Consider the following 72089-nt stretch of genomic DNA (forward strand, 5'->3'; position numbering starts at 1 on the left):
GCAATATACAGCAAACTGGTAGCCAACATCAAACTAAATGGAGAGAAACTTGAAGCAATCCCACTAAAATCAGGGGCAGACAAGGCTGTCCACTCTCTCCCTACCTATTCAATATAGTACTGGAAGTCATGGCCAGAGCAATTAGACAACAAAAAGAAGTCAAAGGGATACAAATATGAAAGGAAGAAGTCAAAATACCACTATTTGCAGATGACATGATAGCATACTTAAGTGACCCTAAAACTTCCACTAGAGAACCCCTAAACCTGATAAGCAACCTTACCAAAGTTGATGGTTATAAAATCAACTCAAACAAATCAGTAGCCTTCCTCTACTTGAAAGATAAACAAGCTGAAAAAGAAATTAGGGAAATGACACCCTTCACAATAGTCACAAATAATATAAAATATTTTGGCCTGAATCTAGCCAAGCAAGTGAAAGATCTACATGACAAGAACTTCAAGTCTCTAAAGAAAGAAATCAAAGATCTCAGAAGATGGAAAGATCTCCCATGCTCATGGATTGGCAGGATTAATATAGTAAAAATGGCCTTCTTGCCAAAAGCAATTTATAGATTCAATACAATTCCGATTCAAATCCCGACCCAATTCTTCACAGAGTTAGAAAAGGAAATTCTCAAATTCATATGGAATAACAAAAAACCCAGGATAGTAAAAACTATTCTCAATAAACTTCTGGAGGAATCATCATCCCTGACCTCAAGCTGTACTACAGAGCAATAGTGATAAAAACTGCATGGTATTGTTAGAGAGACAGGGAGGAAGATCAATGGAATAGAATTGAAGACCCAGAAATGAACCTATATACCTATGGTCACTTGATCTTTGACAAAGGAGCTAAAACTGTCCAGTGGAAAAAGGACAGCATTTTCAACAAATGGTGCTGGTTCAACTGGAGGACAACATGAAAAAATGCAAATTGATCCAGTCTTATCTCTTTGTACAAAGCTAAGTCCAAGTGTATAAAGGACCTCCACATAAAACCAGATACACTGAAACTAATAGAAGAGAAGGTGGGGAAGAGCCTCGAATACTTGGGCACAGGGGAAAGTTTCCTGAACAGAACAACAATGGCTTATGCTCTAAGATCAAGAATTGACAAATGGGACGTCATAAAATTGCAAAGTTTCTGTAAGGCAAAGGACACTGTCAGTAGGACAAAATGGCAGCCAACAGATTGGGAAAAGATCTTTACCAATCCCACATCTGATAGAGGGCTAATATCCAATGTATACAAAGAACTCAATAAATTAGACAGAACACAACCAAATAGCCATATTAAAAAATGGGGTATAGAGCTAAACAAAGAATTCTCAACTGTGGAATCTCATAGACCACATGAAGCTCTTGAAGAAGGAAGACCAAGTGTGGGTGCTTCGGTTCTTCTTAGAAGGAGTAACAAAATACTCAAGGGAGCAAATATGGAGACAAAGTGTGTAGCAGAAACTGAAGGAGGGGCCATCTGAGGACCATTCCACCTGGGTTCCATCCCATGTGCAGTCACCAAAGGTAGATGCTGATGTAGATGTCAGGAAGTGCATGCTGACAGGAGCCTGATATGGCTGTGTCCTTAGAGGTCTGCCAGAGCTTGACATATTCAGAGGCAGATGCTAAGCGCTAACCATTTAACTGATCATGTGGTTCCCAACGAACAAGTTAGAGTAAAGACTGAAGGAGCCAAAAGGGTTTGCAGCTCCATGAGGAGAGCAACAACACAAACCATCCAGAGCTCCCAGGGTCTAAACTACCAGCCTGGGAGCACACAGGGAGGGACCCATGGCTCCAGCCGTATATGTAAGGGAGGATGGCCCTGTTGGGCATAGGTGGGAGAGGAGATCCTTGGTCCCATGAAGGAATTAAGGCTGGGGAGGTGGGAGTGGGTGGGGGCACATCCTCATAGAAGCAGGAGGAGGGGTGATGTAATGGGGGTTCTGGATGGGGGTGGGGGAGATGGGGGAAGAGGATGACATCTGAAATGTAAATAAAATTTTCAATATAAAAAAAAGAAAAAAATGAATAAAGCACAAATTGAAACCAAAGAAGGAATTAACATACCACATGATAGTGGCCACAAGGAAATAATCTTGCTGCAATGAAAGTAGATGACCACCAAGCCAGGTGACAGGGCTGTATGCGAGAAGAGCATGAACAACTGGTTCTTCATTTTTCTGGTTACCTTTAGCCGTCGACCTGATACAACCTAGAATTATGTTGGAAACAAATTTCAACTGAGGAATTGCCTAGATGAGGTTGGCCCATGGGCATGCTTGTAAGAAATTACCTTCATTGTTAATTGATTTAGGAGAGTCCTGCCAACTGTGGGAAACGTGATCCTAAACCAGCTTAGCGGAAGACTGTCTGTCAGCCATTAATCCACATCTTCCATGATCCACAGCATGGAAAAATACTGTGTCTCACGTTCTTTGGGTGTAAGTGAGGCTCATGGTCAGAAGTAGCACTATGTGGAATTACAAGCACATCTACCTTCAAGTTCCTGCTTTGATACACTCTGATCTGGAATTGAAAGCCAAACAAATTTTCTCACCAAATGTTGTTCTTGGTCAGAGTGTTTTATCCCAGCAACAAAACTGAAAGATGAGATTCCATTCATTGCAAATACCAGCCTCAGCAGATATACCTCACCAGCAGGATCTGGGACTGGATTTGGGGCATTTCTTAGTTTCCATGTTGTTGCACTGCCCCAAGCTTGAGCTCACATCTCAGTTCTCAGGATCTCTAACACCAGAGACTCTCAGGAGAAGGCATGCATACTCTGTATGTAAAATGATTTTAAGAGTACACAATGATTTTCTAATTGTATGCTTATTTTATCCTCCTCTATGACTGACAGTTGTCCATTTATGATTAAATAATGTATATATGCTGGAGAAAAGAAAAAAAGATGTGCATCAATTTAAATAATATTCAAGCAAAATTATCAAAAGTTATATGCAATAGCAATCTACCTGGGAACATTGCCCAGCACATTCATAAGAAAGTGTGATGTCAGCTGCAGAGTAAGTGCTGCCTCACTGACAGTATGAAGAGAAAGGGGAAAAAGAAGGCTGAACTATATGATACCATACAAAACATGGATTCTATAGTGTGTGAACTTCTGAGGGCTGCTGTTTGGTTGGCTTGTGAAAGATTCATGTTGATCTTCTGCTTGTACTCTCCAGATCCTGTTCAAGGTTTCTCTTTACATCTAGAAGATCCTTCAGGTTCAGATCATTCACCAAACCACTGATGAGGTGACGGCAAGGGCTCCCTTTTCAGACTAAGACCTTCCACAGAAGGATTAACAAAGAGACTGCTGGACCCTCTGCACTGTTGACAGTGTGACATAAAAGAAAAACACTCTGTCCCATCTTACTCCTTTCTTCCCTCATCACCACTTCATTGTTTAAGACTGAAGACATAAATCCAGTTAGATGAGGTTTTAACCTCTGTATTCAAAACATCTTCCAAGGCAGTGACATTTCTGCTACAAACCCACCAGGCAAGGACAGTAACCTGGTTCACTGCCAGGATAAAACTTAAGACTCAGTAAATATTTAATGTTGTCAATGAAACCACTACCTTGAACTCTGATCTTTCATTCAACTAGCTTCCTGCAAAAGGTGACCAGTACCAGACCAGGAGAATAAAGTCACAAGAAAGCAGGGACAGGTTAATCTATGGAAACTTGCAAGGATTTGTTTGGCAATGTGTGTTAAAGAGCTCTATCCCTCAGCTGAATAGATTCATCTACTGCTATTCCTATAGTTAACTTAGAAATAGGGGCACATAATATTCCTCTATCAACTCTATCTTCTCTGTTATTTTATTTCTAAGGATCCTACATACAAAGAGAACATAGGGCACACAACTCTCAAAAGAACAGAAAATAAAACTGGAACTATAATAATCTGAACTTGGTTGAGCCCTCTTTTTCTCTGTTAGACATTTTATAGCCTGGTGCAAGTCTCTTCAACTCCTAGTTTTCCACTGTGAAGCCAGGGAGTAGAATTCTGAATGGTTCCTCAACTGAAAGTCTACAGGTTCTATACAGTTTTTTTTTCCTAAAATAAAACTAGTAAGCTCAGATGCAAAATGTGGAACATGTTAAACACACAATTTTATATTGTAAGGAAGGAGTCCATAACTCTTACAATGATTTCCAAGTGTCTGTAATCATTGTTCTAGAAAACTTGTAAGGCTACTTCCTATTGTTTTGTTATGGTATAGCCAGAATTTCAGAAGGTGTGAATTGGACTGATTGAAAGATGGGTGTAGAAATTGCTGTTCTTGACTGAAAAAGAAATAAGGGAAATGACACCCTTCACAATAGTCGGAAATAATATAAAATACCTTGGTGTGAATCTAACCAAGCAAGTGAGAGACCTGTATGACAAGAACTTCAAGTCCCTGAAGAAAGAAATCGAAGAGGATCTCAGAAGATGGAAAAATCTCCCATGCTCATGGATTGGCAGGATTAATATAATAAAAATGGCCATCTTGCCAAAAGCAATCTACAGGTTCAATGCAATCCCCATTAAAATCCCAACTCAATTCTTCACTGAGTTAGAAAAGGAAATTCTCAAATTCATATGGAATAACAAAAAACCCAGGAGAGCGAAAACTATTCTCAACAATAAAAGAACTTCTGGAGGAATCACCATCCCTGACCTCAAGCTGTACTACAGAGCAATAGTGATAAAAACTACTTGGTATTGGTACAGAGACAGGCAGGAAGATCAATGGAATAGAATTGAAGACCCAGAAATGAACCCACACACCTATGGGCACTTGATCTTTGACAAAGGAGCTAAAACTATCCAGTGGAAAAAGGACAGCATTTTCAAAAAATGGTGCTGGTTCAACTGGAAGACAACTTGTAGAAGAATGAAAATTGATCCATTCTTATCTACTTGTACAAAGCTCAAGTCTAAGTGGTTAAAGGACCTCCACATAAAACCAGATACACTGAAACTAATAGAAGAGAAGGTGGGGAAGAGCCTCGAATATTTGGGCACAGGGGAAAAGTTCCTGAACAGAACACCAATGGCATATGCTCTAAGATCAAGAATTGACAAATGGGACTTCATAAAATTGCAAAGTTTCTGTAAGGCAAAGGACACTGTCAATAGGACAAAATGACAACCAACAAATTGGGAAAAGATCTTTACCAATCCTACATCTGACAGAGGGCTAATATCCAATACATACAAAGAACTCAAGAAATGAGACTCCAGACAACCAAATAACTCTATTAAAAAATGGGGTATAGAGCTTAACAAAGAATTTTCAATGGAGGAAACTCGAATGGCCGAGAAGCACCTAAAGAAATGTTCAGTATCCTTAGTCATCAGGGAAATGCAAATCAAAACAACCCTGAGATTCCATCTCACACCAGTCAGAATGGCTAAGATTAAAAACTCAGGTGATAGTAGATGCTGGTGAGGGTGTGGAGAAAGAGGAACACTTCTCCATTGTTGGTGGGACTGCAAGATGATGCAACCACTTTGGAAATCAGTGTGGTGATTCCTCATAAAATTGGACATAGCATTACCTGAGGATCCAGCTATACCACTCCTGGGCATATATCCAGAAGATGCTCAAACATATAACAAGGACATGTGCTCAACTATGTTCATAGCAGCCTTATTTATAATAGCCAGGAGCTGGAAAGAACCCAGATGTCCTTCAACTGAGGAATGGATTCAAAAACTGTGGTATATTTACACAAAGGAGTATTACTCAGCTATTAAAAACAATGAATTCGAGAGTTTCCTAGGTAAATGGATGGAACTAGAAATTATCATCCTGAGTGAAGTAAGCCAATCACAAAAGAACACATGTGGTATTCACTCACTGATTATTGGATATTAGCCTAGAACCTTGAAATGCCCAAGATGTAACTCACAGGCCACATGAAGCTCATAAAGAAGGAAGACCAAGTGGGGGTGATTCGGTCCTTCTTAGAAGGAGCAACAAAGTACTCAAGGGAGCAAATATGGAGACAAAGTGAGGGACAGAAACTGAAGGAGAGGCCGTCTGAAGACCATTCCACCTGAGTATCCATCTCATGTGCAGTCACCAAAGGTAGATGCTGATGTAGAAGTCAGGAAGTGCATGCTGATAAGAGCCTGATATGGATGTCTCCTCAGAGGTCTTCAAGAGTCTGACATATTCAGAGGCAGATGCTCACAACTAGCCATTGAACTGATAATGGGGTTCCCAATGGAGGAGTTAGAGTGAAGGTCATTGGAGCTGAAAGGGTTTGTGGCCCCATGAGGAGAGCAACAATACCAACCAACCACAGCTCTCAGGGTCTAAACCACCAGCCTGGGAGCACTTAGGGAGGGATACAGGGCTTCAGCTGAATATGTAAGAGTGGAGGGCCCTGCTTGACATAGGTGGAAGAGGAGATCCTTGACTTTGTGAAGGCTGGATGCCCCAGGGGGTGGGAATTTTGAGGGTGGGGAGGTGGGAGGGGGTAGGCAAGGGTTTATATCCACAGAGAAGAAGGAGTGGGGGTGAGGGAATAGAGGGTTCCTGGATGGGTGGTGGATGGGGTAAGGGGACAGCATATGAAATGTAAATAAAACATCCAATAAAAAAAAAGAAATTGCTGTTCTTGAAATTTTTTTAGTGTTGCTGAGTACACCTGAGTTCTTCGCCGTTGCCCACATTCACTATAGGATACTCATATGCTTAAGAAAGATCCATTTCCACAGAAAACTGGGTCCCTGTATAAAAGATGCAAGACATATTGCCTTTGTTTTATGAAGTCATAAAAATCTTGAATGCTCAACAACTAGATCTGTATAACTCTCAATGCAGTTTGTTTCAATTAGCTTTGATTAAAAGAAAACCCCTTAAGGAAACATACCATAAGGAAACATTTATAGAGTGACTGACATCATTTGTTGATAGACAGAGGCTTCTGAAAATGATGATTTTGATGGCCCTCTTTAGGTACAGAGTTCAAAACCCTGAACAGTGACTGGAGATGGGCTGAGAAGCAAATATGAAGTGATATGCTGATGAGATGTGCCAACTGAAAACTCAAACCTGGGCTGGAGATGTATCTCAGTAGGAGAGTGCTTGACGGATGTGCAGAGGCCCCAGGTTCAATCTTTAGAACATGAAGAAAATTCTAAAACTAGAATATTTATTCATTAGTAAAATCCCTTGGAGAATCAGCATGGCCATTTTGTACACTGAGCCCCTACTTCCTTGTTAGCACAGAACTGGGGAAAGGAGCCTTGGGAAGAGCCTCTCATCTGTTCAAATCTTCAAATCTAGGTAGTTCTTAACGAAGGAGAACTGACATCCTCAGAAACAAGACGGTTAAATAGCAGCAGCTTCATATAGCTTAGCCTAATATATATCATACAGCAGATGTCCTAACCACTTTGGCATGATAAGGTATCTGTGACTCACCATTCTTTGGCAGAAATCATCAAGGCTCTGGAGGACAAGACAAAGAATGGTTTATTCACTGTCAAGTTCAGATCATTCTTTATGAATAAAACTATGTCAAAAATATAGAAATGTTCAAATTCCAGGACATATCTTAAGTCATGCAAAAAAAATTACATTTCTTTCAGAAGCTTCACAAATTTCTATACAGAGCCTAATTTGCATAAAGACTGATAATAGAGACATTGACGTGTTATTCTGATAATTATCAGAATATTTATCATATATAATATATTAGTGTATAAAATATATTAGAATACAAAATATTCTTATAATATTCTGGCAGGTTGATCTAATAGAGAGAATTCTTTAAACAAGTGGGCAGTGACAAATAACCAGCAGAATTATTTGCCTGCAGTTAAAGTCACAATGCCAGTGGCTGCATCTTTGAAGTTGTTGGATCATGATACTAACTCTTTTTTTTTCATTAATTTATTTATTCATTTTACATCCTGAGTGCATCTTTCTTCCCTCTTCTCCTCCAAGTCCTACCCTCCCTTTGCCTTCCCCATTTCTCCCTCCCCTTCTCCTCAGAGAGGGGAACCCCACCACCACTGAGTACCAACTTCCCTTGGCACATTAAGTCTCATCAGGAATAAAAGCATCTTTCCCACTGAGGCCAGACAAGGCAGTCCAGTTATAGGAACAGGATTCATAGGTAGGCAGCACAGTCAGGGTAAACCCTCACTCTAATTTGGGGGTTGGGCTCATGAAGATCAAGCTGCACATCTGCTACATATGCATGGGTCTAGGTCCAGGAACTGAATGCTCTTTGGCTGGTGTTTCAGTCTCTGAACTCCCATGGGCCCAGGTTAGTTGGCTCTGTAGGTCTTCTCATGGTGTCCTTAACACCTCTAGCTCCCTCAATGATTCCCCCAACTCTTCTACAAGACTCCCTGAGTTCTGTCTAATATTTAATGTAGGTTAATGTAGGTCTCTTCATCTGTTTAAATCAACTGCTGAGTGAATCCTCTCAGATGGCAGTTGTGCTAGGCTCCTGTCTGCAAGCATAGCAGAATATGACTAATAATACCAAGGGCTGGTTCTCTCCCATAGGATGGGTCTTAAGTTGTGCCACCTGAGACCAGTACTAGCTCAGGAAATGGAGCCTAAAGTGGCCACCTTCTTTTGCCAGATAGAACTTCCAGAGGAGGGAGGGGGACACCCATCTACCCACAAAACCATTGATTCAAAGTTTGCCCTGCCTACAAGATGTGCAGGGATAAAGATGAAGCAGAGATTGAAGGAATGGCCAACAATTGACTAGTCCAAGGACAATAACTTTTACAGGAACCTAAAATACCAGGCCTGGCAACAGAGTGTGACATACCTGCTAGTGCTGCTGGGCTCTGCTTCTGCAGAGCAGCAATGCAGTGCTGTTCAGCTCTGACTTTGCTGTTTCTAGTGGCAGTGCCCAGGGAAACTGAGTAGGGAGCCGATACCCAGTTGGGGTGAACAGTGAAGTGGACAGCCTCTACCTGCATGAACACAATTCTCCTCTTTTAATTGAAAATAGATTTTTTTTTGCATAGAATATATTGAGTACAGTTCGCCTCCACCAGCTCTTCCCAGCTCTTACCCACTTACCTAAATCCACACCCTTTCTTCCTTCATCTCAATAGAAAACAGACATCTTTTTTAAAAGAAAAAAGAATAAGAATAATAAAATATGATAAAAACCCAAGTAGAGCAAAACAAATGAACAGAAAAAAAAGGCCAAAGAAAAAGCACAAGAAACACATACAAACACAGGCTCAATCATTTGCACATACAGAAATCCCATAAACACACAATCAACATCTACAATATAAAGCAAAGTGCTTGTAGGGAGAAAGAAAGAGAGAGAGAGAGAGAGAGAGAGAGAGAGAGAGAGAGAGAGAGAGAAAGGAAGGGAGGGAGGGAGAGAGATGGAGGGAGGGGAGAAGGGAGGGAGGAAGAAAGAAAAAAAGAAAGAAGGAAGGAAGGAAGGAAAGACGGAAGGAAGGAAAGAAGGAAGGAAGGAAGGAGGGAATGAAGGAAAGAAGGAAGGAAAGAAAGAAGGAAGGAAAGAAACATCTGAAATAAAATATTATGAGAGAAGATTACCTCTCACTTTGTGTTGGCCATCGACTGCTGGGCATGGGGCCTGTGCTTGGTTTGTATACCCAGTGAGAATATGTTAGAAAAAACTACTTTTTTCTTTTCAGAGAAGTTATCAGTTGGACATAGCTTTTGGGTGACAGATGGATTTTAATTTTGTTTGTTTGTTTGTTGCTGTTTTTTCTTTTTACTGTGATGTGAGAGGAAAGGTAAGAGAAATGGAGACTGGAGACCCAGGTTAATGAAACAGGAGATGCCTATCTGGAGAGTACTGAGAACAGGACTGTTTGGCTGGAAATGAAGGTCAGGTCTTATAAAATCCAACTCAGGTCATAGGGGAGAAGGTTTTGGATGCTGTTGAAGGTCCTGCAATTTTTTTCTATCAGTGAACCCACTGATAGGAAAGACTGATATGATAATGCATGACCTCTCTTGTGTGGTCACTGGCTGACCTCAGTTTCTGTTAGTCTGAATGATAGGATGCATGAATACTAAATAGAAAGGGGAATTTAGAGCTAATAGAGACCCAATTCTACACCTAGTGTGCATTGAAATGAGAAAGGAAAAAAAACAAATAATGAATAAGAAAAGAAAGTAAGGAAGAAGAGAAGAAAGGAGGAGAAAGACAAAACTTGTTTTTATGCCTCTAACAGATAAATCTAAAGCTAATTGTGTCATGAGCACTACAAAACTCTCTGGGCATCTGAAAAATACCTTATTGTCTTGGAGCTTGAAAATAGCCTGAATGAGTTGATGTATGCCATGAAATTTTAACTTTCTGTTTTTAAAGAACAGTTATAGTAGCTGAGACCACAAAACTAAGTGTTTAAATAGTACAGGCAAACAGGAAGGAAAATCCAGAAACATAGCAACAAAACATACAAAAAGAATACACAAAGTTTATACATTTAAGTAAGTGTCCTTACTATGGTCCAATTGAGCCATAAGAGCATGCTGGTTATAGAGGTGCATGGTAGTAAAGCAGAAATTCTACCCTGTAACACCTTAGGTTTCTGTAGCCTGTGTAACTTGTCAATAACCTCCACATATGGGTTGTCACTTAATACTGTGAAAATACTTGAAGTCAACACCACAGGTTTTATTCTCATCCAGGAATCAGAAGCTCTTTGTGGATAAGGACTGCCCTAAGTTATCTCAGGGTAAGCTAATGAGGCAATCTGACCTCTAATTCAATGTTATTTCCAATGTAAAATTGTTTCTTCCACCTTAGATATGAAACACAGTCAGGAAATCTATAGAAATAAAATCTTCTCTTTTATTTTGTACCAGTACAAGATGATCTTATTTCTAATGAAAATGTTGTCCCTGGTTTAAGAACTGCAGTTCTATCTTGCCAGATGAACCAGAATATGAGATTATACTATTGTTTTCAGTTGTCATGAGACAACCTTTTATATAGAGTTTACATTTCTCCTAGGTAAAGAATGGAATTAGATTATCATTCTTAGAGGAACTAAGAGAATGGTTCCTTTTTCTCTGTGTTCTGGGCTTGGAAGATGCCTCATTGGGCAAAGTGCCTGATGTCAGTTCAAGCTCTTGGATTCATATGGTGAAAGGAGAAAACTTAACATCTGTAAGTTGTCCTTTGACCAACATACACACTCATAATGGCATGTCCCTCCTTACAAATTAGATAAATAAATATAATTTTTAAATTTTTCTGTGCTCTGTGGATTGGGCAAGGAGCTGTGTACTTAATTTTGAAGCAAGAATCCCTTGGTTACAGAAGGCAGTAAATGCACAGAAATCCTGCCTATGCCTTCTAGAGATTAATGTAAGAGAAGCATGACCAAAACAAGTACCATTTATTACATTTATGTATATGTGTATATAAATATATATACATATATGTATATATAATATAGTATACATACATTGTATATGAATAGATATTTATTTATTTATTTATTTAATTGTAACCAAAAAAGGGTGGGGTCTGGTATTATTAATAAAATTCTGGGGCTTTTTGTCAGTCTGTATACCAGAGGCTATCCCTGGAGATCTCTGGCCCTACCTGATAAAAGGGTTAAAATGAAGGGGAAAGTATATGATCAGGGAGGGGAAGTACCTCTACCATCTTCATCTCACCTGCTGCTGCTGCTAGAGCTGCTGCTGCTCCAAGACATTACACTGGCTGTGCTGAGCTGGAGGAGGGCTGGTAAGTGAAGTGCAGGGGAGCTTCTGGTGGAGAATACTTTGGAAGAACTTTCTCTTCCCAGGCAGTGTTACAGCTCTTGTGACAGATGCTCTCAGACAACAGAGTAATTCTCACACACACCTATTTCTTCTGGATAGGATCTTATATACAGTTTTGGGGTGGGTTAGGTCTGACAGCAGATATTTCCTATTGGCTTGGCCTAAGATGCCTCATCTACACGAGAAGGGACTTGTGGGTACAGCCTCTAAGTGACTGATGGTCACAGTTCTCTCTATCGGGGGCATGTGGCTACATTACAGGAACCCAAAGTTAGGAGCAAGCAAAGCTCCTACTGTCCCTTCTGGATCTCTGGGGGTTCAAGCTATAACTCAGCCTTAACAGGCTTCCTCTCATGGTTCAACATCCCACAATTTTCAAGTCAACTAACTTTACCCCAAGTCAAACCTGGAATAAGGAACAATATAAATTTAAAGCAATATTAGTTTGCTCCCAAATCATCAACTTGCCCATTCATTATATTACAAGACTTCAGATTATGTGCTTTACTGTTCATGTTGTACAAGATGAGAGCTGTTTTCAGCCTGCTTGAACTGTTCTCAAGATAGGGCAGAGACTGTAGGAGGACAGACTGAGAGAAGGGTTGATTGGGCAAGAACTAGCCTCTTACATTTGAATCAATGTGAAATTTACTATTAGTGCAAAATTGTAAACCATAGAAGTCGAAAGCATCTCAGAAGGTCATGTGACTGCTACATTAATGTTCACTGAAAATCTAACATGAGGTAGCCAGTACAGTAGAAACTGGAGATGAACAGGTAATGATGCAAACCCTTATGCTCAAATAATGCCCCCCAAAACAGCAGTCAGCAGAAACAACTGTGTCAGGGAGGGGGTGTACAGAGTGGGAATGACAAGATGGGTAAAAGGACTCAGGAAGACTCCCCAGAAAAAGCAGTTGTCCACCCTGTGTCTTCACAGTATTCCCTCTTTGTTAGGAGCCTCCTTCTTTCTAGCTAGTTATTGGACAAAAGAGTATTTAACAAATGAAGTTACGTGGGAATAAAGTCGAAAAGAAAGAGATATTTGAGAAAAGATATGAACTAAAAAAAAATCACATGGGAGGCTTGAGGGCTGGTGAGTGATTCAATATGAAATGGGGGCTATCTTCATTCAGATCTACACACACACTAACTCATTTTCTCATTAAAAAAAAGAGAGATCCAAGTCATTGGCTCTAATTTCCTACCAATCAATCATTTATAATACAACAACAGAAAAGAGTGTATTGAATATTGTCCAGCAGATATGTGAGAACCTATTTGCTCTTATTGCCTAATAAAAGTTAAGTAAGACCTGAGAAGAAAGGTACAGTTCACATGGTGTGCTTTGTCATAAAGAAAACAAAAAAAAATGTCTCAAACTTGACTTAATTTTTTTTTTAAACCAGGCATCAAGCCAATAAGGTCCAAGGTTACAGAAAAAAAAAACTCAATGAAATGAAATTCACTTTCATTGTTTTTCTCCATAGTTACTTTGAATTACAAATAAAGATTACTACAAAACTGTTATAAGATGAAAAGTCAAAAGCAAGGTGGAAAGGAACTGATAAGTCTCCTATGTGTCTAAGGAAGCAGGAAAGGCTAAAAAGATATTCTAATTATGATTAAAATAAAGGCCAGTTCAGTTAAACAGTCACATCTGGCTCTTACTGATATCAGTCAGCATAATGGAAATAATAAGGCAGTGAGTTTGCTAGCATTACTGATGAATATTAGATGTACTTCCTTTGCGAGTCAGATTTAAAATGTCAAAGAGATCAATTTAAGTGATTAGAATTAATAAAGTAATTAAGAAATAGGAGCAGCATGAGAGGGTAATGTCCAATAACTAGCTAGAAAGAACGAGGCTCCTAACAAAGAGGGAATTAAATAAAGGTCTGTTGGAGAACATCTATCAGTAGGATAGGGTCTGTTAAGGCAGTCCAGTTAATGTACATCAAAGACACTGGCTTAAAAATAAAACTGGAAAACGAGACACAGTTTTGAGTGTTTCATGCCCTGTGCCTTATCTAGGAGCCTGAAAAAAAGCAAGGTCAGAAGAAGGCTGCAGAAAGGGGGGGAAAAAAGCAATATTGTCCATGGGAAGGGCTACTGGTGTGCTGTGGGGGCCCTGGTTTTATCCTGTGCCTTCTAGAGATAAGTCAATAAACCAGAATTGGACCCTTCTTCAATTGTAAGATTAGACAATTGAACTTCATGACCTTTATGGGCACTTGTATCTCTAAAATTTGCACTATTTGTATCCCATAATAATTACAACTTCATTCAAAAATTGTTATTAAACCTGAGACTGAACACCTGGGCATGAGCAAGGAGTAAGCATAGTACCACTTATGAGATCAAGCAATTTCCTCAAGTTCATTGTCCTCATGGAAATGTTTCCTGTAAACCCAAACTTAAAAACCCCAGTACTGTGTTAAACTAAAAAGCATCTCTGCTATCTAAGCACTGGGGGATTCAAAAGTAGTTGCCTATTAACTTGTGCTAGAAGGGGAAAGCAAAAAAGCAGGCTCCTGCTAGGACTTCAATTACCACACCATACACTCAGCCCTAAATACTCACCTGAATGCACACATAGACATAGGCACACACACTCGTGTTGAGGATGAGTTCTAATGCTTTGAATAAATCCAACCCCCAAAATCAGTAATCTGTATGTCCAAACACACAAGGTTTTTGTCACCAATTGGATTTTGATAGATCAACAATGAGCCAATAGCCAATGGCTAGACTGAGGGAGACCTTTGAATTTCTGTGGGCTAGGAACTGGAAGGGAAGACAAGGAGAGATTGTCTTGATGGGGAAGAAGAAGTACCAGACATAAAAGCCACACAGGCCACTTCCCAATTGTCTGGGGTAGCAGAGATGAAATATAGATTTTAAAAGATGCTAACTCAGGAATATCAGAGGAAAATGATTGCTACCACTGGGGATGATTAGAAATGCCAAACCATTAAGCTAGTCATGGTATATCAAAATTAACTGATGTGCATACCTTTGTTGCATTTGTGAATCCAGAGGCTCTGGTAGGTGGCTGAAAGCACAACCCACCAGGAACACAAAGCAGTTAACTAACTACCACAACACACACACACACACACACACACACACACACACACACATACACACATCTCCAAAATGCTTCAAAATCCATGAATGTTTCTAGGCATTCTAGTTTGATTAGAATTTTGACAGACCAACTTTGTTAAGAAAAGTTTATGTTTTTCCAGATAAAAAAGCAAGGTGTGCAAGTTGGAGGTAGAAAGTAACTCAACTGCTACTACTACTGCTACTACTACTACTACTAACGCTACTACTCTCTTACTCACTGACACACACAAACACACACATACATACACATATGCACACAGTGACACAGACACACATAAATACACACATGCACACACACAGAGGTACACACATACCTGTGCACACATGCACACAAACTCAGACACACACATGTATACACACATGCCTATACATGCATGTGCTCACACACACAGACACACATATATGCACATGCACACACAAACATACACACATATACATACACACCAGTGAAAACAGTTTGTAAGTAATCCCTGAATGAAAGTATTTTTTAGGTTTTATTTTTGTTTTGTTTTAACAAAGTTGTTTATGTGAAGAAAGGAGACATATTAGGGCAGTACATGGAAATGGTTACATTAAACCTGAGTTAATACACTCCTCAGGATATCTGCATTAGGCTAACATCTTTCTACATAGCCCTGATACTTGGCAAAAAGTAGAGAGTAAAAATTTGAATCTAGCCTTTAGATCTGTGACCTTGGGCATTCCTGTTCTTGAGACTCAATTTTCTTGCTTACAACATGAGGATGTTGATGACCTGTAAAATCTTTCCAATTTTAGATAAAGATGATAAAAAGTTCATCTGGTAAGAGCCTCAAGGTATACAGGCTTTGCCGACATTTTCAAGCTTGGAGGTCAACAGTGTTGGTGGCAATATTGGTATGGAAGCACATCCAATAATACTTGGTCAACATGAAGTTTCCAACATCATGTTTATTAGTTAGAGGACACTGTCAATCATAGTCAAAACCCCAAAGACTTTGACAACATCCACAAATGAAAATAGTTTCAATTGTAATAACCAGACATGGCTGGGGACACAGGAAATGAAAAGGAGTTCCTGCAACTGCAACTAACATACTAAGTAGCGAACAGGGCTACTTCTAAACACTGGTGTCAAGGACACTGCCACACCAAAGAATTCTGTCCCTAGATTTACTAGCAGCAAAGTGGAGCTCTGTGAATACAATGGATGGGTAGTGATGAAACAGGTGGGCAACCTTTACCAGATTAGGGCATGTAGAGGTTAAGGTTAGGCTTCCTGTGACAACTCTCAGGTTCCTCCAGAGCCATTGCATGGATGCTTCTACCCTTCAAATCCTGGTCATGAGAAATTTAGCTCTTCCCACATATTACATTTCTTGAAGGAAAGGTGAGACTTAAACTGCTGTCTTCCAGTGAACAACCTTTATGCTAAATCCAGATGGCAGAAAGGACTATCTCAGCCTTTACTAGAGATACTCAAACACAGCTACCTTGGCTAGTGTATGACTCTATGATTCCTTAAACTGTTTTGAACATACATGTTACCAAAGAGGGTGGCTTAATCATGACATTTTTATTGATGTATATAACATATTTTGATCATAAACTCTTCCTCTCCTCATTCTGACTCTTTACCTCTTCTTGAATCTCTGAGGCTATCACACCTTTGTCATTTTATGTAATGTTATTTAATGTTAGCTTAATAAAGTAATTTGTAGAGAAGAGCAATTAGAAGAAACATGTAATAAGGGACAGAGGCAGTAAATGTCTTTTCCTTTCTTCATCATGCATCTGGCTTATGCTCAATTTTATTTTGTAGGAATGCAAACACGACTACCTCTTTCTTCAAGTCAGATTTCATCTGGAAGTCTCAAGACCACTCAGAAGTATTAAGTCAAGAGGCTTCCTCCTGTTGGCCATACCCTTAACAAGCCACCCCTTGTCTCAGCTCTGTTCATTGAACAGTTGCACTCTCAGAGCCTTCCTATTTCACCAGGAGATGGAATCCAGAGGCTCCAGATAACCCTTTGTCTAGCAGGGGGCCAGACAAAACCTAGTTGGGTTCTTATTTAGTTGGGTTCCTCATCATTATCACAAATTACAAACCTTGCATCTGGTTTTTCCAGCATCAGACATCTGACTCAAATTAATACTTGACTTTGAAATTCTTGACATCTTTAGTCACTTTCTCAAGTGACTAAATACTGATGCAATAGTTCAGTTTTCTATCACCTAATTTCTTCTGGAATGTTCTGTAACCCCAAAGTTCCAGTTGTTTACTAATAACTGTTTAGAAGTCACAAGAAAATGATTTCTATAACATGTTAATCCTGTCTTACATCCTTCCATATCAGTTATAACTGTTGTATATACAAACTCACTGTAAACTCTCCAGTTTTGGCTTTAGAATCTTACAGATTGCTGCAAGGTCTATTCATTTCATAGAGTCTTTAAAAACATACCGGGCAACCTATGCAGCAAAGACCGTAAAGACAGATTTACTGGGTTCAGCTCTTACTTCATTTCTTTGTGTTTCAGTTTTATCATCTTAAAAATCAAAATAAATGTATCTACCTCACATGGATTATTATAATAATTAAATTGATTGACATAAATAAGTAAATATAAATATATAAATAAATGCTCTAGCACAAAATAAGCATGACAATGTTGCCTGTTGATATAATAATATTTAAGATGATAAACCAAAACCTGGATGCCAGACAAACCCTTGAGTATTATTGATGCTGTTCAATGAGGAAAAGGAAACCAAAAAACAAAGGCCTGAGTAACATGTTGTCATCTGTTATGCATGGCGAAGGGGAAGAATTTTAAATTTATTTACACACTTGATCCAAACAGCATCTCTTACCACATAGCCATGTCAGAGAGAATAACTAATGAAGACAGCAGTTGGCCATATGTTGAGCAGAACCATGAATAGCTTCTTAAGGGTTGACATGGATGAATATGATTACTTTCTGAAGGTCAGCTGGAAAAAAATCCAATTAGAGTCAGTTCCTGAAAATGCAATATTATTTATTAAGGTTTGTTTTAGTTTTTCTTTCTGAAAGATTTTTTATTGATTATTTTATTTATTGACATTTTCTTTTTTTAAAATGTAATACTATTTATTTAACTTCAAAAACAGTTTAGCACTTCAAACATACAAAAAAAATAACAGAGTGTTGCAAGTTGCATTTAGGTACAGAGGATTCTCGAACTTCCATTGATGCAGTAGTTCTTTGCTTTGTTGACAATGAAGAGTTCTACAGTTTCTTTAAAAAATTTAAAATCTACTGCACTTAACCAAAGAAAAAAAACTCCAAACACTTCTCATGCCAGCTGACCCCTCCCCACTTTTCCACAACTAAAGATGTCAGCAGAATGCTATGACACTATATACAAAAAACAATACAGCCTGAAGCTCACCACAATACCAACAGGTCCAGCCTGAGCTACGGCTGCCTCTAAAAGGCATATTCCCCTCCACACCAAACAAGGAACATCAAAAATATGTCTGGGTTGTTTTGTTCTCTTTACAAACTATAGATATGTACAGTTGAAAACTCAGGATTTCTAGCCAATAACCATATATTTAACACTACCTTACAAGTTGAGAACAAAATGTCAGAAATATCTTCAAATGTCGTGTCACTCCAACAGCAAAGTGCACTGAGGAGGACTCGAGAGTGCCTTTTCATTTTTAAAATGTTTGGAGCTATGTACAACTTTGATCCAGTTTCAGGACGCTCCAGACACCCACAGCCACTTTATGTAAATCACTGACACTTTGAGAAACTACAATATGATTGTGACCAAATTTTGTAACTAAACCCAACAAGGGCAATAGACATGACTCAAATAAGAGATGTGTCAATCACAGCGCTCTCCTACTCTAAGGTATTCACAAGGAGACAGAGTTTTATTCCTCCTCCTCCTCCTCCTCCTCCTCCTCCTCCTCCTCCTCCTCCTTCTCCTCCTCCTCCTCTTCCTCCCCCTCTTCCTCTTCCACATTTTTCCAGGCAACTTTAGCAGGACCTTTGGCACCATCAAACTTCCCTTTAGACTTAGAGTTAGCAACATCCTTCTCATACTTCTCCTTCAGCTTTGCTACCTTGGTAATGTAAGGCTGCTTTCACTGTCACTTAAGCTATTCCACAACTCACCCAGCTTTTTTGGCCACGTCTCCACTGGAAATGCCAGGGTTTTTGGATTTGATGTTGGGGCGGAATTCGGAGCAGAATAAGAAAAATCCAGACTGAAGTCTTTTGGAGCATTTAGGTCCTTCTTATTCTTGCTTCCTTTAGCTGGCCCATATTTTCTCATCTCCTGATCATAATATACGTTATCTGCCTTTGCCATTTCATCATACTTTGATTTCTCTTGCTAGACATTGTCTTTCACCTCTCAGAGCTCTTCTTGGGAAACTCCCCCAAATTGACTGGAACCCCTGGATTTTTCCTCTTATGTTCTTCCCTGCATGTCTGCACGAAGAAGGGGTAAGCAGACATCTTTCCCTTTGGTTTCTTGGGATCACCTTCAGCCATCCTGACTGTAGTATCATTTACTGACACTTCAAATGTTCTCCCCCTTTCCAGTTTCCCCTCCACAAAACCTCTGTCCCCTCCCCCTGCCTCTATGAGGGTGCTCGGCCACCAGCCCAACCACTCCTGCCTCAGTGCCCTAGCATTCCCCTACCCTGGGTCAGTGAGCCTCCACAGGACCAAGGGGCTCCCCTTATATTGATGTTCGACAAGGCCATCCTCTGCTACATATTGAGCTGGAGCCATGGGTCCCCCTATGTGTACTCTTTGATTAGTGGTTTAATCCCTAGGAGGTTTGGGGGGTCTGGTTGGTTTATATTGTTGTTCTTCCTATGGGGTTGCTAACCCCTTCAGGTCCTTTAGTCTTTGCCCTAACTTCTTCATTAGAGTCCCTGAGCTCAGTCCTATAGTTGGCTGTGTGCATCAGCATCAGTCTTGGTCAGGCTCTGGCAGAGCCTCTCAGGAAACAGCTATAGCAGGCTACTGTCAGCAAGGATCAGCAATAGTGTGCGGGTTTGGTGTCTGCAGATGGGATGGATCTCTAGCTGGGGCAGTCTGTAGATGGCCTTTCCTTCAGTCTCTGCTCCACTCTTTGCCCTGCATTTCCTTTTGACAGGAGAAATTCTGGATTAATACTTTTGATGTAGGTGGGTGGCCCCATCCCTCAACCAAGGATTCTATCTACTGGATATGGTCTCTACAGGTTCTCTCTAATATCCTCCCTATTGGGTCCTGGGAACTTCTTAGGCCCCTGTCATCTGGGACTTTCCAGTGGCTACCCCTTGTTCCCCCTCACTCATTGCTATTCTCTTCTTTTCAAATTCTCCCCATCTCCTCCCATATCTGAACTGCCCCCCCTTTTTCTTTTCCCCTCCTCTCTCCCTCCCAGATCCCTCTCTCCCTCTACTTCCCAAGATTATTTTCTTCTCTCTTCTGAGTAGGACTATAGCATCTACACTTTGGTGTAGTCTTCTTTCTTGGGATTCATTATGAGTTCATTCTTGAGTTGTATTATGGGTTTTCTGAGCTTGTTTTTGGCTACTATCCACTTATCAGTGAGTACATACCATGTGTGTTCTTTCGTGACTTGGTTACCTCATTTAGGATGATGTTTTCTAGCTCCTTCCATTTGTCTGTGAATTTCATGAAGTCATTGTTTAACAGACAAGTAATACTCCATTGTGTAAATGTACCACATTGTCTGTATCCATTCTTCTGTTGAGGGACATCTGGGTTCTTTCCAGCTTCTGGCTGTTATAAATAAGGCTACTATGAATATAGAGGAGCATGTGTCCTTATTATATGTTGGAGCATCTTTTAGATATATGTCCAGTATAGCTAGCTCCTCAGGTAGAACTATTTCCAATTTTCTGAGAAACTGCCAGACTTATTTTTCAGAGTGGTTGTACCAGCTTGCAATTCTACCAACAATGAAGGAGCCTTTTTCCACATCCTCACCAGCATCTGCTGTCATCTCAGATTTTGATTTTAGCCATTCTGACTGGTGTAAGGTGGAATCTCCGGGTTGTTTTGATTAGCATTTCCCTGATAACTAAATATGTTGAACATTTCTTTAAGTGCTTCTCAGACATTTAAGACTCCTCAGCTGAGAATTCTCTGCTTAGCTCTGTACCCCATTTTTAATAGGGTTATTTGATTCTCTGGAGTCTAACTTCTTGAGTTCTGTGTATATTTTGGATGTTAGCCCTCTATTGGATGTAGAGTTGATAAAGATCTTTTCCCAATCTATGGGTTGCCATTCTGTCCTGTTGACAGTGTCTTTTGCCTTACAGAAGCTTTTCAATCTTATGAGGTCCCATTTGTCAATTCTTGACCTTAGAACATAAACCACTGATGTTCTGTTCAGGAAATTTTCCCCTGTGCCAATGTGTTCGAGGTTCTTTCCCACTTTCTCTTCTATCAGTTTCAGTGTATCTGGTTTTATGTGGAGGTCCTTTAACCACTTAGACTTGAGCTTTGTACAAGGAGATAAGAATGGATCAATTTGCATTCTTCTGCATGCCAACTGCCAGTTCAACCACTAACATTTGTTGAAAGTGCTGTCTTTTTTTTCACTGGATGGTTTTAGTTTTTTTGTCAAAGATCAAAGGTGACCAAAGGTGTGTGGATTCATTTTTGGGTCTTCAATTCTTTTCCATTGATCTACTTGCCTGTCTCTGTACCAATATCATGCTGTTTTTATCACTATTGCTCTGTATTACAACTTTAGGTCAGAGATGGTGATTCCCCCAAAAGTTCTTTTATTGTTGAGAATTGTTGCATGTAATATTAAAAAACAAACAATCCACACTATCATCTCCCTGCCCCCATGGTTAACCTCATGCTGCAGTCCAGGGAACTTCCTGGTCTGCCGAACTTCCTATTGTTCTCTTGCCACAGAACCAGCACACATTCTCAATCATCTGCTGCTTGTGGTTAGCTGTCACAAATCCCTGTACCCCAGTGAAACCAAAACTCTAGAGGCTTGTAATTTATCAGTCAGATTTATAAAAATAAATTCTCAACTCACAAAATGTCTACACAATGAACTCAGAGCCAATTGATAAAAGCAGCCCACCTATATTGAACAAACTGTCCTATATTATTCTATTGCTTCTATGATATTCATACTGTGAATAGTTACTTGTGACTATTTCAAGCTACATGGATCTGATTTAACCTCTTCCTCCTTCTCTGTCCTCTGTCTTCTCCATCCCCCTCTGTCCTGTCTCTAAAATTCTTAGCCTGCCTTCTTTTTCCACTGCCCAGTCACAGGCTCTAGTCTTATCTTTTGTCTGTCCTCACCTGCATATAGACAGCAATCCACAGAGAACGTTTTGTGCTAGCCTGATTTTTTGTTATTCCAGATAAATTTCAGAATTGCCCTTCCTATGTCTGTGAAGAATTGAGTTTGAATTTTGATGAGAATTGCATGAATCAGTAGATTGATTTTGATAAGTTGGACATTTTTATTATTTAGTCTTGTGAGCATGGGAGATCTTTCCATCTTCTGAGGTCTTCTTCAATTTCTTTCTTGAAAAACTTGAAGTTCTTGTCATACACATCTTTCACTTGCTTGGATAGTGTTGTAGTAATTACTTAATGTGATCCCTGGTTCATCCAACTATCTAAGCTGTGGTGGCTCTGCCTAGCTCAGCTCCATGTTCTGTGGCCAAAGGCTATGTGCGCACAGCAGCTAGCAGCAGCTAGAAATGACCAGCCAGAAACACCAGCCCTGCCACCCATAAGACACTAGCAAGGGAGATGGCTCTGCAAATCTTCCACACTGTCTCCGCAAGCCAGAGCATTGCCCAGGCCATTCGACTATCCATGCAATCTGAGTAAGAGAATGAGACTCTAATTCTTATAGATTAATGACAGGCTTTATATGTTTGGTAATGATTAATAACAAGATGCCTATACAAAGAGAGTTGTATCCTGAAAGCTGACTTAATTATAAGTTGTTCCCCAAGACTGTTCTCCATACCTGTGTGGTTCTCCATCCTCCTACATCTCTGCTCTCTCAAGCTCCTCCTCTTCCTTTTCCTCTTCCTCTCCTAACTCCTCCCACCTTAGCTCCTCCTACAGGATAGCATCACACTAAAATATCTATTATTTGTTACTATTGTAAAGGATGTCATTCCCCTAAATATCAGCCCAATTATCCTTTGAGTAGAGGAAGGCTACAGATTTGTTTGAGTTAATTTTTTTTCCAGCCACTTTGCTGAACTTGTTTATCAGGTGTAGGAGTTCTCTGGTGGAATTTTGAGGGTCACTTATGTATACTATCATATCAGCCACAAATAGTGATACCTTGACTTTCTACTTTCCAATTTGTATCTCTGTGATCTCCTTTTGTTGCCTAATTGCTCTGACTAAAACCTAAAGTACTATATTGAATACATAGGGGGAGAGTGAACAGCCTTGTCTTGTCCCTGATTTTAGTGGGAGTGCTTCAAGTTTCTCTCCATTTAGTTAGATGATGGCTACTGACTTGCCATATATTGCTTTTATTATATTTAGTTATGGACCTTAAATTCCTGATCTCTCCAAGACGTTTAGCATAAAAGGGTGTTGTATTTTGTCAAAAGCTTTTTCAGAATCTAATGAGATGATCATGTGGCTTTTTTCTTATACTTTGTTTATATAGTGGATTACATTGATGACTTTCCATATTTTGAGTCCCTGCATTCTTGAGATGAAGCCTACTTGATCATGGTGGATGTGTTCTTGGATTTGATTTGCTAGAATTTTATTGAGTATTTTTCTGTCATATTCATAAGGGAAATTGGTCTGAAGTTCTCTTTCTTTGTTGAGTCTTTGTGTGGTTTAGGTGTGAGTGTAATTGTGGCTTCATAGAATGAATTGGGTAGTGCTCCTTCTGTTTCTATTTTGTGGAATAATTTGAAGAAAATTAGTATTAGGTCTTCTTGGAAGGTACAATTCTGCACTAAAACCATCTGGTCCCGGGGATTTTTTGGTTGGGAGATTTTTAATGACTGTTGCTATTTCTTTAGGGGTTATTGGACTATTTATATGGTTTGTCTGATCTTGATTTATTTTGGTACCTGGTATCTGTCTAGAAGGTCATCAATTTCATCTAAAATTTCCAGTTTTGTTGAGCATAGGCTTTTGTAGTAGGATCTGATAATTTTTTAATTTCTTCAGTTTTTGTTGTTATGTCTCCATTTTCATTTCTGATTTTGTTAATTTGGATACTATTTCTATGCCCTCTGGTTAGTCTGTCTGAGGGTTTATCTATCTTGTTGATTTTCTCAAAAAACCAGCTCCTAGTTTTGTTGATTTTTTTGGTATGGTTGTCTTTGTTTCTACTTGGTTGATTAAAGCCCTGAGTTTGGTTATTTCCTGCCAACTATTCTTCTTGGGTATAATTGCTTCTTTTTATTCTAGACCTTTCAGGTATGCTGTTATGCTGCTAGTGTATGCTCTCTTCAATTTCTTTATTGAAGTACTCAGAGCTATGAGATTCCTCTTAGTACTGCTTTCATTGTGTCCCATAAGTTTTGGTATGTTGTGCCTTCACTTTTATTAAATTCTAAAAAGCCTTTAATTTCTTTCTTTATTTCTTCCCTGACTGAATTATCATTGAATTATCATTGAGTCAATAGTTGTTCAGCTTCCATGTGTATGTGGGCTTTCTGTTATTTTTGTTGTTGTTGAAAGCCAGCCTTAGTCAGTGGTGATCTGAAAGGATGCATGGGATTATTTCAATCTTCTTATATTGATTGAGGCTTGTTTTCTGACTGATTATGTGGTCAGTTTTGGAGAAGATGCTGAGAAGAAGGTATATTCTTTTCTTTTTGGGTGAATATTCTGTAGATATCTGTTAAGTCCATTTGGTTCATAACTTCTGTTAGTTTTTCACTATGTCTCTGTTTAATTTCTGTTTCCTTGATCTGTCCATTGGTGAGAATGGGGTGTTAAATTCTCCTAATATTATAGTGTGAGGTTCAATGTATGCTTTGAGCTTCAGTAATATTTCTTTTACAAATGTTGGTGCCCTTGCATTTGAGGCATAGATGTACAGAATTGAGAGTTCCTCTTGGTGGACATTTCCTTTGATGAGTATGTAGTGTCTCCATCTTCTTTGATAACTTTTGGTTGAAAGTTTGTATTATTGGATACTAGAATTGCTACTTCAGCTAGATTCTTGGGACCATTTGCCTAGAAAATTTATTTCCAGCCTTTTAGTTTGAGGTAGTTTCTGTCTTTGTCACTGAGGTGTGTTTCCTGTAGGCAGCAAAATGCTGGGTCCAGTTTATGTATCCAGCCTGTTAGTCTATGTCTTTTTATTGGGGAATTGAGTCCAATGATGTTGAGAGACATTAAGGACCAATGATTGTTGCTTCCTGTTATTTTTGTTGTTAAAGGTGGAATAATGCCTGTGTGGCTCTCTTAAGTTTGTTGTGAGATTAATTTTTTTGCTTTTTCTTGGGTGTAGTTTCTCTCCTTGTATTGGAGTTTTCCTTGTATTGGAGTCTTCTGTAGGGTTGGATTAGTGGAAAGATATTATTTAAATTTGGTTTTGTCATGGAATATCTTGCTTTATCCCTCTGCGGTAATTGAGATTTTTGCTGGATATAGTAGCCTGGGCTGGCATTTTGGGTCTGTGTGACATCTGCCCAAGATCTGGCTTTTAGAGTTTATGTTGAGAAGTCTGGTGTAATTCTAATGAGTCTCCATTTATATGTTACTTGACTTTTTCCTCTACTATTTTCTCTTTCTTTGTTATGTGCATTTGATGTTTTAATTATTATGTATTAATTATTATGTGACTTTCTTTTCTGGTCCCATCTGTTTAATGTTCTGTAGGCTTCTTGTATGTTCATGGGCATCTTCTCTTTAGGCTAGGGAAGTTTTCTTCTATAATTTTGTTGAAGATGTTTGCTGGCCATTTGAGTTTGGAATTTTCACTCTATTCTATACCTATTATTATTAGGTTTGGTCTTTTCATTGCATCCTGGATTTCTTGAATATTTTGAGTTAGGAGCTTTTTTTCTTTTTGTGTTTTCTTTGACTGTTGTGTCAATGTTTTCTATGGCATCTTCTATGCCTGAGATTCTCTCTTCTATCTCTTGTATTCTGTTGGTGATGCTTGCATCTATGACTCCTGATCTCTTTCCTAGGTGTTCTATCTCCAGAGTTGCTTCTCTTTGTGATTTCTTTATGGTTTCTATTTCTGTCTTTAGATTCTGAATGGTTTTGTTCAATTCGTTTACCTATTTGGTTGTATCTTCCTGTATTTCTTTAAGGGATTTTTGTGTTTCCTCTTTAAGGACTTCTACCTGTTTACATATGTCCTCCTGTATTTCTTTGAGGGAGTGATTTATATCCTTCTTAAAGTCCTCTACTATCATAATGAGATTTGATTTTAAAACAGATTATTGTTTTTTCAGTGTGCTGGGGTATCTTGGGCTTGCTGTGGTGGGAGAACTGGGTTCAGAGGATGCCAAGTAGCCTTGGTTTCTGTTACTTATGTTCTTATGCTTGCCTCTTGGCATCTGGTTATCTCTGGTATTAGCTGATCTTGCTGTGTCTGACTGTAGCTTGTCCCTCCTGTGAACCTGTGAACCTCTTGTCTTAGGTGTGTCAGCACTCCTGGGACCCTAGCTCTTTCTGAGTGGGATTGAGTATGGAAAGCTGTGGTACAAGGTTAGTTCTAGGCACAGATTTCTGAAAGATATTAAGTAGTCATTTCTGATATGTGATACCCATCCACAATAGAATACTATATACTTCCAAGCGGAACAAGTTAAACTTGAAGTCAAAATAATTGTCCAGTTCTGCTCTGGAGTTTCAAAATAAACAGCAGCCTTCTAGGTGTCCAGAAGTGTATTGCTTCATGATCAGGTAATTGAGTCAAGGAGCAGTTGCTCCAGCATCAGTATGAGTGAGCAAGAAAATGAGCCAGCATCTTCCAAGTACAGTTGTCTTCCCTGCTCTGATTAAAATTTACTGGAACTGATTTTAAAGTTCAGAAGCCTAGGTATTTTACTACTGGAAATGCCAAACTGTTGAGCTATTGTTATAATAACTGGTCGTGCCAGAGTAGCATTTTATGGCTATTTTACTGTTGCTGTGTGGTCAACATTATGGATTCTGAATCTATTTGAACTTCTACTGATCTGCTTCCTAGCATGCAGCATTATTGCCTCTGAAGAAACCATTAGTTTTTTAGTCTATGAAAGCATATTAAGAATGATACCCAGGTGCACATTATAATCAAACTTTTTGTGTGCTTCTTATTTCTTAATAAAACACTTATAAGGTCCTCCACAGGGCCCACCTCAGCTAACCAAGGACATCATCCAGCCTATTAAGGTAAGATAGGAACTTGCCAAGTCAGGGCTTTTCTGTTGCTGTATGCAAGAGGATGTGACAGTTTTTAGAAGTGGCTTGTTTAAAAGTTTTGCACTTCCTTGGATGAAGGGGTCATATAGTATGACTGAATTATTATTACATCATTATATGATAAAATTATTTTCCAAGTATACAGAAAAAAATGCATGCTGTGTTTTGATGCTTTGTTTGAAAGAGAATATTCATTCAAATATTCTCTTTGTTGAATGAGAATGAGAATATTCTTTTCCATATTTGTTTCACTTTAAGCAAGCCAGTGTTCTCTAATAGGTAATTTCTATATGAAATGTCCTCAGTCATGGGCAAAGATAGCAAGCCATTCCTGGGTGTATGTTATCTGACTAGGAGTCAATGTAATGAAGGCTTGATGATTCCAAACTCAGCTATCTGTAAGTCCCGAGACTATATAACAAGATAAACTTTTGAGATCATTTAATAGTGTGTATGGAGATCTCCCTTGTAATCTTTAAAGAAAAAATATCAACAGGAAAGAAACCCCAAAAGACTGTATGTGAAAGAGTCTAAGTAAAAATACAAACATATTTATTCAACAAGTAAGTGATAAATATCAGCAATTACAGCATCTATAACTCAGGTGTGGTCTTATTTAATTTTTCCTCACAAAGGAATTAGTAATATTTTGGCCCTGGTGTCTTAGATTGGAGCCTCCTATCCTCTTACATAATTCTCCTTTGGGATTCCTGATTAGGATTCCTGTAGTGGTCTTACAATCTGACTGAGTTCTCCTAACCTTCCTTCTGCCCACATAATAGCTATAATAGGTGTAGCTCCTGGTGTTTTCAGTCTTGACATCTGGCTGTTCCTCTACATTCACTGCTGGTTTTGCCCAACATTGTAACCACTGCTGTGCTTCTTTCTCTTTCTCTGCATCTAGCACCAGGGCTACACATTTTCTTGTAGTTAAATTATTGCTTAGGTTAGCTCTTAAACATCCCATAATCTTTTCGAACAGAGCCACAGAGCCCAAAGAGGTATAGAACATGGAAAAAGGGCTCAAAGCTGAGCCACAGCTGAGGCAGCTCAGTTCTAGGTTCTGTAAGTAGAGACAGAGCTCCTCCCATCAAGGACTCGACTACAAACGAGCATGCTGAGGAAGAAGTCTAAATGTTCAAGTTAATGAAAGTATTTCTAAAATCATCATAGGTTCAAAGACTTCTTCTCTTTATCGACTTCAAATCTATAAAACATCCAAACTGTGATCCCCTTAAGAATACAGTCTTACCTGAAAAAACAAATTCAGCTAGGTATAACTTTAATATTTTCAAACCTACTTTTAAAGATGATTCTTTTTTTTTATTTTCTTTTTTAAATGGGATATTTTACTTATTTACATTTCAGATGTCATCCCCTTTCCCCATTTCCCCTCCCAAGAAACCTCTATGCCATCACTCCTCCTTTTTTCTTTTATACCATTTTAATTACATGGATGTATTAAGGTCAGGTCTAGGTTGAGGGTCTAGCAATGCAATAAATGCAAATAGTCAAGGAAACTAGCAAGACAATAAACACAAATAGTCAAAGAAAAAGCAAGGCATTAAACACAATTATGTGAAAACTTCCTTGATCATTGTTTCTAAAAAGACTTTATCAGAATGACCAAAATATCTGAGCCTACTACTTCCCTGTCCTAGCCCAAAGTCATTTTCATGTCTGAAGCCTACTTCCTTGTTCTAGCCTACTTCCTTGTTTAGATTCTGTCTGAAATTACTTCTTCGTTATAGCCTAAGATTTAGATTCCTGCCTGAGATTACTTCTTTGTTCTAGACTAAGATTTAGATTCCTGTCTGAAATTACTTCTTTGTTCTAGCCTGATGTCAGATTCCTATCTGAAGCCTATTTCCTTGTCCTTGGTCAATGTCATATTCCTGCCAAACATCCCATTTCCTTGTCCTTGGTTCATGTCAGATTCATGCCAAGCAGCTCCAAATGCTCTCCACCTCTCACCCTTTTTTATTTCATTAACAAGACTGAGCCTGTCTTTGGTCATTCTGATAAGAATGTCTTTCTTACCCATCATGGAATATGCATTATCCAAAGCATTGCACTTATGTCTTAGGTTGGTAAGGCTCTGTGCAGAATCTTACCCATCTTTGGCTTGCCAGCCTGTTACTTTAATAATTCTGTCTGGGGGTCCACTTTCAGGATCAAGCCATGTACTTTGGCTGCCAACATGTTGATGTTGTTATACACAAGCTTTAACACAATGGGCAGTAATAAAAGTATTTCCAGGACCAAAATGGCTATCATGATCAAGCTAAATATGCTATTCTTGAAGCTTGACAAAAATAGAAATACTGACCTCAGGCCATGGGTAATTTTATCTGCAATATCTACCACATCAACACTCAGCAGAGCAGCATTCCTGAAATATATAAGCTCCCTATGTATCATTAAAACATCCTGAGAACTGTTAGAATTATACCAAATACACTGCAAGTGTCTTTAATCTTCTTCCTAATTATAATGAATACCACTGTTAATTTTAGAACTAACATGAATCCAATGGTATTTGGCATGACACTCAAGATGGCTAATTACCCTTACATTCTGAACCTCTTTCCAGTGATTTGAATAGGATAATGAGCATCAATCCAATCTTCCAAATGCTTATCTAAATGCTCTTATATCTTCAACACATTAGTAACATTTTTTGTTAAATGATTAACAAAAGTAGCTGTCTTTACTTGTTTTGTCACAGAAATTGCAGAAGCAGTGATGCCAGCAATTAATGTAATTAAAGCTGTTATACCAGCAGTAATCAAGCCCACTACCCTCTTGCTTCATCTCAAAGCCTGACTCATTTCTTCCAGTACTTACAAGCTATTTTTATTTTTTATTTTTTCCAAAAAAATTTTTATTGGATATTTTATTTACATTTCAGATACAATCTGCTTCACTCCCCCAATAAACCCCTATCCTGTTGTTAGGTTAGCTCTTAAACATTTCATCCTGCTTCTATGAGAATATGCCCAAATCCACCCTCCCATTCTCACCTCCCCACCCATGATTTCCCCCACACTGGAGAGTCCAGCTTTCACTGGACCAAGGACTTTCACAGCCACCTTTGCCTGACACTGTCATCCTCCCCTACACATACAGCTGGAGCCATGGGTACCTTCCTATGTGCTCTCAGGCTGGTGGTTTAGAACCTGGGAGCTCTGGTTGGTTGGTATTGTTGCTCTCCTCATGGGGACACAAACACTTTCAGCTCCTTCAGTCTTCTCTATCACTCCTACATTGGGAACCCCATGATCAGCACAATGATTAGCTGTGAGCTTCCACCTCTGTATATTTCAGGATCTGGCAGACCTCTAGGGAGACAGCTATATCTAGCTCCTGTCAGCATGCACTTCCTGGCATCCACATCAGTGTCAACCTTTGGTGAATGCGCAAGGGATGGATACCCAGGTAGAGCACTCTCTGGATGGCCCCTCCTTCAGTTTCTGTTTCACGCATTGTCACCATATATGTTACCATGAGTATTTTGTTATCCCATCTAAGGAGGGCTGAAGCACACACACTTTCATATTCCTTGTTCATGAGCATCATGTAGTCTGTGAGTTGTATCTTGGATATTGCAAGTTTTGGGGCTAATATCCAATTATCAGTGAGTACATACCATGTGTATTTTTTGTGATTGTGTTACCTCACTCAAGATGATATTTTCTAGCTTCATCAATTTATCTAAGAATTTCTAGAATTCATTGTATTCATTAATATCTGAGTAATATTCCATTGTGTAAATGTACTACATTTTTTTATCCATTGCTGTGTTGGAGGACATCTGGGTTCTTTCCAGCTTCTAGCTATTATAAATAAGGCTGCTTTGAACATAGTGGAGCATGTGTCAATGTTACATGTTGGAACATCTTCTGGGTATATGCCCAGAAGTGGTATAGATGGGTCCTCAGGTAATGCTATCTCCAATTTTCAGAGGAACCACCAGACTGATTTCCACATTGATTGTACCAACTTGCAATCTCACCAACAATGTAGGAGTGTTCCTCTTTCTCCACATCCTTGCCAGCATCCACTATCATCTGAGTTTTTGATCTTAGCCATTATGACTGGTGTGAGATGGAATCTCAGGGTTGTTTTGATTTGCATTTCCCTGATGACTAAGGATATTGAAATTTTCTTTAGGTGCTTCACAGCCATTCGGTATTCCTCAGTTGAGAATTCTTTCTTTCTATCTGTACCCCATTTTAAATAGGGCTACTTGGTTGCATTCAGTCTAATTTCTTGGAGTTCCTTTGTATATATTGGATATTAGTCCTTTATTGGATATGGGATTGGTAAAGATCTTTTCCCAATCTGTGAATTGCCATTTTCTTCTATTGACAGTGTCCTGTGCCTTACAAAAACTTTGCAATTTTATGATGTCCCAATTGTCAATTATTGATCTTAGAGAATAAGCCATTGGTGTGCTGTCCAGGAACTTTTCCCCTGTGCTCATGTGTTCAGGCATTTCCCCGTTTTGTCTTCTATTAGTTTCAGTGTATATGGCTTTATGTGGAGGTCCTTGACCCACTTGGACTTGAGCTTTGTACAAGGAGATAAGAATGAATTTATTAGCATTCTTCTACATGTTGTCCTCCAGTTAAACCAGCACCATTTGTTGAAAATGCTGTCCTTTTCCCACTCGACAGTTTTAGCTCCATTGTCAAAGATCAAGTAACCATAGGTGTGTGGGTTCATTTCTGGGTCTTCAGTTCTATTCCATTGATCTTCCTGCTTGTCTCTGTAACAATACCATGCTGGTTTTGGTTTTTGTTTTTTAGGTTTTATTTTTTTATCACTATTGGTGTGTAGTACAGCTTGAGGTCAGGGATGGTGATTCTTCCAGAATTTTATTGTTGGGAATAGTTTTTACTACTCTGGGTTTTTATTATTCCAAATGAATTTTAGAATTTCTCTTTCTAACTCTGTGAAGAATTGGGTTGGGATTTGAATGGGGATTGCATTGAATCTGTAAATTGCTTTTGGCAAGATGGCCATTTTTACTATATTATTCCTGCCAATCCATGAGCATGGGAGATCTTCTATATTCTGAGATCTTCTTTGATTTCTTTCTTTAGAGACTTGAAGTTCTTGTTATACAGATCTTTCACTTACTTGGTTAGATTCACACCAAGGTATTTTATATTATTTGTGACTATTGTGTAGGGTGTCATTTCCCTAATTTCTTTCTCAGTCTGTTTAAATTTCGAGTAGAGGAAGGCTACTGATTTGTTTGAGTTGATTTTATATCCAGCCACTTTGCTGAAGTTGTTTATCAGGTTTAGGAGTTCTCTAGTGGAAGTTTTCAAGTCACGTAAATATACTATCATATCACCTGCAAATAGTGATATTTTAACTTTTTCCTTTCCAATTTATATCCCTTTGACTTCCTTTTGTGGTTTAATATCTCTGCCTGGAACTTCTAGTACTATATTGAATAGGTAGGGAGAGAGTGGGCAGCCTTGTCTAGTACCTGATGTTAGTGGAAATGCTTCAACTTTCTCTCCATTTAGTTTGATGTTGGCTACTGGCTTGCTGTATATTGCTTTTAATATGTTTAGGTATGGGCCTTGAATTCCTGATCTTTCCAAGACTTATACCATGAAGGGGTGTTGAATTTTGTCAAATGCTTTCTCAGCATCTAATAAATTGATCGTGTGATTTTTTTCTTTGAGTTTGTTTATATAGAGGATTACTTTGATGGATTTTCAAATATTGAACCATCCCTGCATTCCTGGGGTAAAACCTACAAGATCATGATGGATGATTGTTTTGATGTGTTCTTGGATTCAGTTTACAAGAATTTTACTGAGTATTTCTGCATCAATATTCGTAAGGGAGATTGGTCTGAAGTTCTTTTTCTTTGTTGTATCTTTATGAGGTTTAGGTATGAGTGTGTTTGTAGATTCATAGAATGAATTGAGTAGTGTTCCTTCTGTTCCTATTTTGTGGAATATTTTTTTAGAGAATTGGTGCTAGGTTTTCCTTGAAGATCTGTTAGAATTCTGCACTAAAACCATCTGGTCCTGGACTTTTTTGGTGGGGAGACTGTTAATGACTGTTGCTATTTCTTTAGGGATTTGGGGACAGTTTATATGATTTATCTGCTCCTGATTTAACTTTGGTACCTGGTATCTGTCTATAAAATTGTCCATTTCATCCAGATTTTCCAGTTTTGTTGAGTATAGGCTTTTGTAGTAGGATCTGATGATTTATTTAATTTCCTCAGTTTCTGTTGTTATATCTCCCTTTTCAGTTCTGATTTTATTAATTTGGATATGGTCTCTCTGTCTTCTGGTTAATCTGGCTAATAGTTTATCTATCTTGTTGATTTTCTCAAAGAACTAGCTCCTAGTTTTGTTGATATTTTGTATGGTTCTTTTTGTTTTCGCTTGGTTGATTTCAGCCCTGAGTTTGATTATTTCCTGCTGTCTACTCCTCTTTGGTATGTTTGCTTCTTTGTTTTTTGGAGCTTTCAAGTATGTTGTCAAGCCACTAGTGTATGTTCTCTTCAGTTTCTTTTTGTAGATACTTAAACCTATGAGTTTTCTCTTCTTAGCACTGCTTTTATTGTGTCCCATAAGTTTTGATATAATGTATCTTCATTTTCATTAAATTCTAGAAAATCTTTAATTTCTTATTTATTTCTTCCCTGACTAAGTTATCATTGAGTAGAGCATTTTTAAGGTTCTATGTGTATGTGAGCTTTCCATTGATTTTATCATTATTGAAGACCAGCCTTAATCTGTGGTGATCTTATAGAATGCATGAAATTATTTCAATTTTCTTGTATCTGTTGATGCCTGTTTTGTGACCAGTTATATGGTCACTTTTGGAGAGGGTACCATGAGGTGCTGAGAAGATGGTATATTCTTTTGTTTTAAGATGAAATGTTTTATTAATATCTGCTAAATCCATTTGGTTTATAACTTCTCTTAGTTTTACTGTGTCTCTGTTTAGTTTCTGTTTTCATGATCTGTCCATTGCTGAGAGTGAGGTGTTGAAGTCTCCCACTATTATTGTGTGAGGTTCAGTGTATGTTTTGAGCTTTAGTACAGTTTCTTTTATGAATGTGGGTGTCCTTGCATTTGGTGCATAGATGTTCAGAATTGAGAGTTCATCTGGGTTGACATTTCCTTTTATGAATATGAAGAGTTCATTCTTATCTTTCTTGATAACTTCTGGCTGAAAGTCAAATTTATTTGATATTAAAATGGCTACTCCAGCATTAGGACCATTTGCTTCGAAATTGTTTTCCAGCCTTTTATTCTGAAGTAGTGTCTGTCATTGTCACTAAGGTGCATTTCCTATATGCAGCAAAATGTTGGGTCCTGTTTACATATCCAGTCTGTTAGTCTATGTCTTTTTATTGGGGAATTGAGTCCATTGATGTAAAGAGATACTACGGAGAAGGGATTGTTGCTTCCTGTTATTTTAGTAATTAGATGTGGAATTATGTTTGTATGGCTATCTTCTTTTTGGTTTGTTGAAAGATTACTTTCTTGCTTTTTCTAGGTTGTAGTTTCCCTCCTTGTGTTGGTGGTTTCCCTCTATTATCCTTTGAAATGCTGGATTTGTGTAAATTTGGTTTTGTCATGGAATATCTTGGTTTCTCCATCTATGGTAATTGAGAATTTTGCTGGCTGTAGTAGCCTGCACTGGCATTTGTGTTCTCTTAGGGTCTGTATAACATCTGTCCAGGATCTTCTGGCTTTTATAAACTCTGGTGAGAAGTCTGGTGTTCTCATAGGTCTGCCTTTGTATGTTACTTGGCCTTTTTCTCTTACTGCTTTTAATATTCTTTCTTTGTTTTGTGCATTTGATGTTTTGATTATTATGTGGTGAGGAGATTTTTTTTTTCCTGATCTAGTATGTTTGGAGTTCTGGTGACTTCTTTTATGTTCATAGGCATCTCTTTCTTTAGATTAGGGAAGTTTTCTTCTATAATTTTGTTGAAGATATTTATTGGCCCTTTAAGTTGGGAATCTTTGCTTTCTTCTATACCTATTATCCTTAGGTTTGGCCTTATTGTTTCTTGGATTTCCAGGATGTTTTGGGCTAGGAGCTTTTTGCATTTTGCATTTTCTTTGACAGTTGTGTCAATGTTTTCCATGGTATCTTCTGCACATGAGATTCTCTCTTCTATCTCTCGTATTCTGTTGGTGATGCTTGCATCTACGACTTCTGATCTCTTTCCTTGTTTTTCTATCTCCTGGGTAGTCTCCCTTTGTGATTTCTTCATTGTTTATACTTCCATTTTTATGTCCTGCATCATTTTGTTCAATTCCTTCACCTGTTTGATTGTGTTTTCTTGTAATTCTTTAAGGAATTTTTGTGTCTCTTCTTTAAGGGCTTTTACCAGTTTATATGTGTTCTCCTGTATTTCTTTGGGGGGTTATTTATGTTCTTCTTTAAGTCTTCTATCATCATCATGAGAATTGATTTTTAAATCTTAATGTTGCTTTTCTGGTATCATGGGTTATTCAGGATTTGCTATGGTGGGAGCACTAGGTTCTTATGATACCAAGTACCCTTGCTAGCTGACGCTTATTTTCTTATGCTTGCCTTTTGCCGTCTGGTTATTTTTAGTGCTACCTTTGCTCACTGTCTCTGACTGGAGCCTGTCTGTCCTTTCATCTTGGTTGTGTTAGAACTCCTCAGAGTCCAGCTGTCTTTGTGATCCTGTGATCCTAAGACCCTGGTTGTGATAGGTCCTGGGAGTCAGGCTGCTTCTGGGATCCTGAAATCCTGATGTGGCCAAGCTCCTGAGATCCTGTGATCCTTTTATCCTATGTTCCTATGTGTTAGAGCTCTTGGGAGTCCATCCTCTGCTGGGTTTTGGGGATTGGGTGCAGATCTGAAGCCATATGGCTGCTCCATGCACAGGGGCAGACCTGGAGGATCTTGAGCCACTGACCTTGAAGGAGTTTCTGGGTCCCACAGGTTCCAAATTACTCCCTGTTTGGAGGTGGAGGAGGTATAGCCTACTCACCTACACTCTTGTGTGCATAGAGCTCCTGGGAGTCCAGCCTCCTCTGGGTTTTGGGGGATTGGATACAGAGCTGAAGCCTTAGGGCTGCTCCAGGTGTAGGGACAGACCAGAAGGGTCCTGTACCACTGGCCTTGAGGGAGTTCCTGGGACCCCTCCAGTCCCAAATTACTCTCTGTTTCAGGGTATTGGGTTGCAGCCTACTCCCCTACACTCCTGGGTGTGTTAGAACTCTGGTTCTTAAAGTCTTTAACTTCCCTTACTGCCAACCACCCACCATAGGTAGTAGAAAAGAAAGGCTACCAGGGAAATGGACCTGTTTAGAAATGATTCTTTGGAGCAAATCCCATCTGAGTTGTCAGGAAAATCTGTAGTTCAATTTACAGGTCAGCAGCTTCAGCTTGATCCACTCTCAGACATTTCATGATAAACCAGTAATCTATTTCAATAGTATTGAGATAGCACCAGTGATGGCATGACATAGGAGGAACAGGCAGGCTTCAGCTGATTTGGCCCAAGTCAGCAGGGGGGCCAGGATCAACCCAGGCGAAGTTCTCAGCTATGTTTCTCTCAGTGAAGTGAAGTGCAGTGCTCACTCAAAATTCAAGGAGAAGGTGCTAGAGTTCCACTGCCATAGAGATAAAAAGCTAAGAGTGTGTGACCCTCTTTAGTATACCGTAGTCAATACCATTCTCATCTGGAGGCTACACTGTAGCTCCAATGTTCTTATGTCTCTCTGATCTTAGTTTCTTCCCTGGTTCTGCTATCTATCTTAACTAAATGGCCATGTATCTTGTTGATCTATACTGAAACTATCTGGTTGATCTATACTGAAAAATACAGGGGAAATAATGACCTCACATTGCAATCATAAGTAATAAAATAAATGCAAACAAAAAATCCATGAAATATTTCTAAACTAAACTCCAGAGGTGTGTGTTGTCATTAGTCCTCTGTGATATGCAGAGGTTTAATCTGAGTACAGTCTCCAAGTAATGTGTGATATCTATTTAAAATTTATTTTCAGATAAATAACAAAAATTTAGGAACATGTCTCAAGTTCTGCATTGGATATAATTATACTTAAACAATTATCTGTGTGATGTTACAGTTTTAATATTTTGCTTATGTGAAATTTCATCCCCATGTTTCTTTGTGTCACAGTCCTACAATGGAGACAAGAATCAAGTGATTCCTTTCACTTTCTTTTCCTGTGACACAAGGTTGCTAAATACCTCTATTTGGATGAGGGTAAAGAGAATCCAATTCTATCTGAGATTACCACTTTGACAAACTTTTTATATTGTATATGAATGTTCCCTGCTCCCTTCATGACATAGTGTCACACAGTATTCTAGAGTAACCTGGAACTCCTCACAGGAATTTCATACCTCCCAAGTGATAAAATTAGATACATGAGCCACCAAGCCATGAATGTTTTTTTATTAAACAAATGTTTCTGCTTAGTAGCTACTTCTGTCATTACTTTTCCACGTGAAAAAAATCTGTACATTTATACAAAGTTATACTGCAAACTTAAAGGGTCAGTCAAAACATTTATCTAGTGTGTACTATGTGCTAAATCAACAGTGAATAACATATGTCTTTTTGCCTCAGAAGAGTTCTGTGTCTAAGAATATGAGATGTGAACAGATTGTCACAAGACAATGTGATAGGTCTTAAAATATATGAGCAGAGTTCACTTGCTATGATGAATAACAGTGCTCTCAGAATTTGGCAATAGATTAGGTGGCATTTGGTCTGGTCTGAAAGGATAGGTAAAAATGTTCTAGTCAGAGAAAGAGCAAAAGGAATTGTCAGTGAAACAATGACAAAACATCTTATGAACAGAGTCAGGAAAGACTCTCCTGTGTGTGAGGGAGAGAAGCTGTGGTCTACTCAACACTGGCAAGAAAGAGCAAGAGCCCCATGTTCTCTACCTCACTCTTACTACAGGAAGCAGGAGCTTTATTGCCATCGGAGCTAAAGATTAGAAAAAAAGAAGGCATAGTAACAGCAGCAACTGCCCTGCAGACAACCAAACAAAGGTAACCTGACTGATGTCCAACTTCCACAAGGATGAGAACTAAATACATGCTGTTGCTCTAGTGACTTTTCTTCTCTCGTGACAAAAGCCTGTGTTCTACAGTAGGTTGCTTTGGAGAAATCCAGGGGGAAAAATAGCTATTTTTTAGTTTAGAGACAATGAGCAGAAATGTTTCCCCAGTAGGTAATTCCCTGGCACAGTGAAGGAAAATAGACAACAAGCTTTTGATGATTATATTCTGATGATAAATACTTTGTAATAAGATCCCAAAATAGCCAGATAGAAAACTTTGTACAATGAAAACTCTGTGTTTTTTTTTAAATATTGAAGACTTAAGAGCTTTGATTATGACAGCCCAGTGGTCCAACTTGGGCAAGAGGTAGAGACAATGACCAATGTTGACAAGATAATGGAAATCATCTTTCTAATATCTAATATGTCTTCAATTATTAGAACTTTCTTTCACACTTGACTTATAAACTGAACAATTACAATTTGAAGGACAAATAAAGTACTATGATTCCTTTTATTTAAATTTATTTATTTATTCACTTTACATTCTCATGACAGCCCACACATACATCTCCCCTCCCTATAATTCCTCCCCTTCTCTTGTGAGAAGGGGACCCCCTTCAGTAACAATCCACCTTGGCACATCAAGACACTGAAGGACTAGGTATATCCTCTCCCACTGAGGCCTGACAAGGCAGCCCAGCTAGGGAAACAGAATCCACAGCCAGGAAACAGAGTCAAGGACAGTCACTGTTCCAGGTACTGGGGTACTCACATGAAGACCAAGCTGCATATCTGCTACACTTATGCAGGGGGAGGGGACAGAGTATTTAAGTAACAAACATTTTGCTCCAAAGCTATATTTCTACAGTACATTAAACAGACATTGAGAATTAATGTAATGAGCAACCAGGGAATGAGACATACCTCATACCTCTGGTCAGTTCCACCAGCTGTCTTGACTCACCAGGAACTCTACTTTTAGAAAAAAGTAGAGAGTACAGATTCATTATTTAGTTATTTAGCAGAAAACAAAAATGTAAAAGACTAGCCTCTGTATTTCAGAACTTATCTTCTCAGGTGCTCTTGGAAGTTGAAGAAAGTTCAATAGAAAATAATTTGCAAAGGATTATAAATAATATAACAGGAGCCATGAAAGGATAACTTACACACTTAATACACAAAAGCTGAAGATTTACATGAAAAAGTAGATTGGATTTGATCAGAAAGATCTTCTGAAGGGAGAGAGGCTTATAATACATTTTAAAGTGATTTAGAGGCATCAACTTTCAGAGAAAAATAGGAAGGACCAGAAAAGACAAAGCTGCATACTGTCTCTACTGAGAAGACTGTGGCATATATAGACAGGAGTTTTAACTAATCTGTGTTTTGCATGCTGCTTAGTTTTGTGCTTAAAACAGTCTAGCTGTTCCTAAGTAGATACAAGTTTTTAAATTTTTCATTCAATTTTAAAATGGTAATTGTTGGAATTATTTAGAAATGCTAGTAAAATTTAGAAATATAAAAAAAAATTACAAAGAAATTTAAGATCTTCCACAATAGCATTTTAAACATAACCACTTAACATTTACAATCTTTTTTACAGTGCATATAAATATGTATGTGTATGCCTTATTATGTAGAATTTACAATCTTATCTGTGTATACATGTGCATGCATCTATTATATGCCTTATCATATAGAAATCATATATGTTACTACACAAACTTTGTATATAATTTTTCTATGTTTAGCATTTTAAAATTAGTATTCTGCTTTATGTGCCATTTCTTGTAAGGCTTTTCTGTTGTTTTGGTTTCACTGAAGATCATCTAATGCCCAAAATTAACTTGTAAGCCCTGCCTGTCCAAGAACCAGGTAACTTCTTGGAATGTTGGGAGTTATAGTTCTTGAAATAACGAAGCTTCATGGGAAAGTATGGTGGCCTATAGGTTTGTCCTTATAAACCCCTGCAACAAGTGGCTCAGGGCCATTTTCAGCTGGGAAATTTCAGGAAAAGCTTCAGACAAAAGTCTATTTCTTGATCAGTATATAATATTTAATAAAGCTTGCTTTAAGTATAGCCCAAAATGATGAAATTGAGTTTTCTCTGGGTGAATCTGTGAATTAACAATTCTTTTGTCTTTTCAGTTTCTATCACATTTTAGCAACTAATACATACAGATCCTTTTTTCAGTGAAAGAAATAATGTTTAGTTGAATTAATATTAACATATTTTGTTTCCTATGATAAAATATTCAGAGATAACAAGTTAGGCTTTAAAAATTGGGCCCCTTTGATTCTTTGGAGCACTTTGACAGTGCTAGTGTATCAACTTGACTGGATCTAGAATTGTCTACTGCTGTAGACCTAACGGGTCCTAAAGGATGGAACTGATTAACAATGTGAACTAAAGTCTCATGCAATAGCCAACTTTATTCTGAGTATGGGACAATTTACACTTTGAGGTTAAAAGGAGACACATGAGTAATGTACACTTTCACTAGAGCAAGCTGTCCATAGAAGCATATAAACAAATAACAATAGCCCCAGTTGTAATGAATAATCTGAAGTAAACTTTTACTCCTATATGCTATACTTAGGAAGGACATGAAAACACATTCCAAGAACAATTATGTGTTTTGAAAAACTGAAGTCACAGGGGGTTGGGGGGGAGCAAAAAAAAAAAGAAAAAAAGAAAAACTGAAATCACAAGGCTTGTGTTTTCTTGGCATTTTCTTACAAATACCTAGCATTCTCCTCACATGACTCCATTCTTGGACCTACAGTGTTGCAACATGTAATCAATCATCTAGGAGAAATGGTCCTTTGGACATGCTTGTGGGAGATTATCCTTGTTACAGTTGTGTGTGAAGACCCAGATCACCTGTGGACAGGATCACTCAGTAGATTCTAAACTACATAAGGTGGGAAGCAACAGTTGAGCACTAGCATGTGCTGTTCATTGCTCTCTTAGTCCCCATGATAAATGGTATCCCCTCCTTTAAGTTCTCACTGTTCTGATTTCCCCCTATCATTGACTATAACTGGAAATGGAAGCCAATACAAAATTTTCCCTAAGCTGCTTTGGTCAGGGTATTTTATCATATTAACAGCAACAAAAACTAATGTTAATCAATAGGTGACTAAGTATAGTAGAGCATCAAAATGGCCACAGCCTTTAAATAAATCTGGCAACTCAGTCTGAATCAGAATAGTGGGGGGTGAATCTAGGAGGCCTACATAGACTGATACATGTGAGTGCAGGCAAATGTGTGCCAGTATGTACATGTGAAGGTCAGATGATAACTTTCAAGTTTGTTTGTGAGACAAGGTTTCTCTTTTTTCTGTCATGTTTCCAAGTCAAGGATATCTGGTCCATGAACTTCAGGGTGATTTTCTTGGCTTCACCCTCTCCCTATCTCATTGCAGGAGTGCTGGGATTGTGGGTAAGTGGCATAGCATTGAGTAGTTTTCTGGTAATAGAATGCAGGCCATCAGGCTTGCATACAGCTCTGTAAATGATACATGTGTGGAAGACTACTACCTTCATCTTCAGAAAATATAGCAGAAAACTACTTTATCTGAATTTGTGGAATAGTTTAAATAACATAGTAGGGTTTTTTGGGGGGGTTTTTTGTCTTATTTTGTTTTTTTTATTTATGTAACTTTTATTGGATATTTTATTTATTTATAAAACAGATGTCATATCCTTCCCCCATTTTACCTCCCTAGAATCCCCTATTGTATCCCTCCTTCTCCTTTATGCTTTTATACCAATTTGGTTACAAGGATGTATTAAGGTCAGTTCTAGGTTGAGGGTCTAGCAATACAATAAATGCAAATAGTCAAGGAACAAGCAAGACAATAAACACAAATAGTCAAAGAAAAAGCAAGGCATTGAACACAATTATGTGAAAACTCCCTTGATCACTGATTCTAAAAAGGCTTATCAGGATGACCAAAATATCTGAGCCTACTACTTCCCTGTCCTAGCCCAAAGTCATTTTTATGTCTGAAGCCTACTTCCTTGTTCTAGCCTAAAATTTAGATTGCTACCTGAAATTACTTCTTTGTTCTAGCCTAATGTCAGATTCCTGCCTGAAACCTACTTCCTTGTCCTTGGTCAATGTCATATTCCTGCCAAACATCCCATTTCCTTGTCCTTGGCTCATGTCAGATTCATGCCAAGCAGCCCCAAATGCTCTCCACCTCTCACCCTTTTTTATTTCATTAACAAAACTGAGCCTGTCTTTAGTCATTCTGACAAGAATGTCTTTCTTACCCATCATGGAATATGCATTATCCAAAGCATTGCACTTATGTCTTAGGTTGGTAAGGCTCTGTACAGAATCTTACCCATCTTTGACTTGCCAGCCTGTTACTTTAATAATTCTGTCTGGGGGTCCATTTTCAGCTTCAAGCCATGTACTTGGCTGCCATATATGCCATTCTTGAAGCTTGACCAAAATAGAAATACTGACTTCAATCAGCTTTTGTTTTAGTGCCTTGAGTATCAAAGAACCTTGGTATTCTAAAAATAGCTTGCAAGTACTGGAAGAAGTGAGTCAGGCTTTAAGCAGAACAAGAGTAGGCTTGATTGTTGCTGATATAACAGCTTTAACTGCATTAATTGCTAGCACTACTGCTTGTGTAATTGCTGTGATACAACAAGTTAGGACAGCTACTTTTGTTAATCATTTAGCAAAAAATGTTACAAATGTGTTGAATATACAAGAGGATTTAGATAATCATTTGAAAGAATGGATTGATACTCTTTATCCTATTCAAATTACTGGAAAGAGGTTCAGAATTTAAGGATAAGGATCCATCTTGAGTGTCATGCCAAATACCATTGGATTCATGTTAGTTCTAAAATTTACAGTGGTAGTCCTTATAATTAGAAAGAAATTTAATGACACTTGCAGTATATTTGGTATAATTCTAACACCTCTCAGGATGTTTTAATGACATATAGGGAGCTTATAAATTTCATGAATGCTGCTTTGCTGAGCATTGATGCAGTAGATACTGCAGATAACACAGTAGTTATTAAAGAGACTATAAACTTGAAAAAGAGCAAGAAGGGGTATTTGGGAGGGTTTCGAGGGAGAAACAGAGAGTGAGAAATGATATAATTATAATCTCTGTTGTATTTTACAAAAAGAAAAAAGAAAAAGAACCCAGGAATATGTTTGGTGGAGTAAGGGTATGATGCAGAATGGGGAGGGGGGGAAGCAATGGGGGTGCCTCTCTGGGCCTATACTGAGGCATTTCTTCCTCCTGAGGTACCAGCCACAGAGTGTAGTATGGAATAGAGTTTACTTAGGGCATGGAGAGAAGAGTTGAGGGGGCAGTAGAGACAGAGAAAGGCAGAGCAAGAGAGAGAGAAAGAGAGAGAGAGTAGAGGAGTAGAAGAGTAGAGACTGCTGTCCATGAGCAGCAGGAAAGAAAGGGTGAGGGGAGTGAGGACAGAAGGCTCAGAAGGGGGAGAGTGAGATAGGGTAAGGAGCAAGAGAGTAAGAGAGTGAGGAGGGGGAAAGCAGCCCCTTTTATAGTAAGTCAGACACACCTAGCTGTTGCCAGGTAACTGAGGGGTGGAGCCAAAAGAAATGCTAACAATCTCAAAACTTAAAAACAAAAAAAAAGGAAAAAGTAAAAAAAAAAAATGTGTCTAAATTAGGCAACTTTATAACGTGTTAGTAAGAGAAAGATCCTAGGAATGAATGTTAAAAGTTTTCCAAATGCTTAGATTAAATATCCAAAAAGATCTCTGAGCTTTTCTTAAATTTTTCCTTAAATTTTATCCTAGATGTCTACATTCAGAGATCTTCTACTCTCATAATTTAAAGAAAGATCATGGTCAAACTTGAGGACTCTATTTAAAATATCAAGTGAGTTAGTATTCTATTTTTGAGGAATTTATAAGTTTCTTTCTCCTGCTTTATTTCTTCTGATTTGAGTCAAAAAAATACCTAAGTAGAGAGAAAAAACAAGGCTAAAAAGACTGGGCTAAGCGTTAGTACTTAGATTTCAAAGTCTGGGGATATAGAGTAGAGTAGAGTAGAGTGTGGAGAGTAGAGTGGAGTGGAGTGGAGTGGAGTGGAGTGGAGTGGAGTGGAGTGGAATGGAGTGGAGTGGAGTGGAGTATTCAAGAGATAAGAAAGAAAAATTTTTATTTACCAACACCTCCTCACCCCTCTGTCATATGTCATTCACACCTAAACAAGCCCACTGTGTATGCTGTATAGACTAACATGACCTCAGTCTCCTGATTGGTGACACAGAGAAAACCATAAGTTTCTACGGAGGGGGAGGGGATTTAATGCTTATAACACCTGGAGAAAAGGCGTAACTGACAGATCCTAGCAGGTGAGAGCACAAGAACCTATGAGTTGCTCCTGTTTTCCTACACTTAGAACGTGACACAGAAACAGCCAAACTTTTTTTCAGTTTCACTTACCTCCAGAAGATTGGTGTGTAAGTTAGAAAGAGAGAAGATCTGTTAAGAAAGCCATGTTGACATACAGAGGAGAATTTAGGTGACTAAAACTATTTGTTACTTGACAGTTGCTAATCTTCTGGGAAAGGAGGTAGGTTTAATAATGATAAAGTGTAATATGGGGCATAACAGATCATAATACTTAGATTAATCCTTTCCCCAAAAGTCTTTATATTTTATGATGAAAAACCAAAACACAGGAAATTACTGACAATATGTTTGTATGTCTTCATGAGAATCTTTATATACTTTATATTAGTTGTCTATTGCTATATAACAAATTATCCTGACTTATTATTTTAAAATTATAATAATGAGCTATTATCTCAGAGTTTTTTCTGTCAAGGATTTGGGAGTAGGTAACCTATGTCATTTGGCTCATACTTTCTCATGAGTCAGATGTCAGCTGGGACTACAGCCACTTGACTAAGTCTGGATGATCTGTATCTAAGGTGACTCAGAGATTCACTCTCATACAAGTTCACTGGGCAACTGAAAGGAGTCCTTGATTTCTTTACAGAGAGCTATTTGAGGAGGTTCACAATATTGTGGGTAGTATCCCCAATGGGAGCTTTAAGAAAAGTCCAGAAGCCCATTGCCTGCCATGACCAAGTTCAGAAATTGTATACTATTATTTTCTCCAATTACTATTGGTTATATAGCTAGAGTTTACTGGTTATGGAAAGGCTTTACACAAGACCAAGAACACCAGGAGGTGAGGTTTTCAGTCACCATTCAGACACTGGTCTCCATAGCTCCTTGCTTTATAAAAATTCCACTAATGAATAAAGGATGGTTGCTTCAAGAAAGGACACATTCTAATTAAATGTCACCCTTGTCTCTCATTTCAGATATAAAGGTGAAAGTAGCTCACCTTAGGCTGAAAGGGAAACAGTGAATAGATTGTGTTACATATGCTTGACTCAGAGTGAAATAACTTTTGTTTGTTTTTCAAAGACATAGCATAAGGTCAACAGAGGAATCTTCATCTTAATGACTCATCCCAAAGAAAAGAAAGTGAATCTTGAAAAAAAATAAATAAACCAGAGTGGTCATGTCTGATTTTAATGTGAGTAGAAATTAAAAGCGATGGTTATGACAACTCTTTTGTCTACTTCTTAAAAAGCCGAACCTTTGGCTCAATGTCTTTTAAAGGTAGAATTTAGGAACTGGTAAGGAGAATGGAGCTCTACCCAAGAATTTCTACCAGTAAACCAGTATGCCAGTTAAAAAGAATTAAGTGTTCTGCCTCCACCCTGTTCCTTCATATTCATATGGGGCCAGCTTCATATGGTCCTAGAGAGGAAGGAACAACAAATAACAAAATGAGGGATAGAAATAAAATTAAGATACAGAAAAATATTACATGTTTTGTTTTTGACACTTTAACACATTTTAGACTAGTGTCCAAAGTTTCCAGAGCCCAGTGCTTGAAGGAGAAGCCAACAATATCACTACTTTCATCTACATAAAACAAAATAATTGGGTTTCTCTATTCACTGAGTCACTCAATTTAATCAATTAAAAAAAGAAAAACAAACAAACAAAACCTTCAGGGAAGATTTTAAATAAAATCATATAGCAGTGTTACCTGCATTAATAATAGCAATATGCTTCCTTCACAATTGTTTTAGTCTTTTATGACTGTCACAAAATATCCAATAGAAGCAACTTAAGGACAGGGAGGAGTTATTTTGACACACAATTTCAGTCGATGATTTCTGGTTCAGTTACTGTGGTCCTTGAGGTTAAGTAGAAAGAACATCACTGTGGTGGGAACACATTCACATTACGATGGAAGCAAAAAAGAGGAAGAAGCAGATGTGTGGTGTTTCATCTCAATGGTCAACTTGTCTAGATCTAGAATCCCGGGGAGACAAGTCTCTGGTGTGACTTTGGCAACTATCTGGATTATGGTAACATCATTCCCTCAGCTGGGATACTGGACTGTAGGGAAAGAAGAAAAGGAATTCATCACAAGTGTTCATTGTTTTCCCTACTTCACTGTGTCTGGAATGTGGCAGCTGCTCAGTCTCTTGCAGCTATGCCTTCTCCACCATAAACTTCCTTCCCTTCAGTTCCTCTCCTTGAGGCATTTTAACTAGCAACAAGTGAAGTAAATAAGACAAGCCATAAGCTTCCAGGAACAGCATCAGTGAAACCCCAGTTGCTGACATTGTACCTCCTCAAAACAGAACCACTACCTTGGAGACCAAGAGTTCAACACATGAGGCAGTTCAAACCATAAAGACAACATTTTCTGAGTATCAATGAATTAAAAATTCAAACAAAATTTATAAGTATGAGTATATTTTCTCATTAAAGTTGCATATGTTTTAACAAAGAAACTGATGTATAAATATTCCTGTTGTTTTTCTTTTGATTGAAAATAGTTTTTCTCCTCACATAATATATTGTGATTATGGTTTCCCTCTGTCTCCTCCCAGTCCCACCATAGATCCCTTTCATCCAAACTCATCCCCATTTCTGTCTCACATTAAACAAACAATAACAACAAACATTGACTTCTTAGGGATAATAAAAAATGTAACAAAATTAAATATAATAAAATAAAACAAAACCTTTCACATTAGAGTTGAACAAGACAAATGAAGAGAAGAAAAAGATCATAAGAAAAGGCAAATTATCAGAGGCCTAACAATCTTAGCCCACACAAACATGGCATCCAAAGAGTTTCGCCTCATGGCTTCACTTTAGTTATTCTTAAAACAGATATAAGACCAAAGTCCCCTACGCTTGCAAAAAATAGGATTATTTATTTTTAAAAAAAAGTGTCTTAGTTTATAAACTGGTGCAAAAATTGCCTGGCATAGTACTATGTGCCTTTAATCCTAGTACTTGGGAAGCAGAGATAAAAATGTTCTGTGTGAGTCTGAGGCCAGTCTGTTTTACATAGTGAGTTCCAGGTCAGACAGAGCTACATACTGAGTCCCTGTCTCAAAACAAACAAACAAATGAATGCAAAACTTATTATGATTTCAATATATTTGATTTGGAGACAATATTAATTAAGCTCAGATTGTATACTTACTATTTTATCATTACATTATTTGCTTCTGAGTAGAAATTTTCTATAGTATCTTTTTCAAAGCTAAAGAAAGGTGGCTTGCTGTAGAAAATAGGCTTTTAAGTACTGGTTACAGTTCAGTCTTCCTTTCTCAGTATTCCTGAGGCTCACTAATAGCACTGGTGAAAAAAAACAGAAAGAGCCATGCAGTTCTTAGGAAACTGCTTAGGAACCCTTTCCTCTGGAATGCTTTCCAAATAGGGGAAGCATTCTTGTAGTGTTTGCATATAGGAAGCCACCTAAGGACAAAACAACAAAAGAGAGAGAAAGAGAAAATTTTCATACAAAGTCCCCAAACAACTAATGAAAAAGTGAAGTATCTGAAGGTATAGGATGGGTGTGCTTCTCATGCTCAAAGACCATTTATAACAGCAGGTTCTCAGTTTATAGGGCTACCAAAGATGGTGAAATTCTCTTGGTATGATAACTTCAATCAAGAAACTGCAGATAGGACTGTACTTAATGCTATTTGCACAAACCCTGTAGTTGTCAAAACTTTAATATTTGATATCCTAGATACACACCTTACCTAATATGGTGATATCTTAATTGTCAAGTTGATTATATCAGGAATTAAGATAAATTTGATTGTATTTCATTAGACACATCTGCATTTTCAACAGAATCTACAATAAAAGTAGATAACGTTTCAATTCAAAATATTTATGTTCAGTATAAAGCTGAGGCTTTAGGGGACCACTTAGTATCCCAGGAAAGGATGCTTGGGTGTACATATCACTTTTCCCAATCATTTTCTTGATGAGTTCATTTCTCATCACTACACACTTTGAAAAAGCTAAGATCTGAGGGGTTACTTGAATGAAGAATTTCCACTTTATATAATGGAATGGGAACTAAGGGTTTTTGATACTGTCCTAGGACTGATGCATTGTAAATAGCATCTCACCACCTATTTGAAGCCACAATGTTTTCTTTTTCTTTGCAATGATCACATTGAAGTACAGGTTGACAGAGTCTCTAGCTTCTCATATGCTAGTCAGGAAGGCAAGAAGACAAGACACAGAGGAATAGAGAAAATGATCCTGAAAAAATTCTCACTTAGACCTGCAAATGGTGCAATATATTTTTATTCTTCTGGTAAAAAAGTAAAAGAAAAAAACTGTGTCATTTCATGTGAAAAAAAACAGCTAAAGGAGAAGAAAATGTTTAACCATCCACGCCACATACAGGCGTGCGTGCACACAGACACACACACACACACACACACACACACACACACACACACGAGAGAAAATGAGCTGGACCACGTGACTAAGGTCTTTAGTTTCTTTTTAAAAAGTGGTCTGATGTTGGGAATTACAAAACAAGTCAGGGTTTCAATAAGCTGGTTAATTTTAAACAAAAATCTTAGAAAGAAAAAATATTCCAGGAAATACTTAATACATGAAGTTAAATTACCATTTATTTTAATACTTATATACAACTTTATTTTCTCCTAACAAACTGCAAAGGAATTAAACCATGAAATGAGGTTAAATCAGAAAATGGAATAGACTGAAGCCATGGAAATGATATCAGCAATAACTTTTGAAAATACTTATCCTCATGCTGAGACTATTAAATTGAATTTCAAGTTATATGATCTTGACATTGATATCTAGCCTTCTTAGTAAGTATTAAACAACAAAATGCAAAGTTTTTTCTTACTTTGGAGAAATTAAATTTTTTCAGAAAAACAAATTTATGAGACAAATAAACTTTGAGTTGTTAAATTTTTTAATTGGATATTTTATTTATTTACAGTTCAAATGTTATCCCCTTTCCAAATTTCCCTTCTGCAACCCCCCTAACCAATCCCCCTCTAACCTGCTTCTGTAAGTATGCTCCCCCACCCACCCACCCACCCAATCCTGCTTCCATTCCCTAGTATTCTTCTACACTGGGGCATCAAGCCTTCACAGGACCAAGGGCCCCCCTCCCATTGAAGCAGATAAGGCTCTTTGAGCTCCATTGGGGTCCCTGTGCTCAGTCCAATGGTTGGCTGCAAGTATCCGCATCTGTATTGGTCAGGATCTGGCAGAGCCTCTCAGAAGACAGCTGTATCAGGCTCCTGTTAGCAAGCACTTCTTGGCATCCTCAATAGTCCCTGGGTTTGGTGTGTGCATGTGGGATGGATACCCAGGTCGGGCAGTATCTGGATGGCCTTTCATTGATTCTCTGCTCCATTCTTTGTCCCTGTATTTCCATTAGACAAGAGCAATTCTGTGTTAAAATTTTGGAGATGGGTGGGTGGCTCCATCCTTCAATGGGGGAACCTCTGGATGCCTAACCTCTGAATATGCTCTCAACAGGTTCTTCCTCACCTTTGTGAGATATTTCAGCTAATGTCATCACTGTAGGGTGGTGGGAGGCTCTTGCTTTCCTGGCAACTGGGACTTTCTGGTTGCTACCCGGAGTTACCCATCCCCCATTGCTACACACCTCTGTTCAATTGCCTCAGTACATCTCCTCCCATACATGAATCTTCCCCTCTTCCCCACCCCCTTTTCTCTTCCTTAAAAGTCCCTTCCACCCTCTACTTCCTTGATTTTTTCCTTTCCCCTTCTATGTAGGACTGAAGCATTCTTCCTCTTGAGCAACATGTGGTTCATGAGTTGTATCTTGGACATTCCATGGTCTTAGCCTAATATCCACTTATCAGTGAGTACATACCATATGTGCTCTTTTGTGATTGGGTTACCTCATTCATTATGATATTTGCTAGTTCTATACATTTACCTAAGAATTTCTCAAATTCATTGTTTTTAATAGCTGAGTAATACTCCATTGTCTAAATGTACTACATTTTTGTATCCATTCCTCTGTTGAAGGACATCTGGGTTCTTTCCAGCTTCTGGCTATTATAAATAAGGCAGCTATCAACACAGTGGAACATGTGTCCTTATTACATGTTGGAGCATCTTCTGGGTGCTCAGGAGTGGTACGGCTGAGTCCTCAGGTAGTACTATATCCAGTTTTCTGAGGAATTACCAGCCTGATTTCCACATTGGTTATATAAGCTTGTAATCCCACCAACGATGGAGGAGTGTTCCTCTTTCTCCACATCCTCACCAGCATCTGCTGTCACCTGTGTTTTTTGATCTTAGCCATTCTGACCAGTGTGAGGTAGTTATTTGATTTCACTTGCCTGATGACTAAGGATGCTGAACATTTCTTTAGGTGTTTCTCAGCCATTTGAGATTCCTCGGTTGACAATTCTTTGTTTAGCTCTGTAACCCATTTTTAATAAGGTTATTTGGCTGTCTGGATTTTAATTTCTTGAGTTCTCTGTATATATTGGATATTAGTCCTTTATTGGATGGGGATTGGTAAAGAACTTTTCCCAATCTGTTGGCTGCCATTTTGTCCTATTGACAGTGTCCTTTGCCTTACAAAAACTTTGCTATTTTATGACATCCCATTTGTCAATTATTGATCTTAGAGAACAAGCCATTGGTGTGCTGTCCAGGAACTTTTCCCCTGTGCCTATGTGTTCAGGCTTTTCGCCATTTTGTCTTCTATTAGTTTCAGTGTATATGGCTTTATGTGGAGGTCCCACTTGGACTTGAGCTTTGTACAAGGAGATAAGAATGGATTTATTAGCATTCTTCTACATGTGGTCCTCCAGTTGAACCAGCACCATTTGTTGAAAATTCTGTCCTTTTCCCACTCGACAGTTTTAGCTCCATTGTCAAAAATCAAGTAACCATAGATGTGTGGGTTCATTTCTGGGTCTTCAGTTCTATTCCATTGATCTTCCTGCTTGTCTCTGTAACAATACCATGCTGGTTTTGTTTTTTGTTTTTTTAGTTGTTGGTTGTTGTTGTTGTTGTTTTTTATCACTATTGCTGTGTAGTACAGCTTGAGGTCAGGGATGGTGATTCTTCCAGAAGTTTATTGTTGAGAATAGTTTTTACTACTCTGGGTTTTTGTTATTCCAAATGAATTTTAGAATTTCTCTTTCTAATTCTGTGAAGAATTGGGTTGGGATTTGAATGGGAATTGCATTGAATCTGTAAATTGCTTTTGGCAAAATGGCCATTTTTACTATATTATTCCTGCCAATCCATGAGCATGGGAGATCTTTCCATATTCTGAGATCTCCTTTGATTTCTTTCTTTAGAGACTTGAAGTTCTTGTTATACAGATCTTTCACTTACTTGGTTAAATTCACACCAAGGTATATTATATTATTTGTAACTATTGTGAAGGGTGTCATTTCCCCAATTTCTTTCTCAGTCTGTTTAAATTTCGAGTAGAGGAAGGCTACTGATTTGTTTGAGTTGATTTTATATCCAGCCACCTTGCTGAAGTTGTTTATCAGGTTTAGGAGTTCTCTAGTGGAAGTTTTCAAGTCACGTAAATATACTATCATATCACCTGCAAATAGTGATATTTTAACTTCTTCCTTTCCAATTTGTATCCCTTTGACTTCCTTTTGTGGTTTAATATCTCTGCCTGGAACTTCTAGTACTATATTGAATAGGTAGGGAGAGAGTGGGCAGCCTTGTCTAGTACCTGATTTTAGTGGAAATGCTTCAACTTTCTCTCCATTTAGTTTGATGTTGGCTACTGGCTTGCTGTATATTGCTTTTAATATGTTTAGGTATGGGCCTTGAATTCCCAATCTTTCAAAGACTTTTACCATGAAAGGGTGCTGAATTTTGTCAAATGCTTTCTCAGCATCTAATAAGATGTTCATGGTTTTTTTTTCCTTTGAGTTTGTTTATATAGAGGATTACTTTGATGGATTTTCGAATATTGAACCATCCCTACATTCCTGGGGTAAAGCCTACAAGATCAAGATAGATGATTGTTTTGATGTGTTCTTGGATTCTATTTTCAAGAATTTTATTGAGTATTTTTGCATTGATATTCATAAGGGAGATTGGTCTGAAGTTCTCTTTATTTGTTGTGTCTTTTTGAGATTTAGGTAGTAGAGTGATTGTAGCTTCATAAAATGAACTGGGTAGTGTTCCTTCTGTTTCTATTTTGTGGAATAGCTTATAGAGAATTGGTATTAGGTCTTCTTGGTGGGTCTGATAAAATTCTGCATTAAAACCATCTGGTTCTGGGCTTTTTGTGGTGGGGAGACTTTTAATGACTACTACTATTTCTTTAGGGGTTTGGGGACTGTTTAGATGGTTTATCTGCTCTTGATTTAACTTTGGTACCTGGTATTTGTCTAGGAAATTGTCCATTTCATCCAAATTTTCCAGGTTTGTTGAGTATAGGCTTTTGTAGTAGGATCTGATGAATTTTTAATTTCCTCAGTTTCTGTTGTTATGTCTCCCTTTTCAGTTCTAGTTTTATTAATTTAGATACTGTCTCTGTACCTTCTGGTTATTCTGGCTAAGGGTTTATCAATCTTGTTGATTTCCCAAAGAACCAGCTCCTGGTTTTGTTGATATTTTGTATAGTTCTTTTTGTTTCTACTTGGTTGATTTCAGCCCTGGGTTTATTTCCTGTCTTCTACTCCTCTTGGGTGTATTTGCTTCTTTTTGTTCTAGAGCTTTCAGGTGTGTTGTCAATTTGCTAGTATATGCTCTCTCCAGTTTCTTCTTGTAGACACTTAGAGGTATGAGTTTTCCTCTTAGCACTGCTTTCATGGAGTCCCACAAGTTTTGGTATGATGTGTCCTCACTTTCATTAAATTTTAAAAAGTCTTTAATTCCTTTCTTACTTGACCAAGCCATCATTGTGTAGAGTGTTTTTCAGTTTCCATGCATATGTGGGCTTTCTATTGTTTTTCTCATTATATAAGACCAGCCATAGTCCATGGTGATCTGATAGGATGCAAGGGATTATTTTAATCTTTTTGTATCTGTTGAGGCCTGTTTTGTGACCAATTATATGATCAATTTTGGAGAAGGTACTATGAGGTGCTGAGTAAAACGTATGTCCTTTTGTTTTAGGATGAAAAGTTCTATAGATATCTGTTAAATCAATTTGGTCCATAGCATCTGTTAGTTTCACTGTGTCTCTGTTTAGTTTCTGTTTCCATGATCTGTCTTGTGTGCAATGCATGCCTTGAAGTTTAGTAAAGCTTCTTTTATGAATGTGGGTGCCCTTGAATTTAGAGCATAGATGCTCAGAATTGACAGTTCTTCTTGGTAGGTTTTTCCTTTGATGAGTACAAAGTGTCCTTCCTTATCTTTTTTGATTACTTTTGGTTGAAAGTCCATTTTATTTGATGTGAGAATGGGCTACTCCAGTTTTTTTTTTGGGGGGGGGAACCATTTACTTAGAAAATTGTTTTCCAGACCTTTACGTTGAAGTAGAGTCTATCTCTGTTACTAAGGTGCATTTCCTCTATGCAGCAAAATACTGCATCCTGTTTATATATCCAGTCTGTTAGTTTGAATCTTTTTATTGGGGAATTGAGTCCACTGATGTTAAGGGGTATTAAGGAGAAGTGACTGTTGCCTCCTGTTATTTTTCTTTTTAGAGGTGGGTTTATGTTTTTGTTGCTATCTTATTTTGGGTTTTTTGAAAGAAGATTACTTTCTTGCTTTTGCTAGGGTGTAGTTTTTTTCCTTGTGTCAGAGTTTTCCTTCTATTATCCTTCGTAGAGTTAGGTTTTTTGAAAGATATTGTATAAATTTGCTTTTGTCATGGAATATCTTGATTTATCCATCTATGGTAATTGAGAGTTTTGCTTGATATAGTAGCCTGGGCTGGCATTTGTGTTCTCTTGGAGTCTGTGTAACATCTATCCAGGATCTACCTTTCTAAGTCTCTGGCGAGAAATTACTTGACATTTTTCTCTTACTGCTTTTAGTACTCTGTTTTGTGCATTTGGTGTTTTGACTATTATGTGATGGGGGCAATTTTTCTGGTACAATCCATTCAGAGTTCTGTAGACTTCTTGTATGTTTATGGGCATCTCTTTCTTTAGGTTAGGGAAGTTTTCCTCTATAATTTTGTTGAAGATATTTACTCACCCTCTGAGTTAGGAATCTTCACACTCTTCTATACCTATTATCCTTAGGTTTGGTCTTCTCACTGTGTCCTGGATTTCTGGATGTTTGGAGTTAGGAGCTTTTTGCATTTTCTTTCACTTTGTGTCAATGTTTTCTATGGTATCTTCTGCACCTGAGATTCTTTCCTCTATCTCTTTTATTCTGTTGGTGATATCTTCATCTATGACTCCTGATCTCTTTCACAGGTATTCTATCTCCAGGTTTGTCTCCCTTTGTGATTTCTTTATTGTTTCTATTTTCATTTTTAGATCCTGGGTGGTTTTGTTCAGTTCCTTTACTTGTTTGGTTGTGTGGTGGTCTTACCTGTGCTCACAGGTGTGTTGGCACTCCTGAGAGACCAGCTCTCTCCCATAGGAATTTGGGTATGGAGAGCTGTGACACAGGGTCTAAAATTTTTTTAATTAATTATTTTGTTTACTTTACATTTGAGTATCATCCCACCTCTCCTTCCAATTCCCCCCCCTCGCATCTCCTCTCCCATTCCTCCCTTCCCTTCTCCTCTGAGAAGGATCAGCCCTCTCAGTATTACATACACACACTTACACACACACACACACACACACACACAGCACATCAGTCACTGAAGGACTAGAGGCCTCCTCTCTTACTAAAGCTAGTCAAAGCATTAGGGAAACAGGATCCACAAGTAGGCAACAAATTCAAGGACAGCCCTCACTCCAGTTGTTGGGGGACCTGCATGAAAACCAAACTGCATATCGGCTACATGAGTGCTGGGGTCCTAGGTCCAGTCCATGCTCAGTGTTTGATTGGTGATTCAGTTAAACTTTAAAGACAGTTCATTGTTGACAGTATTGTTTACTGTTGCAAATAATAGGAACATCAGGTCACATCAAAGCACACTTCCTGATCCTCTCCCTGGAGGCTCATCCTCTTTAAAAATACCCTACCAGTTCCTTTAACTTGTGTTTTTTAGACAGGGAGCAGGAAAGGATGCTTCTCTAAAGTAGTTCTCTTAGCCCATCCATGTCTTTTGTCCCTCCACAGCAATATCTTATCTCTGTTAAAAAGACTTGGGGAAACTTTCTTTACTTCAGCTGCCCAACAGCAGCTAGAAACTACATAAGCATTATTCAAAAGTTTTAGAATGGAGTAATAGACTTGACATAGTAAGAAATGCCACATTTAAAACAATGTAGCCTAATAAAATAAATATCTAAATAAATCTGCACTCCGTCACCACAGTTTTGTGGAACTGAGTTATAGCAGCAGCAGGAAAAGACTTCTTAGCCATATTCTTGGTAGCATTTCTTACAGTCAGCCTTTAGGTGAGGTGTTCATATGTAAAGACAAAGACTGTTATAGGCTTTCCAGCTTCAGTATGTAATTTAGCTGTAACCACCCAGGATGAGAAAGAAGTGATTTTTCTACTCTCTTTGTTTGAGAAGTAACATTATTCAAGCAAATACATAAGATGAATTGAGGATAACCACTATTAATGGTTAATATTTAATATGTAACAGTCACAAATATGACTTAATTCATTTTCTCCTAATCCAAGAACAGAAAAAAGCACTAAGTACTCCACAAAAAGAAATTATGCTCAAGTTACAGAGTAAAAGAAAAGAAAATGTTTAATCCAAAAATATGCAAAGAGAATATTGTAACTAGGATTTGGAATATACTCTCTCCTAGATATTTCTGATGCAGATTAAAGTTAATCTATTTTTTAAAGGGAAGTCCATATATCTGTCGCTTAATTCCAATGGAAGGTTTGAGGTCAGGATGAGAAGCTGGAGCTCTTTTTATTAATTAATTAATTAATTAACATTCCAGGTGTTCTCCCCCATCCCATAGTTCATCATCCCAGTACTCCTCCCCTTTGTCTCCCAGAGGGTACTCACCTGTCAACCCACAGACACCAGGTATCCCTCTTCCCTGGATCCTCAGGTCTTGTGAGGATTAGACACACTTTCTCCCACTTAGGCCAGACCAGGCAGTCCTCTACTGTTTATGTGCTGGGGGCCTCCGATCAGCCCATGTGTGCTCCTGGTTGGTGTCTTAGACTCTGGGAGCTCCTAGGGATTTGAGTTAGTTGAGACTGCTGGTCTTATAGGGTCATCTTCCCCTTCAGAATCTTCAATCCTTCCCCTAATTCAACCATAGGGATCCCTGACATCAGTCCAATCAGGTGTAAGTATTTTCATCTGTGTCAGTCAGTTGCTGGTTGAGCCTCTCAGAGTACAACCATGCTAAGCTCCTGTCTGTAAGGACATCATAGCATCAGTAATGGTGTCAGGCCTTGGTCCATTCACCCCACCACATCCACGCCCACCACCAGATGGATCCCAAGTTAAGCCAGTCACTGGACTGCAGGTTGGTACTCCAACCCTCCAATTGAGGCCCTGTTTATCTACTGGAAGTGGACTTTTCAAGATTCCTCTCCCCACTGTTAGCTAAGGTCACCCCCAATGAGTCCTGAGAGTTTCTCACTTCCCAGGTCTCTGGGACTTTCTAGTGGTTCCCTCCACCTCCCACACTCAGAGGCCACATATTTCCGTTCATTCTCCTGGCAATCTGGGCTTCTCTCCTGCCTCCCCCATACCTAATCCTATTCCATTTTTCTGCTCCTCCTTCTCTCTCCTACCCAGATCTTTCCCTCTCTCTGTCTCCTATAATTATTTTGTTCCCCTTTCTAAGTTGAACTGAAGTATCCTCACTTGGACCTTCCTGCTTGTTAATTTCTTATAGCCTGTGGGTTGTATCCTAGGTGTTTTGTACTTTTTGACTAATATTCACTTATCAGTGAATACATACCATGCATGTCCTTTTGGTTCTGGGTTACCTCACTCAGGATGACATTTGCTAGTTCCATCAATTTGCCTGCAAAATTCATGATGCCCTCATTTTTAATAGCTGAATAGTATGTCATTGTGAAAAAGAATCACATTTTCTGTATCCATTCTTCAGTTGAGGAGCCACTGGTTATTATTACAAATAAGGCTGCAATGAACATAGTGGAGCAAATGTCCTTGTGGTATATTTTTTGGGGTATATGCTGAGGAGTGGTATAGCTGGATCTTCACATAGAACTATTTCCAATTTTCTGAGGAACCACTAGATTGATTTTCAGAGTGGTTATACCAGTTTGCAATCCCACCAGCACTGGAAGAGTGTTCCTCTCTCTCCACATCATCAACAGTATGTGCTATCACTTCAGTTTTTGATCTTAACTATTCTGATTGGTGTAAGGTGGAATCTCAAAGTCATTTTGAATTACATTCCCCTGATGACTAAGGATTTTGAACATTTCTTTTAGTGCTTTTCAGATGTTTGAGAATCCTCTGTTTTAAATTCTCTGTTTAGCATTTACCCCATTTTTCATTTGAGCTATTTGGCTTTTTGGAAATTTACTTGTTGAGCTCTTTATATATTTTGGATATTAGCCTTTTATTAGACACATGATTAGTTGATTAGTAAAGATTTTTTCCCAATCTGTAGGTTGCCAATTTGTTCTATTGATGGTATTTTGCTTTACAGAATATTTTCACTTTCATGAGGTTCCATTTATCAATTGCTGATCTTAGAGCCTGAGTCACTGATGTTCTGTTCCAGAAAATTTCCCATGCTGATGTGTTCAGGGCTCTTTCTCAATTTCTCTTCAATTAGATTCAGTGTTGCTGTTTTTATGTTGAGGTCCTTGATCCACTTGGACTTGAGCTTTGTGCAAGATGATAAATACGGATCTATTTTCATTCTTCTACATGCAGACCACCAGTTAGACAAGCACAATTTGTTGAAGATGCTTTCTTTTTCCTACTGTATGTTTTGCTTCTTTGTCAAAAATCAAGTTTCCATAGGTATGTGGGTTTATTTCTGGGTTTTCAATTCTATGCCATTGATCAACCTGTCTGTCTCTGTCCCAAAACCATGTGGTCTCTATCACTATTATTTGTAGAACTGCTTGAAGTCATGGATGGTGATTCCCCTAGAAGATCTTCTATTGTTTTAGCTATCTTGAATTTTTTGTTTTTTCATATGGAATTAAGAATTGTTATTTCCATGTCTGTGAAGTATTGTGTTGGAATCTTGAACGGTATTGCTTTGAATATGTGCATTGCTTTTGGTAAGATGGCCATTTTCATTATATTAATCCTACCAATCCATGAGTTTGGGAGATATTTCCATCTTCTGAGGTCTTCTTTAATTTCTTTCTTCAGGGATTTCAAGTTATTGTCATACAGATCTTTTGCTTGCTTCATAAGAATTACACCGAGATTATTTTATAATATTTGTGGCTATGGTGAAGAATGTTATTTCCTGAATTTCTTTCTTAGCCTGTTTATCATTTTTATAAAGGAAGGCTACTGTTTTGTTTGAAGTAATTTTATATCCAGCCACTGTGCTGAAGTTGTTTATCAGCTGTAGAAGCTCTCTGGTAGAATTTTGGGAGTCACTTATGTATGCTATCATATCATCTAAAAATAATGATACTTTGACTTCGTCCTTTCTAATTTGCATCCCCTTGATTTCTTTTTGTTGCTTAATTGTTCTAGCTATTCGAGTATTATATTGAATAGATATAGAGTGGGCAGCCCTGTCCTGATTTTAGTGGGATTGCTTCTAGTTTCTTTCCATTTAATTTGATGTTGGCTGTTGGTTTGCTATATATTGCTTGTACTCTGTTTAGGTATGTGCCATGAATTCCTGATCTCTTCTTTTGGTTTTTTGTTTTTTGTTTTGTTTTGCTTTGTTTTGTTTTTTGACAAGGTTTCTCTGTATAGTCCTGGCTGGCCTGGAACTTACTCTGTAGTCCAGGCTGGCCTCAAACTCAGAAATCTACCTGACTCTGCCTCCCAAGTGCTGGGATTAAAGGCATGTACTACCACTGCCTGGCTTCTTCTTGACTTTTAACATCAAAAGGTGTATTTTGTCAAAGGCTTTTACAGCATCTAATGAGATGATCATGTGACTTTTTAAATTTTGTTTATCTAATATATTATGTTGATGGATTTTCATATATATATATATTTCATATATATATATCATATATTTCATATATTGAACCATCCCTGCATCCCTGGGGTGAACCCTACTTGATGTGTTTTGATTTGGTTTGTGAAAATTTTATTGAGTATTTTTGCATTGATATTCATAAGTCAAATTGGCCTAAAGCTCTCTTTTTTTGTTGGGCCTTTGAGTGATTTAGGTATCAGAGTAACTAGGGCTTCATAGAATGAATTAGGTAGTGTTCCTTCTGTTTCTATTTTGTGGGGTAGTTTGAGGAGTCTTGGTATTAGCACTTCTTTGAAGGTTTGATAGAATTCTGCATTAAAGCTATGTAGCCCTGCTTTTTTTGGTTAGGAGGTTTTTAATGATTACTTCTATTTCCTTAGAGGTTGTGGGGCTGTTTAGAAAGTTTACATGATCTTGATTTAAATTTGGTCTGTAGTATCTGTCTAGAAAGCTACCCATTTCACCTATAGTTTCCTGTTTTGTTGAGTATAGTCTTTTATAGTAAGTTCTGATTTTTTTTTAATTTCCTCAGTTTCTATTATGTCTCCCTTTTCATTTTTGATTTTGTTAACTTGGATACTGTCTCTGTGCCCTTTAGTTAGTTTGGCTAAGGGTTTATCTAGCTTTTTGATTTTCTCAAAGAACCAGCTCTTGGTTTGTTGATTTTTTTGTATCATTCACTTAGTTTCTAATTGGTTGACTTCAGCCCTGAGTCTCATTCTTGCTATGTCTACTCCTCTTGGGTGTATCTGCTTCTTTTTTCTGTTCTAGGGCTTTCAGGAATGCTGTTAAGTTAATAGTATGAAATTTCTCTAATTTCCTTATGAATGCATTTGGTGGTATGAATTTTCTTCTTAACATTGCTTTCATTGTTTCCCATAAATTTGAGTACACTGTATCTTTGTAGATTGCTGTCTTTATGAAGGTGAGGAAAGACATAAGATAAGGTGAGAGTCTGTGATTGGGCAGTGGAAAAGGAAGGTGGGCTGAGAATTTGAGAGATGAATACAGAGAGTACAGGAGAGAGAAGAAGGGAAGGAGAGGAGAAAATAAGATGGAACCTATAAGAGAGGGAAAGGAGCCAGAACCACATAGTCCTGGAAGTCATAAATATTAGGGATTTCTTAGATAGATGATTAAATAATAAGTGGGGTACATTTCACCCATCTAGGTGTATAGCTTGTGTTTATACCAATTGAGTTTTGAATTCATTGTGTGGGCATTTTGTGGGTTGAGAGTTTCCTAATATAAATCTGACTGATAAATTACAGTTTTGGTTTTACTGAGTTACTGGGGTTTGTGACCACTAAACACAAGAGGGAAGATGGCTGGCAATCCATACCAAGAGAACCACAAGATGGGCAGTCATTGCATGAGGCCAGCCATGGAGGCAGCGAGATTGCTGGGACCAGAGAGTAGCAGAGCTAGGGTAGGATGGTGCCCTTTTTTATATTTCATGCTACATATCTTCACTTTTATTGAATTCTATAAAGTCTTTCATTTCTTTCTTTCTCCCTCCCCAAGTTATCATTGAGTACAGAGTTGTTTAGTTTTTGCTTTCTGTTGTTTTTGTTGTTTTCAAAGTCCAGCCTTAGTCTTTAGTGATCTGATAGAATGCGTGGGATTATTTCAATATGCTTGCATCCATTCAGGCTTGTTTTGTGTCTGATTATACGGTCAACTTTGGGGAAGGTTCTTTGAGGTGCTGAGGTCCTGTTTCAATGACCTGTATTGGTGAGAGTGAGGTGTTGATGTCTCCCACTATTATTTTGTGGGGTTCAATGTGTGTTTTGAGCTTTAGTAAGTTTATTTTGCAAATGTGGGTGCCCTTACATTTGGAGCATAGATGTTCAGAATTGAGGCGTCTTGGTGTAGTTTTTCTTTGTGAAATATCCTTCCCCATCTCATTTGATAACTTTTGCTGTAGTTTTTGTTTGAGGAATATCCTTCCCCATATCATTTGATAACTTTTGCTGTAGTTTTTCTTTGAGGAATATCCTTCCCCATCCCCATCTCATTTGATAATTTTTCCTGTAGTTTTCTTTTGAGGAATATCCTTCCCCATATCATTTGATAACTTTTGCTGTAGTTTTTCTTTGAGGAATATCCTTCCCCATCTCATTTGATAACTTTTGGTTGAAAGTCTATTTCATTGGATATTAGAATGGCTACTCCAGCTTTTTTATTGGGACCATGATCAAGCCAGCTCAGTCAGTCAATAGGGTCTAGATGGAGAGAGTGAGTACTAAAGAAAAAAGAATTAGTCAAGGAACAAACATGGCATAAACAATTATCCCACAGCATTGAAGGATTTGTCAAGATGAACAAAATCGTAGCCTACTTTCTTGTCCTAGCCCAATATCAAATTCTTGCCAATATCCTTGAAGTGGCATTAGGAGCTTTCCACATCTCCTGCGTTTTTATGTCATAAACAAGATTGCATCTGTCTTAGGTTGTTCAGACAAGAATGCCTTTTTTACTCATCATTGAAAATGCATTATCCAAAGCAATATACTTTTGACTTAGGTTGATAAGGCTCTGTGCAGAATCTTACCTGTCACTGACTGCCAGACTGTTAAACCAGTGACTCGATCTAGGGATTCATTTTTAGTTTCAAGACAAGTATTTTGACTGCTAACATGTTGATATTGTTAAAGGCAAGTTTTATCAAAATGGGCAGGAATAAAAGTATTTCAAGGATAAGAAGGGCCAACATGATGAAACTGTATAAGCCATTCTTGAAGCCTGACCAAGATAGAAATACTAACCTCAAGCCACGAAGAATTTTATCAGCAATACCTGCAGAATCAAACTCAGTGGAGCAACATTCTTTAAATTTGTAATCTTTGTATGAAAAGTTAAAATATACAGAGAATATATTAGAATTATACCGAATACCCTGCTACTGTTTTTGAATCACTACTAATTATAGTGATTGTCATTGTAAATTTTGGAGGTGACACAAATCCATTGGTATTTAGCATGGACGTCTTCTTACTCTTAAATTCTGAACCTCCTCTCCAATAATTTGAATAGTATTATAAAGAGTATCAATTTGCTGCTTCAAACACCTATCTAAAACTTCTTGAAAACTCAGAATATTAGCAACATTTTTTTTTGCTAAACAGTTAACAAAAGTGGCTGTTTCAACTTCTTGTGTCAAAGCAATTACAGAAGAAGTGTCACTAGCTATTAATGCAATCAAAGCTGCTATGCCAGCAATAATCAAATCCACTACCCTCTTGCTTCTGCTTAAAGTTTGTCACTTCTTCCAATATTTCTAAGCTTTTTTCAGAATACCATGGTCCTGTCATACTCATAGACAATAAAACAAAATCTGGTTGATAGACCACCTTAACAGACATGCCAGATTTCAATACACTAACACAATTAGAAAGTGTATAATCAATAAAGTGTACATTAAATACCATAGAAGAAACAAAAGTAATTTTAACATGACCAATTAATAAAAGATTAGGAATCTTAACACATGCACTAATATTTGTTAAAAATTCAGATTCAGTCACTGTTTGAAATCTAGATCCTGTTCCTATTTTATCCACAGCAAATATAACATCATAAAAGGAAGCTGTCAATTTTCAAATATGTCTGTAAATGTTCATAACCAGCCCTCCAAATGCCCACTGTCATTTCCTTTTTTCCAATACTGAATTGTTCCCAGACCAGTTCATGTTTGAGTGATATTAAAGGAAAAAGAAAGGTCATCATAACAACTCCTCAATATAATTAATTTTTCAAAGGCAATCTCCATATTCTCTGACTACAAGGTCTAAAAGCTTGAGGCAAGGCAGCTTGTCCAGTTTGAGATACAGGCAAGCAAAGGTGGGTCAGGAACGTATACCCAATACAGCTTCCCTGTCACCATTGTCAGGCACTCAGCAAGTTCACAGTCAGCATCATTCTTTGACCCAGTATTAGCATGTCTCAATCACTCTGGCAGCCACCACACTCCTTCAGCATCCTATGAAAAAAATACAAATATGCACTCTTCCTCATATTAATACTTGATTGGGACTATGCCATATGCCAGTAAGTGGATCCTTCTATGTCAATTAAGCATAATATGCCGAGTTGTGGGGTGCCAAACACACTTAGCAGCAGACAGCTTCTTAGCATCCAAGATACAAAAAAAAAAAAATTTCAACATAAAATTTCGTGATGAAGGACTATACAATTTCCCATATCCTTTTTATGTAACTGATTTTTTAGAACTCCATGGACTCATTCCATAATTCCCTGTAACAGAGATGTTTTTAAAGTGATGAGAAGCATGTTTAAGCATATATTCAAAAGATAATCAAAATGGAATTAAAATCTTGAGCTTGTGATTGAATTGTAAACTGACAATGTTCCATTAGCTTTATGTATATTTAACTATAATTTTTAAAAGTTTCTTTTGTCATATCAAAATAAAATATTTTTGAGAGTGAAGTCATAGAGCATAACCATAATTTTGTAATGTAAAACCAATTTTTAACAGTGTAAACAATCAACACCATGTGTTATTATTTCCATACATGTTAAAGTTTCATGTTAAAGTTTGTCTGCTAGTTCTTGTAAATGAATGCATGATGGTGCAGCTTTTAATACTTCATTAAAATAAAAAACATTGTTTTAAATCCTACCTTTTTAAAGTCTGGTTGCTAGGACATGAAATACATAAAATGTTATCCCAATTTAGAGATAGCTTTAGAGACCTGTTTCCTTAGGTTGGCTCATGCCATTTTTAAATCCTACCTTTTATAAGTCTGGTTGCTAGGACATGTATTACATAAAATGTTATCCCAATTTAGAGACAGCTTTAGAGACCTGTTTCTTTAGGTTAGCTCATGCCATATGTTGTTGCCCAGGATGACTCCAACTCCCAGAGTTATTAGTTTTAAGCCAACTTTCTTTTCTCTTTCCGAATTTTTAACCATACCCAATAACTTATAAGCCAATAATCTATAACCAAGACATGCAGAACATAAGTCAGCTACAAACACAAAGTGGTTATACATACCATTTACATATTTAGACTACACAGACAAAATTTTCTTATTTTTTCTAGCTGTAGTTTCAAGGGAAGAACGCCTTGCCACCTGCTGAACCCAAGTGTTCCAGCAGATAAAGCTTTAATTTTTTTTCTTTTGGATTTGAAACATGGAGCAATAATCAAGCAATAAAACAAAACCACAGATATATAGTGACAGACATGGACAGGCTGGCATACCAAGGACATACATTAGACAGAGAGGGAAGAGAACCAGATGTCCCACTAAAAGGACTCAGAACTGGGAATAGGTATTCTCCCAATGGAAGCCAGAGAAGAAGTAGAATGTCTCCTGACCTCTTATTGGCTTTAGCATATGTACAAAAAAATTCTACAATTACCCTCTCACACTTTTACAAGGTTTACTCACTGATAGCCCAATTTTTCTTTATTTTCCTTTGTGCGCACTTCCTTTTTCTGTGGTGTCCTTCACTGAACCCCTTATACTCAAGCTGCAATGTTAGGGTACTACCTGACCAACCCAGCTCAGTCAGTCAACAGGGTCTTGAGGGAAGAAGGGAGTATTAAAGAGTGAAAAATAAAAGACAATTAGACAACATTATATTATGACTTCAGCCAGTGCTGAAGCAGGTTTAATTTTTCCCAGTCTGCTTTTGTATCGTTCTAGGTACATGCAAAGAATAGGGTCAGTTCCAAGGCATAAACAAAGTAGTCAATGAACAACAAGCCATAAACAAATGCTCAATGGTATTCAGGGATGTATCAATATGATCAAAATCATGAGCCTACTTCCTTGTCCTAGCCCAATGTCAAATTCTTGCCAAATATGCTTTGTGGACCATAAGAGGAAGACTCGTAATGTCAAGCTAAAGCTAGAATCCCCAGGATCCCTGAAGGGATGGGAGAAACTTTGCACCAGGCCCCTGACACATAGCCAAAGCCACCCAAAGACCAAGCTAATAAGAAACACCTTCTGTCAGACCACAACCCACCCCAAAACTGTATATAAGATCCTATCAAGAAGGAATAAAGGTGTGTGAGAATTACTCCATCATCTGAGAGCAACTGTCATAAGAGCTCTAACACTGCCAAGGAAGGGAACTGCTTTTCTGAGGCTTTTTGCCACCAGAAGCTTCCCTGAACTCCCCTTGCTGGCTAGCCAGCCCTCAACTAGCTCAACCCTGCTTGCCTTAGTGCAGCCAGTGCAGTGTTTCAGAATAAAAACACATACTGGGGCAGAGGTGCCAGAGCAGCAGCAACAACAGCACCAGTGGCGGTAGCAGCAGCAGCAGAGGTGGCAGAAATAGTTCCTCCTCCCTGCTTGTGCCCTTTTCCTTTTGTTTGAACCCTCCTGCCTGACTGGGCCAGAGATCTCTGCTGATAACCTCCAGAACACAGACTGGAAGCAGCATCAAGAGCTCTCCAGAGGACCATTTCCTTGGAAAACTCTTCAATCCCTTTACTGTCTTTGTCAATGAGATGTGTTTCTGGTATGTATCAACATGCTAGATACTGTTTACATATCCAGTCTGTTAGCCTGTGTCATTTTATTGGGGAATTAAGTTCATTGATGTTCTGAGACATTAAAGAGAAATGATTGTTAGTTCCTTTTATTTTGTTGTTGGAGGTGGTATTATGTGTGTATGATTCTCTTCTTTGGAGTTTGTTATGAGATGTTTAATTTGTTGTGTTTTCTTGAGTGTAGTTACCTTCCTGTAAGTTTCTTTGGAGTTTGTTATGAGATGTTTAATTTGTTGTGTTTTCTTGAGTGTAGTTACCTTCCTGTAAGTTTTCCTTACAGTATCCTGTATAGGATTGGATTGGTAGAAAGATATTGTTTAAATTTGGTTTGGTCATGGAACATCTTGGTTTCTCCATCTATGGGGATTGAGAACATTGCTGGGTATAAAAGTATGGGCAGACATTTATATTCTCTTAGGGTCTAGAAGCTATCTACAGGATCCTCTGGTTTTTAGAGTCTCTGATGAGAAGTCTGGAGTAATTCTGATAGGTCTGCCTTTATATGTTACTTGGTCTTTTTCTGTTACAGCTTTTAATAATCTGTCTTTGTTCTGTGCATTTAGGGTTTTGATAATTATGTGATGAGAGGATTTTATTTTCTGCTCTAATCTATTTGGTTATTTATATTGTTTTGGATATTAACACTCAATTGTATGTCTGCACATATAAAATGTAAATATTTCCATACTTACTACCGCATACAAAGCTCAACGGCAAGTAGATCAAAGACCTCATCCTAAAACTAAACACACTAAACCTGGTAGAGAAGAAAGTAGAGAATAGCCATGAACACATTTGCACAGGAGGCAATTTCCTGAACATGACATGGATTGTGCAGGCACTAAAATCAACAATTAACAACCAGGACCTCATGAAACTGAAAAGCCTCTATAAGTCAAAGGACATCATCAATCAGACAAGGCTGTAGTCTGTAAGTCTGTAGAATGAGAAAAGATTTTTACCAACCCCACATCCAATTGAGCGTTAGTATCCAAAAACATATAAAGAACTTTTCATTTCTGATTTCATTATTTTGATTTTCTCTATCTCTGTCTCTCTGTCTCTCTGTCTCTCTGTCTCTCTCTCTCTCTCTCTCTCTCTCTCTCTCTCTCTCTTTCTCTCTCTTCCTTCTCTGCCTTGTAGTGCAGTTGAATAAGAGTTTGTTGATTTTATTGATTTTCTCAAAGAACCAACTCTTTATTTCATTGATTCTTTGTCTTCTTCTTTTTGTTTCTCTTTTACTGATTCCAGCCCTCAGTTTGATTATTTCTTGGTGTGTCCTCCTCTTGGGTGTGATTAGCTCTTTTTGTTCTAGGGCTTTCAGGTATACTATTATACTGCTAGTATTCGATTTCTCCAGTTTTTTATGTAGGTATTTAGTGTTATAAACTTTCCTCTAAACACCATTTTCGTTGTATCCCATAAGTTTGAGCATGATGTGTATTGATTTTCATTAAAATCTAGAAAGCCTCTTATTTCTTTCTTATTTATGTCTTGGCCTCCTTTTAATCAGGTGGGGAGGGTTGAGGGAAGGAATGAGGGTAGAGACAGCTAGAATTTAAGTAAATTTGAAGGATGTTATCAAAATCTAGCACAGTGGAAACTTCCTATAATATAGAAAAGCAACCTTAATGAAGTCTCCAAACAATGAGGGTAGCAAACCTTACTAGCCATCTCTTGTCACAAAATACCAATACTAGTACTGGGTTTCATTCAGTTGAGTTATTGTCCAAAAGGGTCCCGTGGAAGTCCCCAAACAACACAGGCTATTGCCACGACAATATGTTTGTGCTCTCCACAAACTGATAGCAAGACTCCATTGCTGAAGAAAACACCCACACAAGTAGAGAGATCAAACTGGTGCCTGTATAGAACCTTTACTCACATGTTCTGGTGTCTTTAGTGTGTAAAGGTTCTCTGCAGGCTACTCAAAGAGAAAGTAAATACAAACACAACCACAAAACGTTTGATCTATAATCTGTCTTCCTACAAAATGTGCTAGGGCAATGGTGGCACAAACTATTTGGCAATAACGAAATGATGTCTGTTTTAAAGTACCACTCCATGAGATGGAATCTCCATATGATATTGCTTGAGTGATCAAGAACTAGAGTCTAGATATCACCAAGACCTAGGATAAAACCAAATACTGTTGAAGTAATTATTTAAAAGGGCCGCTAGTCAAGCCCACTATCTAAGCTGTGGCAGCTATGCCTAGCTCAGCCACCATGTGCTGCGGCCAGAGACCACATGCACCACAGCTAGAAACAGCCAGCTGCTCAGGCAGTGAGAGACACCAGCACTGCCACCCACGAGATACAAGTGTGGAAGATGACTCTATCAATCTACCACGCTGTCTCCACAATGCTTGGCTTAGCCCAGGCCATCCTGCCATCCACATGGGCTCGGTACAAATGAGACTCTAATGCTTAGATTATACAAAAGTTTTATATGTTTGGTAATGCTCAATAACAAGATGCCCATACAATCAGAGGTGGAACCCAATACCCAACCTAGATATACCAACTACCTTTGACTGCTAGAGACATGAGCATATCCGCTTCCATGTTCTCCCCTCTCTCGTCCCTTTCCCCTAGCTTCTGCTCTTCCTTCTCTTCTTCCTCTCTTTACTCCTCCTCTTCCTCTCCTTACTCCTCCCACCTTAGCTCCTTCTACAAAATACTACTAGTCTAAAAAAATGGTAATAATAAAATGACTTCTCATGATATTCTGTTTTACTCATAGAATAGTGTGCTCTTCAGTCATCATCAGAGAGGATTCCCCTGCTAAGATGAGAACAATACAGAGACATACAGCCAGACATTACACACAGAAAAACTTTAGAACACACAGCTCTAAATGAGATGTCTCCCCTCAGAGCTGAGAGAACTCTGTGGAAAGGGGGGTAGAAGTGGTGGATAGAGGAGACAGGGGACATCAAAAGAACATGACTCTCTAAAACAACTGAGCAAAGCTCATATGAACTCACAGAGACTGAATCAACAGCCACATAGCCTATGTGGGTCTCCACCACGTCCTCTGCACATATTCTATAGCTTTCAGTTTAGCACTTTTATGGGACTCCTGAATGTGTAAACAAGCAGGTCTCTGATTATCATGCATTTGCTTAAGGATGCTTTATTATTTTGTTGGCTTGTGTTGTCCAACTTTGATATTTTGATGGTTATTGTTTTATCTTATTATACTTTATTTTGTTATGTTTTGTTGTTATCTCTTTTGAAGCCTGTTATTTTCTGATGTATTTGGATGGGAAGAGAGGTGGGGAGGAACTGGGAGGAGTAGAAAGAGAAAAAACTCTATTCATATTATATTGTATGACAAAAGAACATATGTTTAATAAAAAGGAAATTTTAAAAATAATTTCATCAACAATTAACTATTGGTTAATATGGGTGAATCCAGGATGCCTTCCTCGGTATGTGGGCCACATGGAGAAAGACTAGTTATGCTGACTATGAAGAGAAACAAGGCAAAGAATTCTGTTGATATGGTTGGAGTCATTAAATCTAATCCTTCCCAGAGTCAGACTGTTGTTTGAATTTTTCAGTTAAGCCATCATATTCCCATATTAGCTTAAGTAGTTTGAATTTAGTTTTTGTCATTTACAAATAACAGTAAAGTCAAGATGAATATAGCAATTAAAAAGTATGGTCCTGGTAATGTGTATGAAATTATGTTGACCAATTACATGTTGTAAACTTGAGTTTAATGTAACTTGAGATTAAATGTCCATACTTTCCAGAAAAACAAAGTTCTAAATTGGCATCTGGGTTATATTAAGAGCTACATAATTAGTTTTCATTGGCTTGCTGGGCTTCTAGATATTTTAAAAATACTACAGAGTACTCTATTGACTTATAAGACTTACTGATAATTTAGGAAGATTTACTTGTCTCTAAGCTACAAGAGAGACTGAAGGGATTTGAAGGATGCAATGAGCTGCCAACAACAAATAGGAGGAGCTGACAGAGCAAAGCCTTAGTTATAGTGAGTGAACAGGAAGGGCATTTGTTAAGGAAAACAATTTAATCCCTAGCTGTAGCACATGGACTTTTCGTGTTACTTACATGCTTTAATTGAACACATATTGTCTCATTTTACAATAATTCTTTGGAGGGACTAGTGGTGTCATTTTACAGAAATGGAGATCAAGAAATAGTGGTGGGAGATCTTTTCCCAAACCTCACATGGTCAGAGTATAGGTTGCAGAGAATCATCTATTAAAAAAAAAAGTGTTGTGAGTTGTTTTTCCAGCAATTTAATTCAGTTTTGTTTATAGGGTCCATTTCATTCTTAGTCATTTTATTGTTCTCGTCTTACTCATAACCTTTCCTGTGTAGTGATGTAAGCTGAAAGATAAAATTTTATCCTTAGATGAATCATCTTTATAATGCAATGTTAAAATTCCAGAAATGTGTGTGTGTGGGGGGGGTGATATAGCAAATAGTGACAAACTACAACCTTGAGTTCCTTAGAATGGCTTTATGTTTATTTTTAAGAATATTTTCCTCTGTTTGATGTCTTCATTATGATGAGATCATTCATCATAGTATCTGTAGCTCTGATGGTTTTAATAATTTACCAATTCAAGAAGCCATGCAAAGAAAGAGAAAATTGCTTTTAGGCAGTGTCTTTTTCAAGCAAATAGAAATGGTTTCTGAACCACAGAAAACCAATAAACATTTCTCTACCTGGGACTTGGTTAGTGTTTGCCTGTTGTCTGGCACTACAAGATGTGCTTTGAAACAATGAAGCAGTGTGTGTCTGCAGACTTGGAGTGCTAGAAGTGCTGTCTGAACTGCTGAAGCAGGGATGCTGACTGTGTCTAGCAGCACTGAGCTTGGATAAACTTCTAAATGAAGGGTGTGAAATCATATGCTATTTTTCCATACAACAGAATAAATAACAAATTCTTAATGGTCACTTCAGCTTTCATAACTTCCACAGAAGCATATTTTTTGTCAACTGAAATATGATATAAATGTATTGCAGACCTTGTGTAGTTATAATGAACAACAACTTTAACAGCTTTGATACTACTCTGGTCACAGTATAAGGCACTAGGGTGATTTTTATTCTTGCCATGGTATTCATCCTTGGTTTGTAAATTGCAACATATATTGTTTGAAATTCTGTGGAATCCTGTTGAATTCCTTGAGACTCTGGTCAAACATGGTCACGTGGTTATCCCTTTCCAGCATGTTGTAGAAAGGAGTGTCTTTTTATAAAGGAAAGTTAGCAAAGGGACTTCTCACAGGAAGTTCTGGTTTGGCACAAAGTTTGAGGTACCAGGGATACAAACATCTCATCTTCAGATCCTTACTTGGCAAAGACACCAAAGGACACATTTTTCTGGTGATGGCCAGCCATCTGAGCACCACAGTGGGTCTTGGGTCTTTGGATTGATCATTGATGAAATGGTAGAAATCCAAAGTAAAGCAGCCTGTGCTGGCAGACATACTTCTGGAACAGAGTGTGTGATTTCTTCCATTCCTATGGAAATCTTTATTTGACTGAAAGTCTACTCCAGGGAAGAAGTATTTCCAGAGCTTTGGCAGGAAAAGAAATGCCCTCTTTTCAACTTTCTTGAGT

General features: G+C 38.0%; 1 pseudogene; it reads right to left on the reverse strand.

Annotated features, from left to right (window-relative positions):
- Positions 1-18855: 18855 nt before the first annotated feature.
- Positions 18856-19447, reverse strand: LOC114637719 (annotated as a pseudogene).
- Positions 19448-72089: the final 52642 nt, after the last annotated feature.

Source organism: Grammomys surdaster, unplaced genomic scaffold, assembly GCF_004785775.1.
Source record: "Grammomys surdaster isolate TR1022 unplaced genomic scaffold, NIH_TR_1.0 125372, whole genome shotgun sequence".
In the NCBI taxonomy this organism is placed as follows: Eukaryota; Metazoa; Chordata; class Mammalia; order Rodentia; family Muridae; genus Grammomys; species Grammomys surdaster.